A 72,089-nucleotide genomic window follows, 5' to 3' on the forward strand; every position below is an offset into this window, starting at 1 on the left:
ATCTTTATCTTTTATATTCCCTATTATTAATCAGAAGACCAACCCTTTACTGGCTTTTGTATCTCCTTGTCCCTTCTTTTCTCTCCTTATCGTCTTGAGTGCTACTAACTTAACCCTAGGCAAACCATCCTATATTCACACCACCCCACTCCAAATGAAAAACCAAAACGAGGAGGACCAACCACAGAATAATAATAATTGTTTATGAGAACGGATAAAGTTCTAAACAATAACGATAAAACAACCTTGCTATGAAATTCTCAAATGACTAGCCATAAAAGCAACAAATTGTCAATCTTTGGAAAGGACAGTTACCTTCATAAAAATAGTGTTATTTATAGTATCAAAACATAGTGCAGAAAATCAGTTTGAATCAATTATAACCATAACAGAAAGCATATAAACCTCTCAGACCTTTTGCATTTGACTGGACCACTGCCGAATCATCATCTTGCGCAAACGGAGATGCGAAAAAACCACGGCTCACGATTTTCGAATCCTTATGTTCCCCACATATCTGCACATCGAAAGTACTAAATTATTTGCAAAAGACAAAGTGAGCAATGATAGGATGAGCATTTTAACACCAAATTCAGACTCATAGATCATCATAGATAAATATTCATAAAAGAATAACGATGTGCTTGGTTCCGCATCCCAGCGAGTGGAACCACATAAAATCACTAATACTCAAAGTGGCTTCACCTAGATGCGATTCTACTGCTTACGTGATATTTACCAAACATGCACTAAGACTTCCTACAAAAATGGCAAACAATGGAAAGGTAAATTACAAACATACCATACAACAGTCATAATGACTGAGGCTAATCCCGGTACAATTTTTGCAGACCCACTTTGTGACTTCCACAACCTCCTCCAGTGGAACCGGAACCGGCTCCCAATCAATGTCATCCTCATCGTCATCGTCAAATATGTCTTGATTCTGACAAATGTCCTGAAAAGTCAACTCCTTCTGCACCCTGGCCCTTTTCTGCTGCAAAAAAACACAACCAGTAGCATACTTTAGAAGCTGCACACAGTTACACATTGAACAGAACCCAGAAACTGGCAAAATAAAACAATGGTGCTCCAATACAGCAAAAACAAACAGCATCAAGTAGTACCTTGGCTTCAGGTTGAAGGGTGTCAGAGTCTGCTACTGCTGCAGCTGCATCAGAGAGCGAGTTCTCTCCTTTTCCAACAGACCCATCAGCAGAAGGTGAATCGTCTTGCTTGTGATGACCGTTCTGAGGTTTCCTGCTTGTTGTGTGACTCATTTCTAGGGCTTTCAGTACCCAACAAAACCTAGCAGTTACGAACACTCAAAGTAAGCCAAAATCACACAAAAATGGGGCATGCAGAACCGAAAAGAAGTGGAACATTTTGCCATGTGGGGCATTTTGCTTACCCAGCTGAAGCTACAGCATAGAGGAAAGAAATTGAACCAGGAAAAAGGGAAGACGGAGAAGATGAAGTAGCGAAGCGGTTGCAACGAAGTGAGAACGAGAAGGAAAAGGGTTGATAGTGAGATCTGGGTGCGTAATCGAAGCGTTGAAAAGAGAGAGGGTGAAACGAGAGCGCACACAGAAGCAGAAGCAGAACCAGAGACAGAGTGAGAGAGAGTGAGGGTTACTTACGAGAAACCGGTTCAAACCAGCGGCGAATCACTGTGCAAACTTCACTGTACTCACTCGTCACGAGTCCAGTAAACATATATAAAATAAAAAATATTGGAGCAATGATAGTTAAGATAAGGAGATAAGTAGGTTTAAAAATTCATTTATCTTAAATATGGTTCACCTATAACTAGGTTTTTTCAAATGAAGTATCCCTTGTACTTCAAGTCTTCAACCCAATAGAATAAGGAAAATAAAGAAAACAAACAAAAAGGGCTATTAATTACACTGAGAAAGAACCTTCAACCCCCGGATTAAACCCCTCCTTGGAAAAAGACTTTTGAAAAAAAACTCATTAAAACCTTACTATGAAAAACTCTCTTGGGAAAACCTAGTGAAGGAAAAAGAGTCTTAATTTCCCAAAATCAAAGGTAATTTACAAGAAGACCTACAAATGAGCTAAATACTCAGAGAGCTATCCCCCAACCATTCCAAAGCTCAAAATGGGCAGCAAACAATTCTAACAAAGCCTTAGAAGAGTGAATAACCGCAGCTCCAAAAGCTTTCAAAAAATCCTAAACACAGAGGCGTATCTAGTGAGGTGGATCTATTTTTAGAAAACATCTCATTAAGTTATTAGTTGACATTGAGGTCTGTGTTAACTAATGTGGTTGGTGGGACCAAATGAATAGTGGTAAGAACTAAGGGCCCGTTTGGTGGTCAGGATAGGATATGATATGTGAACAGGATATCAACAGGATATGATAAGAGCAGGATAGACTCTTATCATATCCTGTGTTTGAGGTGCACATGATAAGGACAAGATATGATAAGGAAAAATGTATCAGATTTATATTTGAATAAAAAATACATTTAAAATTGATCATTCTATTAAATTTAATTTCTTTACATTTTCATGAATGAGTCTATATTTTAAAATAAATAAAATTAATTTAAATTTTATTAATTAGCCTATTTTATTGTTTTGAAGATACCCTATATTTTAAATAAAATTATGCAGTTAACCGATTGGTTTTCACTTAGTTGTGACACGTGATAATTAACAATAAAAGTTAACTAAATTAAGAATATTATTATTTCAAAAGTAATTTATATTTGAATTATAAATTATTATATAAGTAGATAAGTAGTTTTAAATAATAGGAGATGAAAATAAAAAATTAATCTATTACTATTAAAATCAATATTTGTAATCAATGTTTTTCACTTATTTGTGACACGTGATAAACAATAAAAATTAACTAAATTAAAAATATTATTATTTCAAAAATAATTTATATTTAAATTATTATATAAGTAGATAAATAATTTTTAAATAATAGGAGATGAAAATATTAAATTAGTCTATTATTATTAATAGATCAATATTTGTAAGTGAGTAGTCTATTTTTACTATTTATGAATAATAATTTTATTTATTTTTTATTTTAGTTAAATTAATATTTTTATATTTACTAATTAATATTATTATAAATTATAAATTATAAATTATATAATATTAAAATAAATTAATTTGGAGTTAGGATACTGAAAGAAAATATATAACTGGTATCCTATCCTGCTCTATCCTAACTCCCCCCTCAGGATAACTTTTACACATGATTGACAGGATAGGATAGAAGACAGGATAGTGTTATCATATCCTGCTGGTGCAACAAACAACAGATAACAACAGGATATGATTATTATCCTGTCCTATCCTATCCTATCCTGGTCACCAAACGGGCCCTAAGAGTATCTTCAATGGTAGGAACTTATTTTGGGACTTAACTCATTTTTTGTGGGCCCAAATTGCCACATAGGATTTAAGACACTCATAAGGTCTTCATGCACATTTCACTCTAGTGGTTGAGATCTTATTTTACTTTTGACTGGACCCACAGTACCTAATATATTTATATTATTTATTTTTCTCCCTAAATTTTACTTTGGTTATGGTATTGAAGGAGAGATGAAAAAAATATTATTTTATTTAAGATCCCACATTTGAGAGTACCTGACCTAAGGCACGGATCTTAGCTTTTGCTAAGATCTCATGTCATGTATGATAGCTCCAATGGTGGGATCTAATAAGATCCGGATCTTATTTTAAGGTCCCAAAATAAGGACTCCATTGGAGATGCTCTAAGAACTCATGGTTGTAGCAAAATTGTTTGAGAGTTGCTTAAACACATGTGGCAATACGGGCCCGCATGAATAGTGCTAATAACTAAGAAATAAGAACTAGCATTGGAGGTATTTGGGTATCTATTGGTGTAGGTGTTCACATATTATATTGTATCAGTTTTAAAGCTAAATATCATTGATTCAAACTCATTGGTTTTATTATTCATCATCAAATAAATTTGTCTTTAAATTTAAATATGATTCAATCCGTAGCTATTTGAATTTGATTCTTCTTATTTAACTTTTTTCCATTGAAAATAGAGTATATAAAACTTAAAAATTTGTATATAATAACACATGCAACGAAATATAATTACTAACATCAATGTGCTCATAAAAAAAACTAACATCAATGTAACCTTCATAAACTATAATTGTATGTGTTCACTTTTGATATATGCCTATTTAAATAATTACTTGAAAATGCTAATTCAAGTATATTATTATGAATGAAGTCGTACAATAATTATATAAACATACATAGGTGTTGCTCTCGTTGACTACTAGGTCCAAAAGAGCCAAAGACATTGTAGCCAACCTAAAGGACCTGCAACTAAGCGGTGCCATAATGGCGAACTGCATGACTAAGAGAAGGAACATCACTCCTGATGAGTGTCCGAGCGACCATGCACTAGCCGATGTACAATGAACAAAACATGATGATGATAAGCCAAATATGCGCTTAAAAACCTCATGTAAGGACTCTGATCTATAAATACATGTTCAGTCGTTCATTTACATACTGTTAATTCTTAACATTACACCTTGAGTTTTTAAAGCTCTTGGATTCTTCTCACACACATTGACCTGCGCGTCGAAATGTTTTTTACAGATATCCTAAACGCATGCAACCAGCACCACCGCACTCTCACCGACACTCTTGGTCGCGCTCCACCACTGAGATCGAGGAAGTCATCCATGTCTAATCTCAGGAGGAACCAATATATGTAAAAAAAGAAATTATGAAAGTGTACATAAATTAGGAAGAAATTAGGAAGAAATTATTAAAACCGGACTGGACCGGCCAGTTTGACCGGTTGACCCGGGAACTGGATCCCAGTCCGGTAAAAAACAACTACACAGCCGTCTGGGAAAAGAACCGAAAGAGGATCGGGAAAACCGGAATCAATTCTAATATTTGACTGCATGTATGCCCTGACATATGCATTCAAGGGATTAATCTAGAAGAAAAATTCGAAAGGATGTCTACCATGGATCCACTACTATTGCTTCATTACGGAAACTGAAACTCCTGAGTCTTTATTAGCTGTTAGTTCATCCTGAAAATGTTGATTCATATTTTCATTTTACCATGCTATTTCTCTAATATGTGGTATTCAAAATCTTTTTTTCATCCTGATGGCTTTTGCTCCTAGGTTTTGTGAGCCACTTGGATATGTACACTACTACACTGATAAATATACACACTTTATTGTTCAGATAGTAAAATGAATTTTATCTTGCAGTACGTGGTATTCATAATCTTATGTTCATCCTGATGGATTTTGCTCCTGGGTTTTGTGAGCCACTTGGATATGTACACAGTTGAATATATACACTTTATTGTTCATATAATAAAATGAATTTTATCTTGCAGGGGGCAGAATCTTGTCTGCATGCTCGTATACCAGACCGAATATTTCATAGGGTTAGGGATGTGGCTCCAAACAAGGTACCAAACAATGTACACTGATAAATATATACACTTTGGTAGCTTATATTATTCTTCTAGTTGATTTGTAGAACATGGAAAATTAACTCCTTGTGCTCTTGCTTCTTATTCACTATGCAAGCAATATTCAGTTTCAGGTTGCCAGTAACATTTAGGGAAGATAGTCAATAACAGTGTCCTTGGTGGCGCTGGTGGATATAAATTAACTTCTTTTATTTTATACTACCTTAGTTTTCAGGGTTTGACAGGGTCATGCCTGTGCTTGGAAGGATTAAATGTTTATATTCTATCTGACTCAAAGATAAGCATTGTGAAAACGTTAAAAATTAGCTAAAGCAACATGCCTTGTTCTTTGAAGCTCTTTAAGGGAATTTTTCGCTCTTTAGATGTATTGTATTCCGATGCTTGAAATTAAATATTTGATTCTAGTTATGTTTCAAGCCAAAAAATGCCAGGTGTCTTTAAGCTGTGTTTGACACTTTTTTTCTTATAATACATTCAAGGAATGATGACTTTTATTTACTGAATGGACCCTGATTCTTTGAGTTGCATTCGATACTTTTTTCCTTATTATATATTCAAGGAATGATAATATTGTTGCTTATGCAGTGTAAGGATTGTTTAGCTGCATTTGTCACGTCTATTTACTAAATGGACCCTGATTCTTTGAGCTGCGTTTGATACTTTTTTTCCTTATAATATATTCAAGGAATGATAATATTGTTGCCTATGCAGTGTAAGGATTGTTTCAAGCTGCCTTTGTCACTTCTATTTACTAAATGGACCCTGATTCTTTGAGCTGCGTTCGATAGTTTTTCTTATAATATATTAAAGGAATGATAATATTGATGCTTATGCAGTGTAACTGTGTAAGACTGTAAGGATTGTTTCAAGCTGCCTTTGCCACTTCTATTTACTAAATGGACCCTGATTGGGCTTGGGATACCTTAGTTAAAGGGCAAGCCCTTTGATTCGACCAGACAGAGGGTACACAACTCTTTAAATCTAGAGCTTAAAAGCAAGCATATGTTAGTTTGCCTTAATTAAATTTTGGTTGGACTCTAGACACTTTAGGCGGAGGGTATACAAACCTTTAAGTCTAGAGCTCAGAAGCGAGTGGACTTGTATGCCTTAATGAGCATGGAGGACGTCTGGCTTTGTCTCGTTGAATTTCATTTTGTTATTTGGATGCTAAGTATTATGATCGAAAAATCATGTAGTTTGGTTCCTATCCATTGGATTCCACGTTTAGTTCCCATCCGTTGGATTCAATTGATACTCGGGCCACGTCTTTTCAAATTAGGCTATGGTCGTATGACTTGAGAGGTGTACATGGAAGTGAGCAGACTTGTATGCCTTAATGAAGCTTGGATTGGACTTAAGATACTTTATTTGAATTAGATAGGATAATATAAAGTTAAATGTAGAAGAATTTTCAAACACACTTAGTATAAATTTGAAAATCCGTTAGTATTTTTATCGTAATAAATGGAAGAAAGACGGTAAGTCGACACAACTAAGTACTATGTTTTTTTGATAAACAAATGTTAGTTGTTAGTAAATTAGTACAAATTATCCCTTAGGGTTCGAACCATGACGCTTCACCTTTCAGTTCGCACGTGTTGTGAGATAATTTCAATGAAAAAACAAATTAAAATGCAACAAACATGAAAGGAACTCTTACTTCTCTTAAGTTGAATGCGCTTTCAAGTTGAACTCAACTTGAATCCAAACACACCCACATGTGAAGCTCATCTTCTTTTTGTTTTTTGTTAAAGTCATTTAACTTCTATCTCAATGTTAAGTTTTGGAACATCTAGTTAGTGCATGTTTGAAATGATGTTGAATTGAATGTGAATCTACAAACACATTTTTTTTAATTCAACATGTTTTTATCAAAAATTTAGGGTTCATTTAGTGTACACAAAAAAATCCTTGTGTAAGGTTGCACAAGTCTCATTTTTACCTGTTATTGTAAGTTTCCAAGTTACTTATATTTCTTTAATTTTCAAATTCATATGTTAATTTCCTCTCGTCTCCACCACCCTTCCTCCCCTCAACTTCCACGGCTCCACCCCATTTGCCACCGCCACCACCACCATCGGATGTTCTCCTCCCTCCCCCACCAATCACCACCAACTCCACCCTGTTCTTCTCTTCCCATTCTTCATCCTTCATCTAGAACCCAACAACAAACAAGGAATATTGTATGATCCCCACAAAAAATACCCAGAAACATCATCACTAGAACCAAAAAATTCAAGAAACAAATCACCAAAAATTAATCTCTGCCTCTCTTCCTCATTATTCACCTTTCCAATTCTCTGTGTAAATTCAGGTTCCCTCTGATACAATTGTCCTGCACGATGCTGGGACAAGAGGTTCGACAACGGCTTAACAGAAAACAAAACTTAACAACAGAAACAATAACACACAGTAATTGTTAACCCAGTTCAGTGAAAACTTTCACCTACGTCTGGAGGGTTTGCACCCAAAGAAAGGAAATCCACTATCTCAAGACTCAGGAATTACAGACACTCATGAACAACTCAGTTCATAGTTCACTTCCTAATCTACCCAGTGTATTTCTACTTAGAATCTCAACCTAAGTATGAGAGCTCCTCTCACTTTCTCTCAATCACTGCCACAGTGATTGGTAAACACAATAACAATCAGAGTTTGAATATAATCAAACAACACAGAACCCTTATTTGCTTTATAGAATCAGTGAGCAAAGAGGATTCACAAATAACAAGGACGAAGCGCAATAACAAATCCTAAAACACACGATCTCTCTTATCAGCTTCGGTGATCTTCACGTTTTAGGTCTTCATCCTTTTATAGACTTCAGCAGCGGTAGCATGGGCTTTAGGGTTGGCACGGGCTAAAGAAACAGATTGCAGTAACAGCAATTCAAAACGCAATCTTGATAGATTCGGTTTCTTATTGCACAAGAAAAGATATAAACCAATCTTTTAACAAAGATTGTTTCAACAAATAACAACCCAACAATCAAAACCCTCCTCGACAGCTACTTGTTCCTCAAGTAACTCAAAAAACATATCTTCAATAAATCTTCAGAGGGCCCACAACAGAAACACAAGCTGAGGACTGATGCCCTAGCTTCACGAGGTCAGATGCCACGGCATCTGCTTCGACAATCGGTTGTTTTGACAAAATGCATGGCAACATGTTCCAACAATCTCCCCCTTTGTCAAATTTTGTCTAAAACAACTCACAATCAGAAGGGATAAAAACTTCAGAGACAATTCTCCCCCTTTGTCTGAACTCCCCCTCAACCGATGCAACTACACAACCAACTACCATACTTCAGAAGGCATAGTCGGAACAAATCACTTAGTAGCACAAACACACAATCAGAAGTACAATCAGCCTTAGCACACGACGACACCAAAATAGATTAGCTTAACCATCATCGTATCAGAAATACTACCATCAGAAGCTGGCAGCACAAAATCAGAAGCACTACTATCAGAAGTTACGTATCTGAAGAACGTTTCAGAAGTAACGTTTCAAAAACAACCATAGTCATTGTCTTGAACTTGTCAATGCTAACACTTCCAGAACACACTAGCAGAGACAGAAGCAACTCCACAGTAGAAACATAGGTCTTCACAAACTTCTGAAACTTCAAAACATCTGAACATCTGAACATAAACATCTGAACACATAAACATCTGAACATAAACATCTGAACATAAACATCTACATACTACTCCCCCTTTTTAGCACAAATTTGCAAAGGGTGCACGAATACATCAGAAACAAAACAAACTAGTCTTCAGAACTGGAGTCCTTTCCTGATCCTTCTGCACTTTCCTCTGCACACTCTTCAGATCCTTCCTCCTCTTCATTACTCACATTCGGAGCAGCAGCACTTTGTTCACCATCTTGACGTTCTTCTTCTTGTAGCTTGAGTAGCAACGCATCAACTTTGAGCTTCCTGGCAGTGCTCACCCTGATCGTCTCCTGCAAAGCCTTGGAGACCTCCAGTAATTCAGCAATGATGGCCTTAGTACCAGATTCAGTCACAGGAGGAGCAGATGTTCTGCTAGTTGGTAAGGCAATGTCTAGAACATGTGGCTCCATAAACAAACGTTGATCCAAAGTGATTGGAACGCCACGAGACATAGCCACATCATCAGCCCTGAGAATCTGAGGATGTTGCTTCAGAATGATCTCAGTCAGAAGCGAAGGAAATGAAACAGGCAGCTTCACAGCACAAGTATTAGCATGCTTCAATGTCTGCTCAAACACAAAAGTTCCAAAGTCAAAAGCAATAGACTTGCCAATCCTATAGATCAATTTGGCAAGCGTTGCAGAAACACCAGAAGTATGTTGAGTCGGAACCCAATTCACAGCACCAATCCTGTTAAGAATAGCATACTTCGCACTCAGATTTCCAGTAGACAACAACTTCTTGCTGGGCCACTTGTTCACATGACCGGCAGTAAGCTCCTTGGCAACATCATCCATGGACACTTCTTCATCAACAAATTCAATAGCACTTCTGCCAAGTGCTTGATTGATAACAGCAGGTGAAAACATGACACATTCAGCCCGTACATAGACTTTTCTGAATTCTGCACTATCAGGAAGTCCCACATCAACAGAGAGATTCACCAAGAACTCTCTCACAAGCTTCTCATAGCACCTTCCAACATTCTGAATAGTCTTCATCAGACCTGCTTTCTCAATTAGTGCAATTACATCTCTGCAGTCAAGAACATCAGAACCAACTTCCCTTTCCTTGGCCATTCTCCTCTTGCAAACAAACTTCCACTTCTGAACATTCTCTTCTAAGTGGAAAGACACTCTATCAATAGGAACGACATGAACATTCTGAGGAACACGCTTACCAGAAAACTTCTTTTTATCAGAAGATCGAATGTCCTGAACACCGACTTCAACATCTGACTCAGAGTCTTCAACTTCAACTGGAATCTTCCTCTGCTTCTTCTCAGTGGGAGCCTTTGCTTCCTTTTTCTTTCCCTTACTCTTCACACTGGCCTGTCTGGATTTCTTTGATGGAGTAGGAGTGATTTCAGGAGAAGAAATCCTTCTTTTCTTCTTCATTCTCGCAACAACACTATCAGCAAAAGTCTCAGTCAGAGGAACATCATCAGAAGCATCATCAGAGATGTTCTGAACAGAGGCTGGATCAGCATCCTCTGAATTTTCATGAGAAGTGGAATCCTTTCCAGGAGTTTCTTGAGCAGAACTTTCCTTAGACCCAGTTGCCTCATCATCAGGCACAACACCAGGGGGCGATTTAACTGGAGAATCTTCATCATTGATTTCCTCTTCGTCAGGAACATCCTCAAGGATAGGAACATCTGGAGCTTTGCTGTTCTTGACCTGTGATTTGTAGACCTTACATGTTGGGTTTCTTGATCGCATCTTCTTGGAGGCTTTCTTGGACACAGAAGACGATTGAGAAGAATCACTCTTTAAACCCATACACTTGACTCCTTTAGCAGTTCTTTCAATCTTGGCCTTGACAGATTCCTTCTTTCCTGAACTTTGAGACATGACGAATCGAGAAGAAATACAAACAAAGTATAGAACAATGAAACAGATTTGCAAATGAGAGATGATAAGTCTTGAAGAAGATAGATGCACAAGCGGTTGAGAGAACACAATTTGCCCGTTGGAGGTAGTTATAGGATAAGTGAACCATGAAGTAACTTCTCTCTGCTGATGTCACAACGGCAGTTAATGATGACCAAGAATAAACTAGCCGTTAACACACTGGGGCACGCTAATTGCTATGCATCAGAAAGACAAACCCCTAGACTTCCTCTTAATTTTTCAAAAGTGATTGCATCAAGGGGTTTTGTGAAAATATCAGCCAATTGCTTGTCAGTTGTAACATGATCCAAATTAACAATTTTATCCTCCACCAAGTCTCTAATAAAATGATGTCTAATGTCAATATGCTTGGTCCTGCTATGCTGTATAGGATTCTTTGAAATATTAATTGCACTAAGATTGTCGCAGTATAATGTCATGACATCCTGTTCAACATCATATTCCTTCAGCATTTGCTTCATCCACATGAGTTGAGTACAACTACTTCCTGCTGCAATATATTCCGCTTCAGCTGTAGACAATGAGACACAATTCTGCTTCTTGCTAAACCATGAAATCAAATTATTCCCTAGGAAGAAACAACCACCAGATGTGCTCTTTTGATCATCTGCACTACCTGCCCAATCTGCATCACAGAAACCAACTAAGGAAGAATTTGTATCATGAGTATAGAGAATACCATAGTCACTCGTGCCATTGATGTACTTGATAATTCTCTTGACTTGTAGCAGATGACTAGCCTTAGGAGCTGCTTGATATCTTGCACATACGCCAAATGCAAAGGTGATATCTGGTCTGCTAGCAGTAAGATACAATAAGCTTCCAATCATGCTTCTATAGAGACTTTGATCAACATCTTCCCCCTGTTCATCCTTGGAAAGTTTGATGTGTGTAGCAGCAGGAGTTCTCTTGTGACCATCCTTTTCAAGCCCAAACTTCTTGACTAACCCTTTAGCATACTTGCTCTGTGATATGAACATAGAATCCTCCATTTGTTTGACTTGTAGTCCTAGAAAGTAATTCAATTCACCAACTAGGCTCATCTCAAATTCAGATTTCATTTGTCGGACGAAATGCTCCACCATTGAGTTCGACATTCCTCCAAAGACAATGTCATCCACATAAATCTGTGCTATCATGAGCTTACCTTTGTCATTCTTCACAAACAGAGTTTTATCAATTCCACCCTTGCTGTAACCATTGCTTACAAGAAATTCAGTTAACCTTTCATACCAAGCCCTAGGAGCTTGCTTCAGACCATACAAGGCCTTCCTCAACTTGTACACATGATCTGGATGATGCGGATCTGTAAATCCTTTAGGTTGTTCAACATAGACTTCTTCATTCAAATAACCATTCAGAAAAGCACTCTTCACATCCATCTGATAAAGTCTGAACTTCAAGAGACAAGCAACACCTAACAAGAGTCTTATAGATTCCAGTCTAGCTACTGGAGCAAAGGTCTCATCAAAATCAACTCCTTCTATCTGAGTATATCCTTGAGCAACAAGCCTTGCTTTATTCCTTGTGACTGTTCCAGTTTCATCTGACTTGTTCTTGAAGATCCACTTAGTGCCAATGATGTTTACTTCTTCAGGTCTAGGCACTAACTCTCACACTTCATTTCTTCTGAACTGCTCTAGCTCTTCTTGCATAGCATTTATCCAGTATTCATCAGTGAGAGCTTCATTAACATTCTTGGGTTCTATCTTGGAGATGAAACAACTGTGAGCAATTATACTTCTGGATCTGGTAGTCACCCCTTCTTGAAGATTACCAATAATGTTCTCTTGAGGATGATTCTTCTGAACCCTGATTGATGGAGCTTTGTTTGATGTGATATCTTTGTCTTCCCTTTCATCAGCACTTGCTTCTGACTCATTGTCGAGGGCGGTTGCTGGAGCATCGGTTGGAACATCAGTACCATCATCATCTTCATTCAGAACTGCTTCTTCCTTCTTGCTTGGTTCATCATCCACAGTCACATTCACAGATTCCATCATGGTCCTTGTGCGAGAGTTAAAAACTCTATAAGCTTTGTTGTTCATAGAATACCCCATGAAAATTCCTTCATCACTTCTAGGATCAAGCTTCCTCTTAGGATCACGATCTGCAAGAATATAACATTTACTTCCAAATATGTGAAAGTATTTTACAGACGGCTTTCTACCTTTCCATAGCTCATACTGTGTAGAGGATGTCCCTGCCCTGATGGTGACTCTATTATGTATGTAACAGGCAGTACTCATAGCTTCAGCCCAAAACTGGTGTGGAATCTTCTTGGCATGTAACATAACTCTAGCTGATTCCTGGAGAGTTCTATTTTTTCTTTCAACAATTCCATTATGCTGTGGAGTGATGGGGGCAGAAAATTCATGACTAATACCTTCAGTTCCACAGAACTCCAAGAATTTTGAATTCTCAAACTCCCTTCCATGATCACTTCTGATTCTCACAATCACACAGTCCTTCTCATTCTGAAGTCTCATACATAGATTCTTGAATATTTCAAAAGTCTCTGATTTTTCTCTCATAAATTCAACCCATGTATACCTAGAAAAATCATCTACACAGACAAACACATACCTTTTTCCTCCCAAGCTTTCAACCTGCATGGGACCCATGAGATCCATGTGAAGCAATTCCAGAACCTTTGTCGTGGTCTGTTGCTGGAGCATCTTGTGTGGCACCTTGGTTTGCTTACCAATCTGACATTCTCCACATAGCTTTCCTTCTCCCAAGCTCAAATTGGGCAATCCCCTTATTGCTTCATCTGCAAGAATCTTTTGCATGCTCCTGTAGTTGAGATGTCCTAGTCTTTGATGCCATACATTCACCTCATCTTCTTTAGTTAACAAACATCTGGAAACATGAGCTTTATCTTATGATGTCCACATATAACAGTTGTCTTTTGATCTGACTCCTCTCATCACAACTCTCTCATCATCAGTGGTCACAACACATTCTATCTTATTGAACTTCACATCATATCCTTGATCACACAGTTGACTTATGCTGATTAAGTTGACTGTTAAACCATTTACAAGTAACACATTGCTCAAGTTAGGAGATTATGTGCTAACAAGATTTCCTACTCCCTTGATCTTTCCTTTAGCTCCATCTCCAAAAGTAACATAGTTGGTGGAGTGACTTCTGATGTCTTGCAAGAAGCTCTTGTTTCCTGTCATGTGCTTTGAACAACCACTATCAAAATACCAATCTTCCTTTGATGATGCTCTGAAAGACGTGTAGGCTACCTGACATCTGACTTCACCCTTGGGCTTCCATTGCTTCCTCATCTGAACAGGCTTTTTATCGTGCATCTGAGGATAACCATATAACCTGTAACAGTAGGGCTTTATATGACCATTCTTACCACAGTAGTGACACTTCCAAGGTACAGTTTTATCAAGCTTAAGCCGGGGTTTCACATGCAGAGGTACATGTCTGGGCAATGAATCTGACAACTGATAATTTCTAGGCTTCTTGAACTCAGTTTGTTTTGCAGCAGACACAAATTTCTTTGAACCTTTCTGATTTTCTTTGTTTGCAGTTCTATAGTCAAAGCCAATTCCCTTCAAACTCCCTCCTTGCTTGCTAGTTTCCTTCAGAATTTCATCAAGCATATCAGAACCATTGTTCAACATTCTAACAGATTTGTGAGTAGCTTCAAGCTTTCTTGTCAGAGTTGCCACTTCCTCTTGAAGTCCTGCATTAATCAACACTAGATTAGCCTTTTCCATAACATCAGCATTATTAAACTTACTTTGCCATTCCTCAAGATCTTCCTTCAGCTTTGTGCTGAGCTCTTTCAGCCTTTCATTCTGAGAGACAAGTTGTTCTATCTCACTTTGCTTTTCTCTCACAAGTTTACATGCTTCTTCCCACTTGATGTGTAGCAGCTTGTAAGTCTCAGCCAGTTCCTCATGTGTAATGTCCTCACCACTTGTATCAGACTCATAGACGGTTCCAGAGAAAGCATTGACTTTGTTTGCAGATATCTCCTCCTCATCTTCAGTGTCTTCATCTGACCAAGTTACCATCATACCTTTCTTCTGCTTCTTTAGATAAGTGGCGCATTCAGATCTGATGTGACCATATCCTTCACATTCATGACACTGCACTCCTTTATTCTGACCAGATTTTTCTTCTTCTTTGGTCTTCCTCTGTGAATTCGAAAATTTGGGTTTGTTATCGAACTTCATGTCCTGGACATTAGGCCTGGTTCTTTTATCAATCTTTCTCAATGCTCTGTTGAATTTTCTTGCTAGCATGGCCAGAGCCTCAGACAGATTTTCACCCTCACAATCTTCATCATCACCTTCATCAGTGTTTGACACAAAAGCAATACTCTTATTCTTCTTCTCAGATTTTCCACTCAGTTTCAACTCAAACGTCTGCAAAGAGCCAATAAGTTCATCAACCTTCATGTTCTCAATGTCTTGAGCCTCCTCAATTGCAGTGACTTTCATAGCAAACTTCTGAGGCAGAGATCTCAAGATCTTCCTTACAAGCTTCTCATCTGACATAGGCTCTCCCAAAGCAAATGAAGCATTAGACAAGTCACGGACACGCATGTTGAATTCTGAAATAGTCTCTTCTTCAGTCATCATCAAATTTTCAAACTGAGTAGTAAGCATCTGAAGCCTTGACATCCTTACTCGAGTAGTTCCTTCATGTGTAGTTTTCAGAATTTCCCAAGCATCCTTTGCCACAGTACACGTATTGATCAGCCTAAACATATTCTTGTCAACTCCATTAAAGATAGCATTTAGAGCCTTTGAATTTCCAAGAGCAGCTTCATCTTCAACACTGGTCCATTCTTCTTCAGGTTTTTCCACAACAGTAGTAGAGGTGCCTTCAACCTCAGCCTTAGTGGGGTGCTTCCAACCCTTGACAATAGCTTTCCAAGTCTTGTTGTCAATTGACTTGAGAAAGGCTGTCATGCGAACCTTCCAGTAGTCATAGGTAGTACCATCCAGAATGGGTGGCCTATTGACTGATCCTCCCTCCTTGTTATCCATGAGAACTTGAATAAAACTCCCTGGAGCTCACCCAACCAGAACAGGGTGCCTGCTCTGATGCCAATTGTAAATTCAGGTTCCCTCTGATACAATTGTCCTGCACGATGCTGGGACAAGAGGTTCGACAACGGCTTAACAGAAAACAAAACTTAACAACAGAAACAATAACACACAGTAATTGTTAACCCAGTTCAGTGAAAACTTTCACCTACGTCTGGAGGGTTTGCACCCAAAGAAAGGAAATCCACTATCTCAAGACTCAGGAATTACAGACACTCATGAACAACTCAGTTCATAGTTCACTTCCTAATCTACCCAGTGTATTTCTACTTAGAATCTCAACCTAAGTATGAGAGCTCCTCTCACTTTCTCTCAATCATTGCCACAGTGATTGGTAAACACAATAACAATCAGAGTTTGAATATAATCAAACAACACAGAACCCTTCTTTGCTTTATAGAATCAGTGAGCAAAGAGGATTCACAAATAACAAGGACGAAGCACAATAACAAATCCTAAAACACACGATCTCTCTTATCAGCTTCGGTGATCTTCACGTTTTAGGTCTTCATCCTTTTATAGACTTCAGCAGCGGTAGCATGGGCTTTAGGGTTGGCACGGGCTAAAGAAACAGATTGCAGTAACAGCAATTCAAAACGCAATCTTGATAGATTCGGTTTCTTATTGCACAAGAAAAGATAGAAACCAATCTTTTAACAAATATTGTTTCAACAAATAACAACCCAACAATCAAAACCCTTCTCGACAGCTACTTGTTCCTCAAGTAACTCAAAAAACATATCTTCAATAAATCTTCAGAGGGCCCACAACAGAAACACAAGGTGAGGACTGATGCCCTAGCTTCACGAGGTCAGATGCCACGGCATCTGCTTCGACAATCGGTTGTTTTGACAAAATGCATGGCAACATGTTCCAACACTCTGCTTTTTGGTACGACCCATTTCAATTTTTTTTACCAAGTTTGAATCTTTGCTGCTTTTCAATCATACCCACATTCTCCTTTTCGAATCAGTGAATTATTTCTATAGCACAACATTGATTGTGGCTTGCAATGAGTGTAACTGTGACCCAAAAGTTGTTGAGTTTGGAAGATTATGATGACGAAACTAATTTGAATTATTGGGGGTGCTCATACAAGTTGAATGCTTCCTCTCTTTTGGAACAGCTTGACGCAAAGTTTTTCTCAATTTGAAAAACTTCATTTTCTCCTGCTTCTGTGATAAAGACCAGAAATTCTTCTCCTCCCTCAAGAGTAGAACGAACCCAGATAAGACCCAACCCCAATACCTCCTCCCTCAACAACAGAATCAGAGAAAGACTTAGTTAGAGAGAGAGAGAGAGAGAGAGGAAAATCGGAGAAGAACTCATTGAAGCCATCGCCGACCACTTTCTCTCCACCTGTTCCACTGCAAAACCCTCCTCCTCCCTCAACAACATAATCAAAGAAAGAAAGGTGGTGACTTTGTTATTAAGAACCCAAATCTGAAGAAGAAAGGTGGTGGCTTTTGTGACGGAAGGTAGAGCTTCGATGATTCTCGATGATGACAATGATAGAGAAGAACGAAGGGAGTGGTGGAGGAAGGACTAGTGCAAGGTCCTCAGACCAGAGCCTCGCTCCAAGTGCCACCGCAGCCTCTCCTCCTACCGCCGGGGCCGCCACTTTCTCCTCCTCCTCTCCTCTCTCCAGTAAGAATCGTAAGAAGGTGGTGGTGGTTTTTTTTGTTTTTTGGTGAAACTAAATTAGATAATGTTAAACCAGATTCAATAATCAGTTAAAAAAAAAATTAACCTGAAAAGTAACCTACTACAACAGATAAATCTAGGGTGGTGCAACCTTACACAAGGATTTTCTTGTGTACAGTAAATGAACCCAAAAACTTAATTTAACAAAGTAACTATCAATTTTTAGTTAGCAAGCTAACTTATTAACGCAAAACTAGTTTATGAGGTGCTTTTATTAAATGCTTGTCCCATTTAGAAACTCTTTGATCAAAGCTATGATCACATCACATTCACAATTTTTTGAAACAAAAACTCAATAGTGCATGCCTCCATGAGTAAATGATCTTGAACGTTAGATTAAAAAGTCAAAAAGATCAAGATCAGTGAGACCACAGATGAGGTGGATTTAAGCCGTTAAAATTCACAACGGTAACGTATGCATTGGGGCACCACCACCGCTTAATTCAAAATAATAATAAATAGCATCATATGAATCCACCACTCAAGAGTGAACATAGCAACACTCAACATGTGATGTAGGGATGGCAATGGGTCGGGTAGGGTGCGGGTTTTGCCAAACCCAAACCCAAACCCGAAATCAAAAACCCACACCCGCACCCGCACCCGAACCCGAAATGGGTGGTGAACTTAAACCCACACCCGAACCCATTGGGTTTCGGGTTCACCCGACCCGTACCCACACCCGCACACAACCTCAAACAAACAGTTGAACTCGGAAACCCGACCTGAAAAAGACTGTGAAGAGAGCTATATTATGTAATGTAGCATTGTAATTGCCATGTTACTGTTAAATTAATATGCAAGATGCTGCATATATTGTACTGCACAAGCAGAATACTTAGGTTTCACTTATACAGATCCGGGTTCGGGTAGGGTTCGGGTGCGGGTTTGGCCAAACCCAAACCCGAACCCAAAAGTGATCGGGTAAAACCCGAACCCGAACCCGAACCCATTTAACTCGGGTTTTCACCCAAGAAATCGGGTCGGGTCGGGTCGGGTGCCCATGGGTTCGGGCTTCTCTGCCATCCCTAATGTGATGTGAGTAACGGGACAAAACAAAACAATTTGAATTTCAACAACACAGATAGAAACCGCTCTCTCTTCTCTCTCTCTCTCTCTCAACAACAATGGCTTCTCTCACCCCTGGAATCCTGCTCAAGCTATTACAAGCCATGAACTCCGACACCCGCGTCACCGGTGACCACCGGTCTCCTCTCCTCCAAGTCATCGGAATCGTCCCTGCACTCGCCGGTTCCGATCTCTGGTCTAACCAGGGGTTTTACCTCAATCTCTCGGATTCGCTCAATTCTACTTACGTTCTCCTTTCTCACCCTGACACCGATCTCATCCTCTCTAACCGCCTCCAACTCGGCCAGTTCATCCACGTCGACCGCTTCCACCTCCACTCCCCTCTCCCCACCGTCTCCTCCATCCGCCCCCTCCCCGGCCGCCACCCCTTCCAAGGAACCCCCGAGCCTCTCGTCGCCCGCATCAACAACTCCACCCGCCATTTCCTCATTCAACCCCTCTCCGATTCCTCCTCCGATCCACTCTCCCTCTACCTCTCCAACAACAGCAGCAGCAACAATCAAACTCCACTTGAAGCACCGCCGCAGCAGAAGGCTGCGGCGGCGGCGGTTACTTCCCGGCAGCCGCTTGCGCCGAGAGAGAACAATCAAGCGCCGCCGCAGAGATTCTCATCTCCGGCGACGGCGAAGAGGTCGCACTCCGCCGGGAAATTTAACAATAGTAACAGCAAGACTGGTTCTGTTACTGCTGAGAGGGATCCTTCGCCGGCCGGGAAGGGGAAGAGATCGGCGTCGCCGGTGCCGTCCAAGTGTGTTGTCCCGAGCTTGCAGTCTGCCCGCGAGGAGAATCGGAAGGTGAGCAGGGAGGCGGCGATTGTTGTGCCGTCGAGGTACCGGCAGCCGTCTCCTACGACTGGGAGGAAGCAGCCGTCGCCGAGCCCGAGGAGAGCTTCGATTTCTCCTGGGAGGAGGTTGTCCGGGGTTCTGAAGCTCTCGCCCGCCGTGGTGGATTCTGCTGGAAAGAAGAAGATGTCCTCCGGCGGCGTCTCCAGGGCCTCCGATGCGGTTGCCGGGTCCGCGAAGAATTCGAGGAAGAACTGGGATGAGCATTCTGGTGGTGTTGAAGCTGAACACAAAGAAAAGAGTGGTGGTGGTGCGTCTAAACATAGGGTTGATTCTCAAGCAATTTTACGCACTCAGGTATATGAACCTTGACCCAACCTCAGAAACATTGAATTAAATAAGCAATGAATTTTCGATGAAGCTTATACTGGAAAGTTTGAATGTAAATTTAGCAAGTTGTTTGTGCGGATAATGTGTTTGTGAAAAAGCTTAGCACAATTTGATACTAGCTGATGTGATTTCTCAGGTTGCAATGTCAAGGCGACTAAGTGATGTGAGTGGTCACAAACCTGGGAGCAATGATTCTTCCTCCAATGAGAAAACTAAAGTTGGCTCTCCTCAGAGTTCCATGGAACAAGAGAAGTCCAATTTTGCAGCTCTGGGCATCACAGTTCATGAAAAGAAATGGACTGATGGAAGTGTTCCATTTGATGCAGTGTCTGCCAAACTTTCAAAGCTTGGAAAGGTATTGAGTTTTGAAAATTACTAGTACTTTGTTGTAGTGATCATAATGGAATTAGACATAGTAGAAGCTGATTTTGGAATTCACTAAAGAAAATGTTACTGTCAATTATCTGAAGAGATTTTATATGAGCTTTGTAGTTATATCATATAAGAATAAGTTTGATTATCTTCTGTTCATCTAAATTCAGGAAGCAATGCAAAGGAAGATTCTCGCTTCTGTTGCTGCAGCTGAAGCATTAGAGGAGGCAAATGCTACTGAATGTATCATAAGGAATTTAAGGTGACAATCACTTTGTAGTGGAATAGATTCTATCATAATCTAAACTTCTGAGTCTATTAGAAGTTTCAACTTTCAATTTATACCTTCCACTGGAAATGACCATTTTATATTCAAGAGTTTCAAAGTTCATATCTTTTATGTAACATGTGTTGATAATTGAATAGTTGGTATTTGGTGAAAATAGTTTTGAAGCAATTAATGTGGTACTGATAGTTTATAGAATTTGGAAATGATATAGAAAGTAGAAACACATATAGATTGGAGGAGTGAAGCTAGCAAGATTGAACTTGCTGCTCGATACAATGCAATGATCACTGGCCTATTTATAGGCCTTACATACCGACTCATAATGTCGGTTCTTTATTTTTTATTATTTGTTCATTCTACAGATTTCTAGCAATTGACATTACCTATGTTTCTATCATTTTCTAGAGCTTTCTAATACATTCTAGAAATTTGCATTACATTTTAACAACATGTTTCATTTTCTTGTTAATTGGTAACTTCAAATTTTGGTCTGAATTTTATGTTTCTTCTGTCTACCTCAGCATGTTTTCAGAACTATGCTCCGTGAGCCAGCCAAGAAATCCTTTGCCAACCATAGACAGGTTCTTTACAATCTACGACGATGTTATCAGATCAACTACGATGGCTGAATCAGTTGCGAATAGCCATAATTCTGAGACATATGATGACAGCATTCCAACAGAGCAATCAAAATCACTCTCTCTGTGGGTTGAAACTGCCTTGGCCACTGATCTCAAGATAGTATCCCTTCTTACAGGCACCAGCGTCGATCCTCCATTGACATTGCAAAAAAGCTTGTCGAAGCGGCACTCTCTGGGTGCATCTAAGAACCATACAAAAACTCCTTCATCCCCAAAGTCCTATGTAAATGATGCTGGTGTGTGGGAAAGAGGTAATGGAATGAAGGACACAGTTGAGTTGGGAGCAAGTTTGATATCTGAAATGCAAATGTGGTTTCTGCGTTTTGTTGAGGAGTCCCTTGAAGCAGGATTTAAAGTGTTTGGAGAGTACACTGCTGATAGGAAGAAATCACTGCCCCTGGATGGTGGCTCCATTGCTGTTGTTTTATCGCATTTGAAGCGGGTGAATGCATGGTTGGACCGTGTTGTTTCCAAAGGGAATCACTCGCTGACAGAGAAGATTGAAAAGTTGAAGAGGAAGATCTATGGTTTTGTAATTCAGCATGTTGGGTCTACTTTTGATAATTCTACTTCCCCTGTTTCTTCCTGAATTAATTTCTGTTTTTTTATTGAACTTTGTGTTTAGATGTTGAAATTGATGAAAGGAAGAGCTTCTTCAGTCATCAAATGAAAGGAAGAACTTTGTGTTTGGATGTTGGAATTGAAAGGAAGTACTTGCATAGGGCAATGGTTATTGTTTCATTGTAAATTTTGAAACTGACCCGTTTTATATAGCTAGTTTGTTTCTAGTTTCAAACATTGGCTGATTTGTACGTTCATGAAACTTCCTACTTCCTAGTGCCAAAACATAAGCAATGTATTTCTCTTTGATTCTAGTTTGGGAACACTAACTTTTCTAGCAATGGTTGAACAATCCATATGCAAAATCTGCAAGTTGGATTTTTTTTATAGGAAAGTTGAATATTTTCAAAACCTTTTCAATGTAGTTCTTTTTAAAAAGTAATCTTAGTGCCTTAATGATATATATCCTCTAGACATAAAAGGTTTCACCACATCCTTTATTTATACTTTTTAAGAGAAAATAAGTTTTATATCATGCAAGAGACCGAGATTGTTTACTTGTAAAAAAATGAAAAATATTTAAAAATCAACAACTTTTTTCATAGATGAGAAAACAAAAATGAAAACGAACACGCACTAGGGAGTCCTTCAATAAGAGAGTCTCTAACTCATAAAGAGGATCATCTAATATACGGTCACCACCGGACGGAGAACGCACACTCATCCTTGCCGACCAATCCATTACCGAAATTGCATGAGCTAGGGATCAAATTCAGCGACAGTATCCAATCGCTATGAAGCAACAACTTGATCTCCTCATGAATGAGGAAAAATGGCACGCTATCAACATCTTCCATAGAGTCTAAAAGGCCCGCGCAATTAACCTCACAAACAACAACCCTCCAACCTCAATTTCACACTAGAGTGAACCTTTCTCGTACCTCAGCCAGCAAATGGTTGCCACCCTCCTCGAAGGAACATAACCCACCAAGATACCATACTCATCACGAACTAACACCGCCAATGCCCATACAATTGTCTACCTCCTTAAAGTTACCATCCACATTGAAGCTTGACTCCAACCACTAGAAGAACCAATACAATTTTTTTCTCTTAATTATAACACGTAAAATCAAACCAATTTTGAGAAAATACCGTCAAATCAAGTATATCTGTTTTACATTTTTTTTATAAGCATCTATTTTAGACAGAATGACATAGAAGAATTTCCAGCATCTTTATCTTAAAAAATATCTTAATTCGTAATAAGTCCCAACTGTTAAGCTGTCACGACCTTAACGAATAAGACATCGCCACGTCACGTCACGTCACCCATGATCACTCTAAACGGTGCGTTTTGTTCATCCCCTTTCTCCCCTGCATCGTTCTTCTCCCTCCCTCTCCAATTTCTGCTACTCCTTCAACTCCATCATCATCATCATCATCATCATCATCATCACCACCATCTCTCTGCTCCGATTCGATTCTCCACAATCTTCCCCAATTCCCAATCCATCAACCTTCACCTTCCCCTTCCTAACTCGAATCGAAAACTCCGCATTGGATGAAACCAATCGTTGAACCATAGCTAGGGTTCGATTCGATCGAACACCAAAAACCGCATTTCAGTCACAGAACTGGGGGCGAATCAGTCTCGAAGCCCCGCGGCTTCATCGTCGCAGGGACTCTGGTTCTTCCTCCGCTTCCACAATGCGCCACGTGTCCACACCCTCGCTCATCTCCCCACTTTCGAGTCCGTGAGCCGCTACGCCTCCGATCTCAACCGCCCCGTCCCGCTCCCCCCGCCGGTCGTCATGGACGGCGCCGGCAACATCTCCGTCGCTCCCAGTCTAGCACCTCCGCCGCTCGAGGAGCCTGAGTATCTGGCTCGGTACATGGTTGTCAAGCACTCGTGGCGCGGACGATACAAGCGGATTCTCTGCATCTCCAGCGTCGCTGTTGTTACTCTTGACCCTTCCACGCTTGCTGTTACAAACTCCTACGATGTTGCCAGTGATTTCGAGGGCGCCGCGCCTATCATTGGACGCGATGACAACTCCAATGAGTTCAACCTTAGCGTGCGGACCGATGGCCGCGGGAAGTTTAAGGGTATGAAATTCTCGTCGAGGTATAGGGCGAGTATTTTGACGGAGCTGCATCGGATACGGTGGAACCGGTTGGCGCCGGTGGCTGAGTTCCCGGTGCTTCATCTCCGGCGACGGGCTTCTCAGTGGCTTCCTTTTGTAAGTTACCTTGTTATGTTTAGTTCCTTTTTTTGCTGGGGTTCTTCTATTTTTGATAATTCAATGTTGATAGATAGTAAAAAAAAACAAAAGATTCTGTGAGGTTTATCTGACTTGTAAGTGAAGAATGGACACGCGTGCGTGTTGATTATGGGTTTCGTTTTTAGATTGCGATGGTTAAGAGGGTATGTTACTGTTTTGTAGTGTGTTCTTTCTTAATTTGAGGATGTGCATTGAGAGAAGATAGTGATCCTAACTCCTAAGGTTTTAAGTCGAAGGGATTGGACACGTTGTACGAACTATGGAGGAGATTAGGATGATGGAGAGATGAGGGTTTTTCCTTTTTCCAGAATGGACAAGCGTGCTTGTTGATTATTGATTTCATTTTTAGATTGCAATGGTTAAGAGGGTATGTTACTGTTTTGTAGCATGTTCTTTCTTTATTTGAGGATGTGCATTGAGAGAAGATAGTGATTCTAAGGTTTTAAGTCAAAGGGATTGGCCACGTTGTACGAACTATGGAGTTAGGATGATGGAGAGATGAGGGTTTTTCTTTTTTCCTTTTTGTATATGTTATATCCTTTGATATATTGTGATATGAACTTCTATATACCAAAAACTTGTATGTGGTGGGCAGCTTGACTAATAATCCTATGTGACTGGTGATTATGACAGAAATTGAAAGTAACTTATGTCGGTGTAGAACTTATTGACACAAAATCTGGTGACCTTCGTTGGTGCTTGGATTTTAGAGACATGGATTCCCCTGCAATTATTCTTCTCTCTGATGCTTTTGGAAAGAAAAATGTTGACCATGGTAGCGGATTTGTTCTTTGCCCCTTGTATGGAAGGAAATCTAAAGCTTTCCAAGCTGCTTCTGGGTGCACGAACTCGGCTATTATCTCGAATTTGGTATGGATTGCTCTCTTCAAGATTAAATAATTATTCTGCTGGATATTAGCATCTCAAATTAGTTCACCCTTTGACACTGAAATAAGGCAGCATTTGTAAGAATGTTTTCAATATAGAATAATAACAGTGTGTAAATTATGTTGCAGACAAAAACTGCTAAATCCACTGTTGGCGTGTCCTTGTCTGTGGAAACTTCTCAGACTCTATCCATTTCTGAGTATATAAAACAAAGGGGTAACTAGTTATAACCTTGTTTACGTTCCTTAATCATCAATGTCTTTTCTTATCTTATGTGCAATGTATTTATTTTTCAATCTTAAACATATAATTACGATGCAGCAAAAGAGGCAGTTGGTGCCGAAGATACCCCGTTGGGGGGTTGGTCTGTTACACGATTGCGTTCTGCTGCCCATGGAACTCTAAATGTTCCGGGATTAAGCTTAGGAGTTGGCCCAAAAGGAGGACTAGGTGATCATGGCGATTCTGTATCTCGACAGCTCATTCTAACTAAGGTTTCACTAGTGGAAAGGCGTCCTGAGAACTATGAAGTAAGTGAGGCATTTATTAAGTTATTTACGAATAGGATTTAGTATTTCTGAGTACATTAAAAATTTGTGTATTATATTACAATCATTGATACATGCTGATGGAATCTCATGCACAAGCAATGAAGCAATGGCAAAACACCGTATTCTGAGATATTGTTTTGACTTCAAATAAATTTGGATAATGCGATTAGTCCATTACAGTATTAGATGTTGATAACTAAAAGTACAAGCCATGTGCAATGGTAGGTCTTTGGAGTTATTGACCTAAAGTGACTTTCTTGATTTTTATAAACTTGTAACATTTAGGGTGCATTTGATAAGATTTGAAAAAACACTTTGATGCTACAACTTTTTTGTTCCAAGAAAAGCACTAAAACTTTATATTTTGGCTTTCTTTTTTGAAAAGTTTATCCAATGATCATTACATTTTTTAAACACACTTTTTAATTTATTAAAAAGCTTTGTCCTAAGTAAGAGCTTAAAGAAATGAGCCCGTAACTTTGAAGTACAGCAACCAAGCAGCATAATTGTGATGTCTGAGGTAAAATCCATTTAAGGAAATACATTAATTTTGAACATTTTAGGCATCTTTAGTACAACGTGGTATGCCTTCATGTGTTTGTCAATAGTCTTATGCAGACTGTGTTCTTGAATAGGCAATATCATATTAATACATTTATATTATGTAAGCTGATTTTAGTTAGAAGGGTTATGTCAAATTTTGAGAATTTTTACTAGATGTTTGCAGGCTGTTACTGTTCGTCCTTTATCTTCTGTGAGTGCTCTTGTCCGGTTTGCCGAAGAGCCCCAGATGTTTGCAGTTGAATTTAGTGATGGATGTCCCATCCATGTAAGCCTTCTTTATGATACTCTAGTTGTGATTTATTATTCTATAAACTTTCTCATCCACATGTCATTAATTGTAGGTTTATGCAAGCACGTCTCGTGATAGCTTACTTGCAGCAGTTCGTGATGTTTTGCAAACTGAAGTAGGTAGATGTATCTCATCTTGGTTAAGAATTGTTCTATGATTGTATTTGTACATTGAAACATGATGATATATTGTGTGTAATCTCACGAATTCAAGTGCACCCAAATGTATGTCACTAAATGGTCTGGCTCAAACATAAGATTAAGTTTTTTAAACTAAAACCGAACACGCTCTCAGTCTTGTTAATCGATGTTGAACTGAACCTGTTCTTGAACTGAAGGCAGTTATGTCTAATGGTATTGTTATAGAAAAAAAGCATTTCTTATTGGAAAATGCAGTGTAAAGTGCATGTTTGACATATGGTGATGTTTTTTTATAGGGTCAATGTGCCATACCTATATTGCCAAGACTGACGATGCCTGGACACCGTATTGATCCTCCCTGTGGGAGAGTTTATTTGCAATATGGTCAACAAAAACCTGTTGCTGATGTAGAAAGTGCATCTGTGCATCTGAAACATTTAGCAGCTGCTGCCAAAGATGCTGTGGCTGAAGGCGGTTCAATTCCTGGATCTAGGGCTAAACTATGGCGTAGAATAAGGGAGTTCAATGCCTGTATACCATATAGTGGTGTGCTTCCAAACATTGAAGTGCCTGAGGTTACTTTGATGGCCTTGATCACTATGCTTCCTGCAGCACCAAATCTTCCTCCAGAGTCTCCTCCATTACCACCCCCTTCCCCAAAAGCTGCAGCAACTATTATGGGTTTTATTTCATGTTTACGTAGACTACTTGCTTCAAGAAGTGCTGCTTCCCACGTGATGTCATTTCCTGCAGCAGTGGGAAGGATAATGGGTTTACTCAGAAATGGTTCAGAAGGTGTAGCCTCTGAGGCTGCAGGGCTTGTTGCTGTACTCATTGGTGGTGGGCCTGGTGATGCAAATGTAGCAGATTCCAAAGGAGAGTGGCATGCTACCATTATGCATACAAAGTCAGTATTGTTTGCTAATCCTAGTTATATAATTATTCTTGTCAACAGAATAAAGCCCATATCCGTATCACCTTTACTTTCAATGGCTGTTGTTGAAGTGCTTGAGGCTATGATTTGTGATCCACATGGGGAGACTACCCAGTATACTGTTTTTGTTGAGTTGTTACGCCAAGTTGCTGGGTTGAAGCGTCGCTTGTTTGCACTGTTTGGCCACCCTGCTGAAAGTGTTAGAGAAACAGTAGCCGTAATAATGCGATCAATTGCAGAAGAAGATGCTATTGCTGCAGAGTCCATGCGGGATGCTTCTCTGCGCGATGGTGCTTTATTGAGACACTTACTGCACGCACTTTTTCTTCCTGCTGGTGAGCGGCGTGAAGTTAGTCGACAGCTTGTTGCTCTTTGGGCAGACTCCTATCAACCAGCTTTGGAGTTATTGTCTCGAATTCTGCCTCCTGGCCTTGTTGCTTATTTGCATACACGTTTTGATGGAGTTCTTGCTGAAGATACAAATCAAGAAGAGTCATCAACCAAGAAAAGAAAAAGGCGTTTACTTCAGCAAAGGAAAGGTCGCTTAGGGAAAGGATTAACCTCTCAAGATCAACCTTTCTCTTCAGCGCATAACTTTGGTGATTCTGATTTTGGTAGGCAGACGGTAGGTCCTCTTGTGGGCTCAGATAACTATCATAAAAATGTTTTGGACCCCAGTTCTGGACAGGCTTCAATTGTTCAATCTTCAATACCTCATATCAATGAAAATTTGACCAATGGATCTCCTACTGGAGAAGCACAAAATGGGTATTCGACTGTTGTGGCTTCAGCTATTGTGGCATCAGATAACTCAAACGAAACTCAGGGATCTGATTTTTCAAATTCGGTTGATCCTGACAGCAATGTAGTTGGTTTGCAGAATGCAGACATTCCAGCTCCTGCTCAAGTTGTTGTGGAGAACACCCCTGTAGGATCTGGTCGGCTTCTAATGAATTGGCCTGAATTTTGGAGAGCTTTTGATCTTGATCACAATCGTGCAGACTTGATTTGGAATGAGCGTACCAGGCAAGAGTTGAGAGAATCTTTGCAAGCTGAAGTTCATAAACTAGATGTCGAGAAAGAGCGTACTGAAGATATTGTTCCAGGTGGTGTAACCTTGGAAATGATAACAGGGGTTGAGAGTGTACCACAAATATCTTGGAACTACTCTGAATTTTGTGTTCGTTACCCGAGCTTGTCAAAAGAAGTTTGTGTGGGTCAGTATTATCTTCGTCTACTGCTTGAGAGTGGCAGTGGTGGCAGGGCTCAAGACTTCCCATTGCGTGATCCAGTTGCTTTCTTTAGAGCACTGTACCATCGTTTTTTGTGTGATGCAGACACAGGGCTTACTGTAGATGGTGCTGTTCCTGATGAGTTAGGTGCATCTGATGATTGGTGTGACATGGGTAGATTAGATGGTTTTGGCGGAGGTGGTGGGTCATCAGTGAGGGAGCTTTGTGCAAGGGCAATGGCAATTGTATATGAGCAGCATTACAAGACCATAGGCCCCTTTGAAGGTACAGCTCACACTACTGTTCTTTTGGATAGGACAGATGACAGAGCTTTGAGGAATCGACTTCTTTTGCTTCTAAAGGTTTGTATATATTGAGTTTACTTTTTCCTTGCTTTGTCCTATAGTGTGCCCCGACTACCCTCTCCCTAGTTTTGCTTTCTCTTTGAGTAAGAGGACGAAGAATTAATTTGGTTTCGTGTTGTGTCATACTTCTGTTTGAAGTTTTTCGTAATATTTGTGCTTTTATGTTTTGGTTACTAACATCTTGGCCGGTTTTTGGGCCAAATAAAAACATTTTAAATTTTGACCTTCATTATTGCTAATTGCAAAGGATTGGTTTTCCACATTGGTTTAATTATTTTCCTAAGAGGAGTGGTGTTATTAAAAGCGCTTGAGCAAGCATTACAATTTGCCAACTCTATTGTTTCATTTGTTTGAATATTTAATTTAACAATGGTTTAAACATTTTCAGGCATTAATGAAGGTTTTATCAAATGTAGAGGCTTGTGTTCTAGTTGGAGGTTGTGTATTAGCCGTAGATCTGCTTACAGTGGTCCATGAAACTTCAGAGAGGACATCTATTCCCTTGCAATCAAATTTATTAGCAGCTACTGCTTTTATGGAACCACTTAAGGAGTGGATGTATATTGACAAAGATGGTGCTCAACTTGGGCCAGTGGAAAAAGATGCTATTAGAAGGTTATGGTCCAAAAAGGAAATTGATTGGACAACAAGGTGTTGGGCTTCTGGGATGCTAGATTGGAAGAAGTTGCGTGATATTCGTGAGCTTCGTTGGGCTCTTGCTCTTAGAGTTCCGGTCCTTACCCCACCCCAGGTATCCTCATGTTGCAGCTAGAAGGCTGTGCTTATTTATATCTAATGACTTGACTTCTTTGTGGTCCCTAAATTCTGTTGAGATAGGTTTAATATTTTATTCTTTAATTTATTTTTCTGGTACCCTTCTTATAAATAGAATATTGATATTTTATTTAGGTTGGGGACACTGCTCTGTCCATATTGCATAGCATGGTGTCTGCACATTCAGATTTAGATGATGCTGGAGAGATTGTTACTCCAACTCCTAGAGTAAAACGAATCTTATCAAGTCCACGCTGCCTTCCACATATTGCACAGGTAAACTTGGGAATTGTTTTATTTATCAGCCATGTAGGAAAAATTAATGTTTGTTGCAGTATGCATTTTTCAAAGAAACATTTCTAACTCAAAATCACTTTGACTAGACTCTTTGATTACTGATGGTTATAACTCTTTACATTTGTCATTCTTAATTCAATTTTCTTATGATAGTATTATTTCATCAATTGTAGTTTTACTACTTTGCCAACTTCGAAACAAATTCAAATATTTATAATATTTTTATTCACTTTTTTTTCTGGGCGTGTGGGTGGGGATAAACACAGGCCATTCTTTCTGGGGAACCAAGTATTGTTGAGGCAGCTGCTGCTTTGCTGAAGGCCATTGTCACCCGGAATCCCAAAGCGATGATACGTCTATACAGCACTGGTGCATTTTATTTTGCACTGGCTTATCCGGGGTCTAATCTACTTTCAATTGGGCAATTATTTGCTGTCACCCATGTCCATCAAGCATTTCATGGCGGTGAAGAGGCTGCAGTTTCGTCTTCATTGCCTTTGGCAAAACGCAGTGTTCTTGGTGGACTTCTCCCTGAATCTCTGTTGTATGTATTGGATCGTAGTGGTCCAGCAGCATTTGCTGCAGCAATGGTCTCTGATTCTGACACTCCAGAGATAATATGGACTCACAAAATGAGGGCAGAAAATCTAATTCGCCAGGTATTGTAGACTGCATAGTAGCCACTGATGGGATTTTCCTCTCGTTCAATTTCTTTTTAAAGAATATATTCACAAAGTGGAATTGAACCCATCATCCTTCTCTCTTTATCAGGTTTTGCAGCATCTTGGTGATTTTCCTCAAAAACTGTCGCAACACTGCCATGCTTTATATGACTATGCCCCCATGCCTCCAGTGACATATCCCGAGCTGAGAGATGAAATGTGGTGTCACCGTTATTATCTTAGGAACCTCTGTGATGAGATTCGTTTTCCAAATTGGCCAATTGTTGAACATGTAGAGTTTCTGCAGTCTTTACTTGTAATGTGGCGTGAGGAGTTGACAAGAAAACCCATGGACCTTTCTGAAGAAGAAGCTTGCAAGATCCTTGAAATATCCTTGGAGGATGTATCTAGTGATGATGTAAATAAAAGAACTTCTTCTGAGACTGCCGATGAAGCATCAAGCTTGTCAAAGCGGATTGAGAACATTGATGAAGAAAAATTAAAGCGACAATATCGGAAACTTGCGATGAAATATCATCCTGACAAAAATCCTGAAGGAAGGGAGAGGTTTCTTGCCATACAGAAGGCCTATGAACGCCTGCAGGTAGGCACTAATTTTCATTTTGGAATCATGTTTTAATAAATGTCACGAAGACGGCATGATTGTTTCTACATAATGGTTTTCATTCTGATTCTAAAGTCTTTAGTATCTCTGTTTAAAAAATGCAAGATCTATGATTTTCTTAAGCACCTCGTTTATGATATCAAGTATCTTATGCATGCAGTTCCTTATACTTCTTTTTCTGACCATAGGTGGCAATGAAGATCTCTTATTTTCTTTTTTGGGTTATTGACTTAAAAAAGTTGGATATGGAGAAGAATTGCACATCCATGTATATTTTTTTTGATAGGCAAATGTTAGTTGTTAGTGATGTTAGTAAATTAGTTCCTTCACCAAGGTTTGAACCCTGGCCCCTTCACCCTTCATTCCCCCCAACCCTTATGTCCTCTAGCTCTTACCACTTGAGCTATCCCTCAGGGACATTGCACATCCATATATGCTCCTGACCTGTTTATTTGTTAGCATATTAATGATTAATCTTTTAATGACCCAGCTGCCGAAGGTCTGCATGCCGTCTTATAATGGTCATATACAAGCATAAGAATTGGATGTGGTGATCGTAATGCTGATTCATTTCACTGATTTCTTGGTGCATGTTTATAGCCTTGATTACTAGGAATTATAATGGTCATATACAAGCATAAGAATTGGATGTGGTGATCGTAATGCTGATTCATTTTCATTATGATTTCTTGGTGCATGTTTATAGCCTTGATTACTAGGAATTATAAAACCAAAGGATTTTGTTTTTGTATTTCATTTGCAAGCTACATCATATTTATGCCTTTTCTAATTTCTTAACATATTTACTTAATTTGGCCAAAACTCAGGCTACTATGCAAGGATTGCAAGGTCCTCAGCCTTGGAGATTGCTGCTTTTGTTGAAGGGACAATGTATTTTATACAGAAGATATGGAGACATATTAGAGCCATTCAAATATGCTGGCTACCCCATGTTGCTGAGTGCTGTTACTGTTGATAAGGATGATAACAACTTTCTTTCTTTAGATAGAGCACCTCTCCTTGTTGCTGCATCAGAGCTTGTCTGGTTAACGTAAGATTTCCATGTTTTTTCTTGGGAGGTTCAGCATTATGCTAATTGGTTTTAAAACACATTGGGGTAACATTTGTTGTTTGATTGAATTTTCATGTGTTCAGATGTGCATCTTCTTCATTGAATGGTGAGGAGCTGGTAAGAGATGGAGGAGTACAACTTCTTGCAACCCTTCTTTCCCGTTGCATGTATGTTGTTCAGCCAACTACTCCTGGGAATGAACCATCTGCCGTTATTGTTACAAACATCATGCGGACATTTGCAGTTCTAAGTCAATTTGAGGCTGCCAGGGCCGAGATACTTGAGTTTTCTGGATTAATTGAGGACATTGTGCACTGCACTGAATTTGAGCTTGTACCTGCAGCTGTTGATGCTGCTCTACAAACTATTGCCAATGTTTCTGTTTCCTCTGAGTTGCAGGATGCTTTATTGAAGGCTGGTGTTTTATGGTATGTCCTCTTCAGTTATTGTTTCATTGGATTAAGTATTTGGTATCTATTTCAAGTTCTCAACCATAGGTTCGTTCGTAAGAGGATGAGTCTAGAACTTAGTAGAATAAGTAGCTTCAATAGGAGCTGATTTGAGTAGAGCTTGTTAAATAAGCTTTTCTGTAATGAGTGTTATTTAGAATATGCTCAGTACCATCTGGAAATACATTTTGGGCTTTATGCTCGAATGGAATTTTGACAATACTTTTAGGCCCCATGGTAATATAGTCAGAAATTATTACAATTATAAAGCTGCAGCCTAAGCTGGTTTTTAGATTTCACAAAGGTTTATTTTCACGAGGTTCCAAATTGAGTCATAATACTGCCATTTGGATAGTTTGTTACTGAACTCATCCATGTCATCATGAAATATTGACTTCTCGACTTCTTGGTTAGCTGAGCTTTAACTTTAATATGTTGACAGTAATCATTTGCGGTACATAATTGTTTCTGTTCTGTTCAGTTATACATCTGATTTTTCTGTCATGATAGGTACCTTTTGCCACTACTGCTTCAGTATGACTCAACTGCAGAAGAATCTGACGCGAAAGAATCACACGGTGTTGGTGCTAGTGTTCAAATTGCAAAAAACATGCATGCCATTAGAGCTTGCCAGGCTCTGTCAAGGCTCTGTGGTTTGTGTGGTGATGGGAGTACAATACCTTATAATCAAGCAGCTGCTAATGCTCTGAGAGTTTTGCTAACTCCTAAGCTTTCTAGCATGTTGAAAGATCAAATGCCCAAAGATTTACTGTCCAAATTAAATGCTAACCTGGAGTCACCGGAGGTGAATTTCCCCCTTCATTCCTTACCCTTTTGTTAGTGACACTTATTTTCTTGCTAACTAGACTATTATTGGCAACAAATGAAAATGAATATTTTGCATTCTTAAAAATTTTAATTTCAAATTGCACTGGTGTTAGAACGTCCTTGAAGGGCCAAATTTGTTGTAAAATAAAATATAGGTGTCAGTCGTTGGATTTTGTTGGGTTTCCTTCTATTCAGCCTGTTTAGGATGTAAGAGTTGAGGATGATTTCACGATATTGATAAAATGAGCATGCTGCGACAGGAGTCTCTGCTGGCTGATTTTGATCTGAAGATATAAAACAAACATTTTGGGAGAACTTTGAATAAAATTTGTAAAGCTGAAGAAATTTTGGAGAGAAAATAATACTTGATTTTGAGCTGCAATTTTTTTTTGACATTTTCCAAGAAAGTTTAGGTCTGTTTGTCGAAGGAGTTAAAAGTTTGTTGGTTAGTTAGGATTAGTTGGGACTGAGATATTTTGAGAAGTTGGCCATCTTGTTTATAAGTAAAAGGAAAGAATTAGAAGGAAACTATCTAGGCGTTTGAGAGGCAATTGGAGCATTAGAGCTGGGAGGAGGGCAGACCTTTGAATATCTGCAGTGTGTTATTTTCTGTAATCTAGGAAAGTCTTCCATGTATTTTCTAATAAAATACCAGGTTCCTAACCAAAAGAACCTTGGATAAATTCGGTACAGCTGAATCAATTTTAGAACGGGCTAAAAAGATCTACAACACAGGCAAAAAGTGACCAGTCTTCTGGTCAGGCAAACTTCGAAATTGGATTTTTTTTGATGTTTAAACGGATTGAACAATCTTATTTTGTAGTTATATAGTTTCTAATATTCAAAAAGTAAGTTTTTTTTTTTGAGAAGGAAATATTCTTGCATTAGCTATTGCTTCATTACAAATTCATTCCTCACTTTACGTGACCAGAAACAAATAATTATAAGTGCACGCATTTAGTTCAGGTGTTGATGTTAAAATAACGTAGCTAAAATATAGCACTCATTCCCCTCCCATTTATTCCTGGGCCTTTCCACTCCCACCCTCTCAAATGAAGAAAAAACACAAGGATAATGCACCTAACTCTAACAATTTATAGTAGATATAATCTTAGATATTAGTTTGTATGGTTATTTATTATTTCTACAGTTTTCTTGGTCATTCCATAGGTTTTATTTACTGACTAGTTTTGGCGTCCACTGAGATAATCCATGAACTCGTATATAGCTTTTTTTTGTTTAAAGTAGAGGTTACTACTTTATGCAGTATTTCTCTCTCTCCATGCTAATTGTACTCAGAAGTTGATGCTATCTTTTGAATACTGTATAGATTATCTGGAACTCTTCAACACGGGCAGAGCTGCTGAAATTTGTGGACCAGCAACGCGCAGCTCAAGGTCCTGATGGTTCATATGATATAAAAGAATCACATGACTTTGTCTATAAAGCACTATCAAGAGAATTATTCATTGGCAATGTTTACTTGAGGGTCTACAACGATCAGCCAGATTTTGAAATTAGTGAACCCGAAGCTTTTTGTGTTTCTCTAATCGACTTCATATCTTATCTTTTGCACAATCAATGTGTTGAAGATGTTGATCATAAGGTTGAAGAAACCAGTAATTTCATTCAGACTTCTGAGCATCTAAGCGAGGCTGTTGATGGACCTGTTAATGAACAGCAGGTCCTGGATAATTCCAGCATAATGTCTGATGAAAAATCTACAGGGAAGGAAGAACTAGAGATGATTAAATATCTCCGTTCAGCACTGATCTCCCTTCAGGTTAGTTCCCAACTGCCTAACTCTATATTGAAATACATTTTTATTTAGTATGCCTGACTAATCTTGTTTATTTTCTGCAGAACCTTCTGACAAATAGTCCAAATTTGGCATCCATATTTTCTAATAAAGACAAGCTACTGCCTCTTTTTGAATGCTTTTCTGTGCCTGAAGCATCAAACAGTAACATTCCTCAACTTTGCCTGGCAGTGCTGTCACTCTTAACTGCGCATGCTCCTTGTTTGCAAGCCATGGTTGCAGATGGATCTAGTCTTCTGCTTTTATTACAAATGCTTCACTCAGTGCCTAGTTGTCGTGAAGGGTCTCTCCATGTTCTCTATGCATTGGCAAGTACACCAGAACTGGCCTGGGCAGCTGCCAAGCACGGTGGTGTTGTTTACATTCTTCAATTGCTCTTGCCTTTGAAGGGTACAAATCTTGACTTCTCAGTTGGTTTTATATTTTTTTATTTCTAGAATCTAGAATCTGCTTGTAGATTTATAAATATTAATTATAAAGATTATTCCATGCAGAAGAAATTCCACTCCAACAAAGAGCTATGGCAGCCTCCTTGCTGGGGAAGCTTGTTAGCCAGCCAATGCATGGACCAAGGGTTGCTATAACACTTGCAAGGTTCCTTCCAGATGGCCTTGTATCAATAATTAGGGATGGACCTGGTGAAGCTGTTGTAGTCGCCCTTGAGCAGACTACAGAGACACCAGAACTTGTATGGACGCCAGCAATGGCAGCTTCCTTATCTGCACAAATTTCCACTATGGCATCCGAGCTGTACCGTGAGCAGATGAAAGGTCGTGTTGTTGATTGGGATGTACCTGAGCAGGCATCTGGACAGCAGGAAATGAGAGATGAGCCACAGGTATCACCTACTATATCTGTGTATAGAACCACTTTGATAAAATGATGGATAGAATCTTTTGTTTTTTTGCTCATCAGTGGTCACTTTTTTTGTACGAATGCAGGTTGGTGGCATCTATGTTCGGCTGTTCCTGAAGGATCCCAAATTTCCTCTGAGAAACCCCAAAAGATTCTTGGAAGGTCTTCTAGACCAGTATTTGTCATCCATTGCTGCCTCACATTATGAGGCCCAGGCTGTTGACCCTGAGCTTCCTTTGCTTCTGTCAGCTGCGCTTGTTTTATTACTACGCGTGCACCCTGCACTAGCAGATCATGTTGGGTATCTTGGATATGTACCGAAACTAGTTTCTGCTGTTGCATTTGAGGGAAGGCGAGAAACAATGTCATCAGCTGAGGTAAATGACGGGAAGCATGCAGACAAAACATATGGCCCAGATAATGAATCAGCAGAGAACACACAAACTCCTCAAGAGCGTGTGCGCCTGAGTTGTTTGCGCGTCTTGCATCAACTGGCAGGTAGTACCACGTGTGCTGAAGCCATGGCAGCAACCAGTGTTGGAACACCTCAGGTATCTGACAAGACATATTATACATGAAGTTCGTCATGAACCTACCATTCTATAAGCTTAAGCTTTTGAATAAAGTAACATAATGATTTTTATATTATAGGCATGAATCGTGCACCATGAACAGACCCACCTACCTTGTGCTGAAATTGAACTTTTTATTATAATAATGTGAGAACAAGGAACAAATTTCACACTAGGTCATAGAGAGAGACTCTAATACCATGTGATGAACCAGCAATTCCAACAGTTTAAGCTTTGGTGAAGACAAATAAATGGTTTTTATATTATATTTCTAACACTTGCTAATTTACGTTCCTTTTTGCTGGATATGATATCCAACATCAACTTTTTTTATTAAACTGTGATAGTGGCCCTTTTTTGGGCTGGGGCCTGCTTAAAAGAAGCTCTTTGGTTTATATGGTTTATATCATGTTACTTTGAGCAAGAACCTTTACCTTTTATTGTCATATTTACAATGCAACTCAAAGAAAAAATATAAATGTGAAATGCCTGTCATGTGATTCTTCTTCAATCATCTTAATGATCCTCTCTGTAGTTCCTGTATCCCCGAACCACTCTGGCCCCCGTTTTGTTCATCTTCTATTTCCATGATGTCTGTGACCTTGTTTCATGAGATTTAAAATCAACTACTGACTATTTTTTGGTAATCTTTTTTTTAATCGTTTGAATAGCCTCCACACCTAAAAAACTAAAACGAAAAATCGTGCTGTGCTCGAGAAATTTTGGTTTTGATGAGTCCATTATTTATTTATTTTGAGAGATGGGGGTAGATATGCTCCTGTTAAGGAAAAAGGTTAAATATTGAAAAAGGGAGGACATCCCAGTCAACTGAAGCTGATTTTGATCTTGCTGATTATGGAAAATATTTAATTATATGTGAAGTTTACAGGTTCTGATAGTCTCACATTTTAGGGAGAGTTCTATTTTATACTCCCTCCGTCCCTAATTATAAGCTAACATTGAGACTTTTTTTGTGTCACTAAATATAAGCTAACCTTGCAAAAGTTAATATTTCTTTCCATATTCACCCTTGCATTTATTGGTAGTGGAGCACCACCATTAGTAGTACAATGATGAAAAAGTGTTATCATAAATAGGGGTAAACATAGAAAGTTGTACATTTTTTTTGAAAACCAATGCATCAATTAAGGCTTTCTTAATAAGTGTGATTTTTACAACTTTAGCTTATAATTAGGGACGGAGGGAGTATTTGATAATATAACAACGCTTTTGTTTGTCGTATTTCACTTGTCTATATGTATCACTCACATCAGTCCTGTCTTTGACCAAACAAAGTTTCATTGATGTTCTCCTTCAAATTTCTTTTCCAGGTTGTTCCAGTGCTAATGAAAGCTATAGGGTGGCAAGGCGGAAGCATTTTAGCTCTTGAGACCCTAAAACGACTTGTGGTTGCTGGAAACCGAGCTAGGGATGCTCTTGTTGCTCAAGGACTTAAGTGAGTACCTCATATATCTGCTTTTAATTAATTTAATATTTTGTGCCTTGGAGATCCAAAGTTCAAGAAGAACTTTGCATTAGTTGCAGACAGACAACTGCCAAAAGATGCAATGAAATAAAATAAAAACTCATGAAATCAATATCAATTATTAGGCCTGTCTTTGTTTGTCTGATTATGTAAAATTTTGTACAAGTCCTTTGATTTCCACTAGTTTTGTAGATTTGAAGTTTAGTCATGGTAGTATTGTATGATCCCGAGTTTGAAATTTGAGTTAGTTTTTATTTATAAATTACAGCAAATTGTAAAGCAGTACTATTACTGTTTCCAAATATCAGTCAATATTTGATGTTGATGTTTCACACAAGGATTAAAAAATTCACTAAATACCTCTTAATTTTACAGATAGAACTGCATTTGTCTAAACTACCCTATGACTCAATTCATGCTCTCACTCACATTCTGCTTAGTTGTAATACCAAGAGACAATGATAAAATGAAACAAATTTTATTATCTCATAAACTGAATATTATTTTTTAAATTCACCTTTTTCACGGCTTTGAAATTTGTTATTTTGTTGGGTGACACATTTTTGGTTTTGAATATGCCTAATTATTCTTTGTAATGATATTCATGAAAGATGTTTAGATGGTCCATACTTGAGATAAAAGATAATCTATAAATTTATAAAAATGAATTATCCTGCTTGGAAGATCATGAATGGCTTTGGAGAATTGGAATCCCATAATGAGAGATAAATACTCTTTCAAATGGTTATAGGTGTGCATCCTTGAAAATTGTCTTATTTGTTTATGGAAGTAGAGTTAATAAGTAGTTTTTTTTTTCTCTTTCTGTCTCTCCATTAAAATAAACTTTACAAACACTGCAGAGTTGGTCTTGTTGAAGTACTTCTTGGTCTTCTTGATTGGAGAGCCGGGGGCAGGAATGGATTTTGTTCCCAGATGAAGTGGAATGAATCTGAAGCATCAATTGGCAGGGTGCTGGCAATTGAGGTCTGAATCTCAGTCGATTTTATTCTTCCTCTTTTAAGTTTGAATATCTCTCTGCTACTTATTTTCTTCTTTATCAGTATGTTCTGTTTCTTTCTTTCTACTCCTAGATAAAAGTGTGATTGTTTGTCTGCAAGTTCTATGGTCCTCTTATCAATTTAAAATGCATCTAGTGTTTATTTAGTGGATTTCAAATTTTAATCAGTTCGCATTTTGTTTGTGTGGTCTTTGGGGGGTTTCCATGGAAATGACCTTCACCTTTAAATTTCCCATTTCTTTATTTTCTGACACTGTACAACTTTACATTGAGTCTAGATTTTATATTTCTTTCTGCGAGTATTTTTATTTCTTATTATAGGTGCACAATTTGACAAACACTAAAGAGAGTGATGGTATTTATGGTTTTTCTAGAGAAAATAATCTAGATTGACTAATTTGTGCCAAATTTCTGTTTACTCATTTGTTACTGACAAGTTACACTTTTATGCTGATTCAGGTCTTGCATGCCTTTGCCACTGAAGGGGCCCATTGTACTAAAGTGCGGGAACTATTGAATAATTCTGATGTGAGTCTCAATACATCTCGATTAGTAATATAATGGCTGTTGAAGTTTTGACTTTTTCCTCTTGGCAATTGAAATTGTATTGTATGTTGCAAGTATAGATATTTTACAATGAATTTTCCTTACTGCATTCCAGGTTTGGAGTGCGTACAAAGACCAGAGGCATGATCTGTTCCTTCCTTCAAATGCTCAATCTGCAGCTGCTGGAATCGCCGGTCTAATTGAGAATTCATCGTCATCGAGACTCACTTACGCCCTCACAGCTCCTCCACCTCAACCGTCTAATTCTAAATCTCCTCCATCCACGTCTGATATAAACGGAAAGCAAGATCAGTTTCTATAGTACGAAACCATATATCTATCCAAAGCCTATACTAGTAACTCACCTGTATAGTACACTGTACAGTTTTGTTGTCTACATGCTCCTGGGTTGGTTTTTGGGAAGCATTTGCAATTTTCTTTTAAGAGTTCTTCGTTTGTGTAAAGAGGGATTCCCCACCTTCCATCCCTCACTTTTCTCCTTGTAAATTGGATGGTGTATTTACTAATTTTTGCTACAAAATAGTGAGGTGATTTTGCCCATCTTGTGTGTAATCTCAATTGATGAAGCTAAGCCGGCCAAAACCCAATAATTTTCATCATTTCGACCCAGCCTAGCTTGCTAAAAATGATACTTTTGATTAAAGTGTTTAATCCATATTAAAGATATCAGCTAGTTTTACATCGAAGCTCTAACTCGGGTTAAAGTTGATACTTGAGTTGGATGATTTACTTATAATATATAAATTTAATGTTGAATAATTTACTTAATATTTTAGAACAACTTCTTCCTTTACAAAGTTACTTTGAGTAGTTTCTTTTAAAAGTACTTCTCATTCCAACATGAAAATCTACCGAAGTTTCCATATATACACACGTGTCATAAAAGCAAGGTAGCTTAATGAGCAGCCATAGTTCAACAAACTAACCTAACCATGATTGAGCCTCATAATCATAAAAAGAGATGTAGTTGGGCAAATGAAGGATATTGTTTTTATTATAGATGTTTCCGTGAGTAACCAAATTTTGTGTGGTGTTATCTGTCCCTTTGTCATGTGCCACATGTTTTCTCATTAATTCTCAGTCTTAACATCCTTTCATCTATGGTGTTATGTCAATTTGTCCACAACTTAGCCTCGTATACATGCCTAGCTTGTTTTTATCAGATTCGACTTTCGAGAACCAGTTAGGGTTTTGTCACCATTCAGTAATGAGAAACAAGTTGAGATTTGTCAAAGCTTTCATGAACAAAGGAATATTGCTTGTTTATAATTTTTTTCTTTGTTTCTTCGTTTTCGCATTGTGCATCTGTCACATGACAGCTAACTACACACACATATATAATGGTAAGATAATTACCTACGCAAACGAAAATAAATGTTGAGAGTAGGGATTAGGTTATGTTAATTGCACCGCGTTATCCATCATACACTCCAGTGAAATGATTAGTCAGATATATATGAAGTGCAGGGATGATCTACTTATGTAGTGAAAATTTATAGTTTCCAGTTCATTTTTGATTTAAAAAATTACCGATTATGGATGATGTGAACCTAAAACATAGAACCAAGTGAGTTGGTGTAGTGGTTCAGCACTTCATCCTTTAAGCAAGTGGTTGAGGGTTTGAATCCCAACTCTTGCGAATAGAAAAAACTCCTTGGCCAGCCCCCTACCGCTTAGTGCGCTGACCGTGGGACGATGGATTAGTCTCACGGCTATTGACCGTGGGGATACATTGGTCAAGACTAAAAAAAATAATAATAAATAAAATATAGACTTACCCAAAAAATAATCATAAGAGAAAAAATTTCCAAGTAACATTTACAAACCCACTACTTGAATTGACTATTTTCAGTTTAACTAAGAATTTCAAAATATTTTTAGTACAATGGAGAGCATATTTATTACTCATAATAATAAATCCTTCAAGTCAAACAAGATTATCTAATTTATTTACACAAATAAATACACAATATTTTTGGTGTTGACTAGTGTGGTCCGCTTAAGTTAAAGGGTCACCCTAGACCACAGTCTAAACTTGATTATTTAGTAGAATTTGGGATCAACATGAACCACCTAATTAAAAAATTCAAAATTAAATAACAATCAATTTGTCAAAATATATTTGTCTTCAACCTCGACCCTTAGGACCCGTTTGGTGGCCAGGATAGGATATGATAGGAAAGTAGGATATTAACAGGATATGATAAGAGCAGGATAGATTGTTATCCTGGCAAGCGTTTGGTGTGCACCAGATAGGATACAATGTTAATATCAAACAATGAATAAAAATTCATAATATATTGTATAAGCTTATATTATTGTGTCTAATACGGCGTGACAAACAAGTTTTTATATCATCCAAGAAAAATGTTTTAGAATAAGTCCCCGAAGGATAGCTCAAGTAGTAAGAGCTAGAGACACAAGAGGGGGGTGGGATAAAGGGTGAAGGGTCTTGGGTTCGAACCCGGAGGAGAGATTAATTTTTTTTTTGTTCTTTGGTCACCAGTCTCCACGGGAAAAGGGGCCTCGAAACTAATCTGGCTCGGGATACGGTAGTGATGTCCCTGGCCACAACGGTATTATTTTTTTTACCTTAGAGGGAATCGAACCCGGGCCAGAAGCATATGCGAAATCCCTTAAGAAAATGCACATTCACCACTTATACCACCCCTTGTGGTTGGAGGAGGGACTAATTTACTAATATTTCTAACAACTAACATTTTCCTATAAAAATAAATAAATAAATAAAAATATAATAATACTAACATTTGGGACCACCCGTATATGACCCTAATGGTCCAAATCCATGATAGATTTCACCAAATATTGTCTAGGTTTGGCAATTGAGTGAAATATAGTATCTCTTTCCTACATTTATGTCAAAAAGATGTTTGCTTCATTGCTTATAATATTTTACTTTGGCTTCACATTTTTAAGATCTGAATTTGCTCCCTCTATTTTTGAAAACTGTATTTTAGTCTCTTTATTTTTCTCTTCGCAAGAATTTAAATGCATGTTCTAGAAATAGAGGAAACAACTCCATCCGTTTTAAAATTTACAGACCAAAACAAAACAAAATTATTAAATTGAATTATACTTTTGATCCTATAATTTTAATAATTTGTGATTTTGGTCCATGTTATTTTGGCCTTGACCAAGATATCCCCACAGCTGACAGCCGTGAGACTAATCTCTCGCCCCACGGTCAGTGCACTAAGCAGTAGGGGCTGACCAAGGAGTTTTTTCTATTCGTGTTATTTTAATTGCATGTTCATATTAAATCTCTTTACTTTCAAAAAAATTAAAAAACATTATATATGACTAAAACACATTTAACCAACTAAGTGGGTTGGTATAGTGGTTCAGCACTTCATCTTTAAGCAAATGGTTGAAGTTTGAATCTCAACTCTTGCGAATAGAAAAAATTCTTTGGCTAGCCCTCTACGGCTTAGTGTACTGATCATGGGGCGAGGGATTAGTCTCATAAATATCGGCTGTGAGATACCTTGTTCAAGAAAAAAAAAAAAACACATTTAACCGTGCTGTGTGATTTGGACATAAATCCACCGTATCTAGGCTTAAAACTGGACAATCTTTTTAAATCAGTATATCCATGTTATCACTCAAGACTTGAAAATTAATTTATTAACTTATTCAATTCTGATGGGGTCTGGTTTGGAACATACGTCGCAACGAAGTAATAAATAAGAATTTTGCATGTTGTGTTTTCTTTTACAAGGGTTGCCTATACCAATTTGTTTTGAATTTGGATTACATGTAATTAGACATTTTCTATGTTCACTGTCATATCATAGGGTGCAAAAGTGCACCACTTTTTTGTTTTTGCATATTAGGCGCACCTTGATTAAAGCATTTCATTAAAACTATTTTTTTTTTATTTTCTTATTAAATGGTAAAAATATTCACTACACAACTTACCTACTTAAGGGACAAATTCGTAATTGAATTATATATATATAAGTCCCTAAATCCTTGATCTCTAACTGTTAGTGATTGATTTAGTGCCCTACTTTGGAGACCCGATTCGGTCGCCGATTTTAGAGATCAATTCAGGGACAATTGTTTGGGACCAAGTTTAGTAACTGAATAGTTGGTCTCTAAATGATTACTAATGGTTCTATTATAAAAGTCCAATCCAAAATTAAGAAATCTAGTTTTGGCTTATATATGTGACAATCAACCACAAAACGCATACATCAACGGGTATACAATTATTCTAATTTAAACGAATGTCTTGAGTTAGAGTTCCTATAAATGTATGAATACTGTAAAAAAATTACACATCATTAAATTAAAACTCATCAATTTATCATGTCATATATGAGCTTTTTTTTAAAAAAAAAATGATTCATTCAATTAAGAAGAAACAGAGGGCTCAGAGGCCATTACATTAGATTAGACTAAGCCATAAAAGTCTTGAGGGATCTCCTCAATCCAAACTCAAACACCTAAAGTAAAAGAACGCTTAGCTAAAGCATCAGCGACACTATTGCCAGCAAAGCGAATAAAGCTGAAATCAAAAGCATCAAAACCAGAAGACAAACGACGACAATCTAAAATCGAAGAGTCTAAAATAGAGCAACCACCCCGGCGCTTCCACGCCTCATAAAGAAGGAGACAGTCGGTCTCGAACACTACGTGCCGGAAACCAAGATCCATAGCCAAACCGAGCGCCCAACGGAAAGAGAGCCCCTCCGCTAACAAAGAAGATGATGCTGGACCCTGCGAGGAGCACGCTGCTGCCAACACTTCACCACGAGAATTCCTAGCAACAAGACCGAAACCTGCGTCACCGGTAGGAGCCATCGCCGCATCAAAATTGATCTTGAATGTGCCCGGATGTGGACGGGACCAAGTGTTGGGACGATGAACTTGCGGAACCATAGGACCCTCCAAAGGTGGTAGCGGTGTGAGTGAAGCTGCATGGGTCAAAATCTGCTCCAACGTTGAAGCCTTCTCCTTGAAACATAGCTCATTTATGGCCATCCAAATCGCATACAGCAAGGTGAGAAAGGCTCCAAGGCTGGACATGTCTGCAACCTGCATAAAATCAAAAACAAACTCATGCACTCGGCACTCATGAGCTAGGCGGAAACCAAGAGAGCTGGCAAACCAAATTGGCTGCACCATCGGGCAAAAAAGCAACGCATGTTGGACCGTCTCCGGAGCTACCAAACAACGCGGGCACGTCGGTTCCGTGACCAAACCGCGCGCATGAAGGTAGGCTCTCACCGGAAGGACCTCAAGGCACGCCCGCCACCCCGTCTCACGGCAGCGAGGGAGCGCATCAGCTTTCCAAAGCTTCCTCCAATCCGCACGCGGAAGAGAGGGGACCTGGGAAGAAGACGCAACAACAACTTCAGTGCCGTGGCGAAGGAATTGGTAACCTGACTTGGTCGAGTAATGACCATCTGAAGAGAAAGGCCAATACAGAACATCATCATGAGGAACAAGAGGCAAAGGAATTGCCATAATCGCTCGCGCCGTCGGCGGACAACAAATAAAATTGATAAGCTCCCTATTCCATGCCAGCAAGCCCGACAACATAAGGTGAGACACAAGAGAGACTCCAAACTGTTGAGCAAGCTCCACACTATACACCAGTGTATCCGTCCCTGGAACCCACTTGTCTGACCAAGCCTTAACACTTTTACCATTACCAATATTCCACATACCCCCAGTTGCAAAGATCTCACCAGATCGCATAATACTAGACCAAGCATAACTCGGGCGATAGCCACGTTTAGCCCCGCGGATCGTGCCTCGCAGGAAATAAACCGCTCTATAAACCTTCCCCATAAGTGATTCAGGATTGGATTTGATACGCCACCAATTTTTGGCTACTAAAGCAGAATTAAACATTTTAAAATCTCTAAACCCAAGTCCGCCATTATCCTTGGCCTTGCACAAATCCTTCCAACTAAGACAATGCATACCAGGTCTTGTTACATCCCCGCCCCAATAGAACCGGCTAATCATTCCCTCAATCTGATTACATAACCCACCAGGGAGTAAAAAACAAGACATGACATAGGACGGAATCGCCTGTGCCACCGCTTTTACAAGCACCTCTCTCCCTGCTCTAGAGAGTGACCTCTCTTTCCAGCCCTTAAGCTTCTTCCAAACACGCTCCTTGACAAAATTAAAAATCTGAGTCTTCGACTTACCAATGATGGTAGGAAGCCATAAGTATTTGTCATAGCTCTCCACCGCCTTTACAGTGAACAACTGTCTAAGCTCATGAAAACAATCATCTGGCACATTTCGGCTACAAGAGAGCATCGATTTATCAAGGTTAATGACTTGACCCGAAGCTTGTTCGTAACTGGCAAGAATTGCCTTAATGGACAGAGCCTCCTGTACCATGGCTCGGGCAAAAATGACATTGTCATCTGCAAAAAACAAATGGGAAATTACAGGGGCAGTTCTAGCAATTTTTATACCATGAAGGGAAGACGCTAATACAGCTTTATTGATCAGTGCAGAAAACACCTTACCACAAAGAATAAAAAGATAAGGAGATAGAGGATCCCCTTGTCGAAGACCTCGATGAGGTTGAAAAGGTTCTTGAGGTGCACCATTTAACATAATAGAAAAGTCCACAGTGGACACACACGTCATGATGAGGCTCACCCATGAAGCAGGGAACCCCATCTGCTGTAACACACTCGCCAAAAAAGGCCATTCCACTCTATCGTACGCTTTTGACATATCTAATTTTAAAGCCATTACGCCATTACGACCACTTATCTTTTTCTTCATATAGTGAAAACACTCAAACGCCACCAAGGCATTATTCGTGATCAGACGACCAGGAACAAAGGCAGTTTGAGACTCACAAATAAGATCAGGCAAAATTATTTTTAGCCTATTCGCCAAGGTCTTAGTAATAATTTTAAAAATCACATTACATAGACTTATGGGCCTAAATTGATTTGCATGCATAGGTTTCTTTACCTTAGGTATTAAAACAAGAAGAGTTTTATTGATAATACCTGGTGAGATGTCTCCATGAAGGACCTGCAGGCAGAAATGTGAAACATCGTCGCCGATAATATGCTAAATTTTTTGGTAAAACAAAGCAGGCAAACCATCACACCCCGGTGCTTTAGTTGGGTGCATTTGGAACAGGGCCTCTTCCACATCCTCTTTAGTAAAAGGAGTGGACAAGATCTGGTAGTGATGTGGTGAGATTCTTCCTGACACCAGCGATGTGACTGACTCAATGTCGACAGGACCATTGGAAGTGAAGAGGTTCGTAAAGTAACCTGCTAGAACCCGGTAAATATCCTTGTCCTCCTCCACTGTGCGCCCCCTGTCATCCTTCAGCTCCTCAATCGTATTTCTTTTGCGTCGCTGCGTGGCCTTTGTGTGGAAAAAATGTGTATTCCTATCACCATGATGGAGCCAATTGGCTCGTGAACGCTGGCACCAAACCACCTCATCCTGTTCAAGGAGAACATCAAGTTTGCTCTCAATCTCAGCTGTTTCATCAACAACCGGTGTGGACTGGTTTTGACTCTGCAGAAACTGAAGTCTGGACTTCAAATCCGAAACCTGTTTGGCCACATCTCTGTATTTCTCACGTCCCCATCTGTCAAGAGAACCTCCAACCTCTGATAATTTAGAAACAATATCTGGGCCAGTACGGTTCCAGGTCTCCGCTATCACCTCTGCACACTCCTCCCCGCTTTGGAGCCATAATTCCTCAAATCTGAACATGTGGACCCTCAGCCTAAAAACAGATGACCTTCGAGTACCACAAGCGAACAGAATGAGGTTGTGATCAGAACGGTAACGAGGTAGATGAGAAACATTATTCACATGCCACAACTCTAACCAGCTGTCATTAACAAGTGCAAAATCCAGCCTCTCCTCAATTGTGTCAGGAGACTTCCTCTTATTAGACCAAGTATAACGGTAACCAGAATAGTCAATATCTCGAAGACCACACTCAGAAATAGTGTCTAAAGCCAAGTGAATGTGAGACACATTCACTGGGTTACCTCCAATTTTGTCCATAGGACTCAGGATATCATTAAAATCGACAATACATAGCCAAGGGACGATATCAGCCGGTTTATAATCATTTATCATTCGCCAAGTACGCCATTTATTCTGGTCATCAGGCCACCCATAAACTGCCAGAACCTGCATAAGAATATTAGAATCATGGTGTTTAATCATAAATAAAATATGGTTAAGTGAAGAATGAACTACCGTAATTTCAGTTCCTTCTCCCCACCATAAACACAAGCCACCAGCTCTTGAACGGCCAGAACCTGTGCAAGACACTGGAAAGATGTTCCCAAAGCCACCAAAACCACGCAAAGATGCCATCTCACTATCTGAACGACGAGTCTCCATGGCGAAGACCACGTCAGGATCTTTTGAACGGATGAGCCTGCGCAAGGCTCGAACTGCACGTGGGTTCCCAAGCCCACGGTAGTTCCAAGATAGGATCCTCATTGAGGTGGGCGGAGCTGATCAACAGACTTCGCCATTCCCAATCCAGAAATGTTGTTTTGTCTCTTTAAAGGGGGAGACACCCCAGAACCACTACTCATATGAGAAACACCATTGTCGGAAGTCCCAACTGCACGCTTGCGCGGGTTTGTGTCGGAAAGGATGCCAGATTGCATAGGCTTAGTAACTCCCCCACCACCTCCATTCTCATCTCCTCCCACCGGTAAACCAACGCTTGGAAAGGTGAAAGAAGAGTCCTCATGACTCTTGTCCTGTGTCCCACTAGAGGAGCTGCCCATAAGGAGCGTCTCCGTGGCCATGGAGGTGTTGTTATCCTATTCCTGCACCCTTGACTCATGCCCAGACCTTGAGGTAGTGTCTCGGTTTTCTTCCTCAAGTTTCTCCAACTCAGTATCGACATCCAAGTCATCTTCCTGCCCTACAGCAACCCCGACCACATTCTCACTGTTTCCACCGTTGCCATCAGCTACCCCTCGGCGTCGATCATCCCTTCCAACCCCATCGCGGTTACGCCAGGAATCATTGGCTCCATCCCCGACCCTAAGCCATGGACCATACAGCACGTTTGCTTGTGTTTCATCCGCCGGAGGAGGAACATCGCAGTCACGGATCACATGGTCAATCAGACCACAACGGTAACAAAAGTTGCGAAGCCGCTCATATTTGAAAAAAACCTCAAAAGGTTGTCCGCCCTCAGTGGTTAGTGCTTGGCCTCGCCGGAGAGGGACGGTTACGTTCACCCAAACTCTGATTCTGAAAAACTCCCCAAACCGGTTGGAATCCGATTTGTCCCATTCAATGAATCCCGCAAACCCCCTGCCCAAAGATTGACCAGTCGATTGCTTTCTGAGCCAAACTGGAAGGTTATGGACCTGCACCCAGTACGGTGTCTGCACCAACGGTACCTGAGCAGGAATCTCATGTACCCGGAACGGCTGGAGGATGACATTGAAGCGATTGAAGAGCCAAGGTCCCCCTCGCACAGCAAAATTCTTTTCTCTGGTATTAGAGAACTTGAAGAGGAATAAGTTCTGGTTTATCTCTCTGAACTCAACATGGTGGGAAGGTCCCCACGCTCGCAGTAATACGCTCCTCAGAGCCCTCGGTTGGAACTCTCCCCGGCATAGCAGCTTGCCCACGGCCAGACATGTTGGGCTAGGTCCGGATCGACTTGTACTCTCCCCAGATTCAAAACCTCTCTCTCAACACCAGCTAGTCGAACGTTTCTATTCCCAGCCATGGAAGCAGAAGCGGAAACCAACAGAAGCTCGAAGGTATTGATGGAGAAACAGAAATAGAATGGCTATCGTGCAGCCAGGAAGAAAGAATCAGAATCACCACGATGCACAGTACAGAAACATATATGAGCTTTGAACAAATAAGTTAGAGATGTATATGCATGCATGTTGATTCACATACAAGCAACTAATCTCTATATATATATCTAAAAGAAATTTTCACTGTCAAATAATTAGACAACCCCTACAAACCAACGAAGCGCGTCAATTCTTGCAAGCATTTTTAAGCAATTATTTTTAATAAAGGAAAAAGAGCTTTGCATGTAGCCATGTAGGTGCGACATGAATTATGCATAAAACCTGCATAACCTTTATTATAAATCAGGTCTCATATATTTAAAATCCTATTGAACTGTGTATTTATAAATTTCAATTTTTTTGTACATTTGCACTTTTGCGGTGTATAATAGTGGTGGTAGAGTGCAAGGTATAATAGTGGTGACTGAGGTCTTGGCGGTTCAGATGGAGCTTACTCTCTTATGGGAGTCTAATATTCGTAGTGTGGTTTGTGAGGTTGATTGTCTAGAGATTGTTGAAACCCTTTAGGGTGATCGCTATCATTTTCACGAGCTTGCTACTGAGCTTTTGGTGATTCATGATTTGCTTCACCGGGATTGGAGTGTTCATCTTGTTCATGTGCCTAGGACTGCGAATGATGCAGCAGACGGTCTTGCTGGGTTAGATTTGGTTCGCCAATGTGCTTATCTTTGCCTTGAGGATCCTCCTCCTGAGCTTAATCTCATCCTAACTAGGGATTTATTAGCCTTAGTGTATAAAAGAGCTGTTTCTTGTTCTTTTCTGTTTTTAAGTTTCGATGTACCAAAAAAAATGCAAGATATGATTTAATAAATCTCGGTCGCAATAAATAAAATTGATTGAACTCTTAGATTAAAACTTTAATTTTTTTAGAAGGCACTCTTGATTTTATAAAAACATTTGTCCTGGACTGTACCATACTCGATCATGGATCTGCGATAATAATTTAGAACACGAGTGCTGAGTGCAGGTACAAGTCCTAGTCGTCTAAACTGATAAAAGTTGGTACCACGCTAATTAAAATGAAAATAATTAAATGCACCGACTAACCTATGTGATCTGCATCATGGTGGTATCAATCCCATCGATCTACATAGACAAATTAAAACAATGTCTATTTATTTTCCCGATTTATAAACCGCGCCACCTGCCTATTTCTATATATGCATTGTGGAGACCAAAAATAATGGTGCTTGCTGGGATCTATATCGACTTATCATATATAGTGGTCATTTTCTATTCATGAGCCTCCCATTTAGCATTCCATGTCCTTATGCACACGACTCAATTATCACAAGAGGGTGTTTGATAATCTCCGGTGAAAGTAAATGGTGACATGTCCATTTTAAAATAAAAAAGTGTGGTGGTACGTAGGGCCAGGAAATGGAGGTGATCACCGTGGAAAATGGGAGAAGAAACAAAGGGAAGAAATCCTCCAATGATGATAGAAAACTCTCGTGGAATAGAGGGAAAAGACCACAAGAATAATAGAAAACCCACATGAAGAGGGAAATTAAATAACCCAATGAGAGGGGGGAGGGGGGAGTCTACTTCAAGAATACTAGTAATTACCGGTGGCAAAAAATTTATAGATTAATTCCACAATTATCAACGATTGTTTCGGTAATACCCGTTCTCCTGAAAAAAAAAGAAAAAGAAAAAGATTTTTTTACACTTTTGGTCCCCAACTCTAGCCATTATGTAAAAACCTGTAACGCCCCGAATTTTGGGTGTCACTTTAGTAACCTATCAAAGTAAATATGCAATATTTTCCAAACGAATGTATAAACACGAGTTTTTTTTTCTTTTCGAAGTGTATTTCCAAAACATGTCATGCATACTCCCAACTACAAAGCCTTACCAATAGAAACAACTCAACAAAACTATTATGCAATGACACCATGAATCCGACATACTCCCTACGATCTCCACATCGGGGAACCGCAGGAAAGCAAAACCTACCCGAAACCTCAAATATAAATTCCTAAAATCTTTATGCAAGCTTAAACCAATAACGGTAAGCTCTCTAACTCAAGGCTCTAGCCTTAAACCCGACTCTACTCTTCATGTCTTCCACTAATCTTCAAGTCTTCAGCTCCGACTCGTACAAAGGTCAAGCTTCATCGAGGGTTCTCCATCGCCTAATAGCGTTAAGCGCCCAAACAACAAGTAGCAAATATAAAGGGATGAAAGAGAAAATCATGCTATTCAAATTTAATTACCTATCATGGTAAATAAACCAGCAACATAAACTATACTCATATATCAACAACTTAACATATAACATCAAATCAGATATCAAAATCCTCAACAATATAACCTCAATTCGCATATCAATAATCCTCAACAATATAACGACAAATCAGATATCAATAATCCTCAACAATATAACAACAAATCAGATATAAAAACTTCATCAATATAACGTCAAATCAGATATCGACAATCCTCAACAATATAGATTAACTCAGCTATCAACCACTTTACATATCAGATGACAATAAAACCAACAATATGAGTCAATCAATAACGTCTCAAAAGACGGGACGATGATAGGACCACACCTCCTCATCGCCACTTATAACGTCTCACAAGACGAGACAATCATATGACCACACCTCCTGATCGCCACTTATAACGTCTCACAAGACGGGACAATCATAGGACCACACCTCCTGATCGCCACTTAGCGTCTCACAAGACGGAACAATGATAGGACACACCTCCTCATCGCCACTTAGCGTGTCTCACAAGACGGGACAATGATAGGACCACACCTCCTCATCGCCACTTAGCGTCTCACAAGACGGGACAATGATAGGATCACACCTCCTCATCGCCACTTAAAACGTCTCAAAAGACGGGACAACCATGTGGAACGACAATCACTGGATGCCACTTAATAATGCCTCAAAAGACGGGACAGACATGTGGAACAACAACCACTGAATGCCACTTAATAACGCCTCAAAAGACGGGACAGACATGTGGAACGACAACCACTAAATGCCACTTAATAACGCCTCACAAGACGGGACAACCATGTGGAACGACAGCCACTGGATGCCACTTAAGTTCAGCCCTATATGCCTAAATCAATCAACAATAATCACGTCTTATCCACTTGAAAGCAGTAATGACGGAAACTAGTAAACGGCTGAAGCCTCTCAGAAAACGGAGACACACGTCTCAATAAGTTTACTCGGCCGAAGCCTTCAGAAAACATTTGACACAATCCTCAGAAACAGTCAACATAAGCAAGCATACAACATTGCAAGCATACTAACATTTCAATCAATTGCCAATCAAGTTTAAACAACTTCATCTCAAACGCATGCAGTGCGATAAAAGCATGCAAGACTCAAAGACACTCTAAAACTGAGTTACCCTTACCTTAGCCAATTTCTCCATCCAAGCTCAACATCCCAGTCCAATCCAAAATAAAGCTCCCGAACCCAGCAAGTTCCCCGGGCGTCCTCCTCAGTTGTGAAACCTCACTGATTGCTCCAAAATCTCTTTCCTCAGCTCAACTCGTTCCAAACCTTAAGCAAAGTATCATTTCTTAGTCGCTAAGAAACAAAACAACTAATAACACTATCAAAACCCGAAAAGAAGCTTTCGAAGCTCTAGAGTTCGACATTTAGGCACGAATGGACAATAAGACAGGTTTTCGCTAAAATGCGCATAACTTGAGCTACATAACTCGGAATGACATGAAACCAACGCCAAAATTTCGACAATTGAAAGAGCTACACAATAGCTCAAGTCATAGAGACCCAAAAATTATTTTTGGACACGGTACCCTAACAAACAGGTTTCGGCCACTCAAAAATAGGGTTTCCGAACTTTTTCTTCGATCTAAATCAATTCCTAGGTATTCTTAGGCGATATCTAGGCCAGGGAAACTCTCAGAAAAATTATCGGGTCGAAAACTGTCGCAGGGGTATTTTGGTCAATATTTTTAGCTCGGAAACTCAAAATCAGAATTTTGAAAAACAAATTAGATGGGGTCGACACCAACGACGATTATGACGACTAATCCTACTAACGTAAAGCTCAGTGGAGAGTTTTAAGCCCAAAGGACATAACTTTAGCCAAAAATGGGTATTATGAGCAGAATTGAAGTTCGGCGGCATTTCGGCGAGATTCGGCGAAATGTAATCCGCTAAACATGCTCAGGGACACGCAAGGAATAAGTTTAGACAGAGAAATCAAGTTATTTGGACAATTTTACAAAAAACTCAAAACTTTGAGCACAGAAAAACATAGAGAAAAGCGACAGAATTTACGATCAGAGGTAAGGAAAAACATCAGTACCTAGAGGCCTACGCTTAGCAACGAACTGTGGGACGATCAGGTAAGAATCGACAAAATCACTTCTCTCCTTCCCCCTTGGAAACACCACGGCCGTGTGTGTGTGTTGTGATGTTTTCTTTGATTTTTTTCATTTTTCAAGCTATTTATAGAAAATGGAAAACGCGGGAAAATGATTATTTCGCGATTCCGATTTTTCCTACACATTCCTCCGTGAATTCTAAGATAGGTTATGGCGACAAAATTACAGAACTCAAAACAGGTTTCTTGGAATTAAATCAAAGGATCCAAAGTCGGTGTAAATCGATTTTACCCGAAAAGTTACTTTTTGCAGTTGATGTCGGATGAGAAAACTTCGTTCTGAAGAAAGATTAGAAACATCGAGAGAATTAGGTGTACGCGTGTGGAATCTTCGTTTGAAGCTTCGAATAGAAAAAGTCTTCATCGTCCGTTGATTTTAGGTTTCTTGAACTATCAGTGATTTAGTTTCGGCAAACTTCCGAGTATTGGAATTTGACATTCGTACATTCCAGGGTTTCATATCGAAACGCTTGTTATGGAAAGGAATAAGAGAAATTCTTATATTCCTCTGAATATTTTTGAATATCGTTTCTATAGTGCTTTAAGAGCAGATTAGCCATTTTCTAACGTTTTTGCCCTAAGGCGGAAGTGAATAAAGCTCGTGCTATAACATATAGCGACTATATAACTATTCTTAACCATTTCCTGAACTTTCTTCTTCATAACGCTAATCCAAACATTAAACACAAGTCACGTTTCCCTCGCGCTAACACAAAATCCTATGCGTGAGTTGGAAATTAGTTATTTATTTAATTCTAAAATCCTGGGTCTTACAAAACCGTTCTCCAACTAAAGAATTAGCAACAACCTCCCCTCAAGTGCAAGTCACCACCACATTATCATGGTCCATGTGCGGAAGCTATCCACCCTTGTACCGTAGTTCCCACCATGGTCCAACCATCTGCAATAGGACACTCCACACTGACCACACCGTCATGGAGATCAACTTTCAATACAATGAGTTGTTACCATGGTCCCACGAACCATCGACTCTGATACCACTTGTTCGGGATACAGGGGAGCCCATGAGCCAAGGAGTAAGGTTCTAAGAGATATCGACGTCACATCTCAACCAAAACCTTAAGGTAATATAATGGTTTATGAGTCACATCTCTTATAAAGTCTCATCCTCACCCACACTTAACCAATGTCAGACTGTTAGTGTCCTGTTGCACATGGTTGGACTATGGTGCGAACAACAGTAAATGGTGAATAGCTATCGCAGAGGTGACCATGATAATTTGGTGGTGACTCGCACTTAAGGGGAGATTGTTCAGATTGAATTCAAATACAGAGTTAGAGTCTCATGTTAAATTACATAGTGGTCATAATTAACTGATCATGATCATGAAAGAAAATGCAATGCAATGCAAACAAAATAAATATATTGAGTGTAATAAGAATTTGAACCGGCCAGAACAATGATAGTGAACTTTTAACGAATGCTATTTATTTTAGAAATACAACTCACTTTTTTTCCAAAGGACAAAAAAAAGTATAATTCCTTCTCATTATTTATATAAAATGATTTAAAGAAAATAATATATAACTTGATCTAAGCTTAATTACAGCTTTTGTCTCTCATCTAATCATCTCCTGCAGTTGTGCGATTTCGCTCAATGGTGTAACAAATAATTTTAATCTTAAATTTTTAATATGTCAAAATTGGATCCTTCCATTAAAAGGGTATAAAAAATCTAATGAAGTTGACTTATGTGACATTTATTAAATGACGTGAATATAAATTTGGGTGTGCTGTCATAAAATTATTTTAAAAGTAAAAGAAAAACAAGTACTGTATCTAAGTGGCACATACATAAGCTTGCACCGGACTAAATCGCATAATCATAATAAATAAATAACATGTTAATAAGCTTGATGAATGATCGAATAGGGACTTTTCAAAAAAAGAAAAGAATATAATGAACAGGGGCCACAAAGTGGAAATCGGCAATACAATCACAACGTTTTATTGACGACTTTCCAACTGTTATCCGCGTTATAGAGACATGCTTCTTAAATACAAATTAACAACTAGACTAACTAATACATGAAAATTAAATGTACACCAAAAAAATAAGGTTGATTAATGAAAAAGAAAAAGAATACTCGATTAAGACTTTTGCGTTTGCATGTGCTTTTGCCCCTTTCTCTCTCTGCATGATTTCAATTTCAATGGAAACATCGAGAGATATATATTAAATTATAGTAGTATATAATTATAATATATGTTTCGTTGAAGCTTTAGATTCACAAGACCTAAAGGTCAAACATTCAGCTAATAATACAAGACAAAATTGTTTGTTTACCGGCTCAAACCTTTCAAAGTTCAAAATCAACGCCTTCTTCTGTTTAACCAATACGAATCCAATTCCTTTTCTTTTTTTCCCAACCAATCACTATTTTTTGGAATTCATTCAATTATATATTAATTAAATCAATCCACTAACAATAAAGTTAGAGAGGGATTAAATTATTATAAAGTTTTAATAGTATAAACATCATCATTAATAATTAAAGACACAATATGAATTTTGTAAAATCAAATGACTATTATTACCTAAGCGTGTCAAACATTGCTATCTTTTTTATTAGCTACTAGAATACATATAGGTTCTACACCCAACTGAGAACGAGATCTATAAATTTAATGGATTGAATATGAATTTAATTAACTAATTTGGTTAATCCCTGAAACAATAAATTAGTGTCACGAATATTCCCTTTCCCTTGCTTAGAAAAAGAAAAACTAACGAAAGATAAATATATTTTTTTTTTGATAAGCAAGAATATATATTGAAATGAAGTACAAGGGGTACTTCAAACCAATACAAGTAGAGAACGAATAAGTTACAAGAATTACAATTTACAGTACCAAAGGACCCTCTACTATTAAAAAAGTCCACTACCTACTTGGAGGAAGGACTAAAGAAAAGAGTCTCAAAAACCTTACTAGGAAAAACCCCATTGGAAAAACCTAGTGAAGGAAAAAGAGGACTTGAGTTCGTAGATTAGAAAAAAAAATGCATAATTCCAATAGGAGCTAGCTGGGAAACCTAAGCTAGGTCACCAAACTGCGAGTTGGATATGGTGTCACGTAGTATAATTCCTTGACAAATTTAAACAAATCGAAGAACGTTTTGATTTTGTTTTCTCTAGCTGCTTCAATGGATATGGGTATTTATTATTGACCATAAAGAAAAACCTTTACAGACAACCCCATCCTATTCTATTCACTCTGGAAGCCCATGTCCTGCTTTTAATTTTCTATTTGATGACACTTATATTGGCCCTACATTACCTTCCAAAGCTTTAACTACACAAACATTTATGGTCATAATTATGAATTTTAAAGAGGGGTGTACATATTACCACTTATAATCATGTTTTTCTTTAAGGTGGAGACCGGAGACTAGAGTGTTTCTCTTGAAAAGAATTTGGTGTCTTCTATGCAATTTTTTTTTTGATAAAAGGAACACCAATATATACTCCCTTTACTCCTAATTATTGGGTCTCTTCATATAGTACGTGTTAGAGCATCTCAAATGCTAGGTTTTTAGTTCTTTATTATTCATGTGAGTTCGTACGGCTAAATGTGCTTAAGCAACTCTTACGCAATTTTTACAAATTTTGCTCCAACCATGAGTTCTTAGTTCTTAGCACTATTCATCTGGTCCCACCACCACATTATTTATATATTTTTATAAAATAATAAAACAAAACTCATAAAATAATAAAAAATTTGAATGAAAGAGAAAAAAATGATTTTTAAAGCTAAGAACTCATAAAACAAAGTTGTTTTATATAAGAACTAGTTCTTATTTTTAACAACTAATAATTTCACGTCAGACATCTTCAATACTTAAGAACCTACTTCTTAATTATTAAATTAAGAACTCACCTAAGAATGGAGATGCTTTTAGGTTAATAAGTCTCATTTCCACTTCTTATTCTTAGTTTTGATGTTGATGAATTGGGATGTTAAAATTATCACACCCGTAAATACTCACGGATAAAAATTCGTTATGAGTAAAATTATCCGCACTCACAAATTTATTTAATGAATATACTATCCATTTATTAATAGAGCGAGTACTAATATTGAGGTATTCATACCCATTGATACGCACCTGATTTTTTAAATACTAGAATGTCGTGTGAGTGTGTGTGTATATATATACATATCAAGAGATGTATATTGAGTTTAATCTCAAATAACTATGTGTTTGAATTTTGGGTTGTGGTTCTTCTTCAAATAAACTTGTATAATTAATGATAATGGTGAAAAATAAGTATTCGCCTTCATGCATGGACCGAAGTCTAATCTTGAATTTTGTTTTAATTCAAAATTTAATATTATTTTGATTTGAAAAAATATACGTGAAATCATATATGTTTATGAGGGTACCCATGAATATCCACGAATCATTTAAAATGTGTTTAAAATCCACTTAATGGATATTCATGTGGTACAAATACATTTTTCTTACCTGCGGAGCTGGTGGTAGATATATATTGCTCATGCTCACCCGTACTCATTGACATTCCTAATGACAAATGATAAAGTTATAAAGACTAATGATCTTATGTGTATAGATACGAGCATAAACATCAAACAATATAGATGAAGAAGCTCAATTCAACACAAGTCCTGAAGTCCTGAAGACCATAAGCAAATGTTGCACAAAGCTCTATCATCTATCCAATACATACTAAGTCAAAATATTCGCCCGTATAAGCTCTACCTTCTATCCAATATGCACAAAGTCAAAACAACCATCGTTTGTGAAAGTAAAAAACATAATACATTGAAGACATGGTACATGAAATGTTTAGTACGTTGAAAGTTCAATCCTTTGAAGGTAGTCCACTAGAAGCATGATACATCATATGAGCAGAGCATTCAAAGGAAAAGTGAAGACTTCTTTAGTATGTTGAAAATGAAAATGTATCTTTCGTCCAGACACACGCTCTACAACGTTTAGATACAACAATAGTAAAAAGGAAAAGAATACATCACGTCGTCGTAAGTCTTGTCAACGTAATCTTTCTCACCAAAGAAAAACCTACAATCTTTTAGGTCACTGTTCACATCCTCATTAGAAATGCTCATTGCACAAGTTGTCAAGTTTCAAATGCATTTAATACACAATAGGGAGACGTTGGCTGAGTAAAGAAAAACAATGTCGAACAAGTAAGGAGACGTAGACATGAGTGAAGAAAAGAATGTAGGTTTCTAATAAATAAGAATTTGTTCCTAACCACATGCTTTTCTACCCATATAGAAAATAGGAGCATAATCCTAAACCACACTTGATTAACCCATACCCGAAAAACATGATGAAGATCTAGAGCGGAAGCGTACCTGAATGAGCCATGGGAATCGCTGAAGGATCTGGGGTTGTGATCTTCCAATTGTAGATCACCCTTAGGGTTTCCTGATGTTCTCCTCTGATGGGGATGAGGAGAAACTTTTTACGTTGTTACGTTGTTATGTCTACATTTGGGGACCATAACCCTATAAGTAACTGCATCAGTTACAATTATGTTTTTAATATTTCTAATTTGGCCCCTCATCAAATTAGAATATTGCCTTATGGTATCCGCACAATACCTTTTCATAACACATATGCCCTTAGCCATAAGATCAATATTAAATAGACCACTTTAGTTTTGGCTAATTAAATAATGACCCTAACACAATTAAAAGTTACATTTGTGACCCAAAATTCTAACAATCTCCCACTGGTCACATATGTAACTCTACACATGTGTTAGACTTTATGAGCTCAAAAATGCCATTATATACCTTAAGCATATCCAAATAATCTCGTCCATTAGCCATGCCAGTACATAGAACCAAAGTGATTTTCGTTATATCAATCATAACTAAACCCATCAATGATTACTAGTACTGACATAACTAAATGACATAGATTCATTATGAAATGTGCAGCATGAAAATCACAAGAAGGTGGCCTGTACTTGTCAATTTTCAACTGGTCCTACTTTACTTTGGTGAGATCATTCAATAACCTTATTGTACAAAGCATAAATAACAGAATATCAAACTTTATAATTAACCAAAAAATATCCAAATACTAGAGTATGCATGCATAATACCAAACATAGAACACAAAATTTATATATGAGTAACTCCCACTAAACTAAGCATTCCTCACACTGCAAAACACCCATGTGAGCAGTGTGCTCATGAAAGACCTTAGGCGGAAGACCTTTTGTAAGAGGATCCGCTATCATGGAGTTTGTCCCTATGTGTTCTATAGAAATCTGTCCACTTTGTACCCTTTCCTTAACAACTAGGAACTTGATGTCAATATGTTTTGACTTGGTCGAGCTCCTATTATTGTTGGAAAATAAGACGACTGATTTATTGTCACAGTATAACTTAAGCGGTCTTTCAATTCCTTCCACAATTCGCAGCCCAGTGACAAGATTCCTCAGCCAAATCCCATGGTTAGATGCCTCAAAACATGCTACAAATTCTGCTTCCATGGTGGATGAAGCTATGAGAGTTTGCTTGGCACTACGCCAAGAAACTGCACCACCAGCCAACATGTAGATATAGCCTGAAGTGGATCTCTTACTATCTTGGCATCCAGCAAAATCAGAGTCAGAATATCCAATGATCTCCAATTGGTCTGACCTCCTATATGTGAGCATATAATCTTTTGTTCTCTGTAAATACCTCATAACCCTTTTGGCTGCTTTCCAATGATCCATTCCTGGATTGCTCAAATATCTGCCTAACATCCCAACTATGAACGCTATATCTGGACGCGTACAAACTTGAGCATACATAAGACTCCCTACAGCTGATGCATAAGGAATCTTTTGCATTTCCTGAATTTCTAAGTTTCCTTTTGGGCATTGACTGAGACTAAATTTGTCTCCCTTAGCAACTGGAGTATCCCCTGATGTACAATTCTGCATGCCAAACCTTTTAAGTACCTTTTCGATATAGCTCCTTTGTGACAATCCCAGAATACCCCGAGATCGGTCTCGGTGTATCTGAATTCCTAATACAAAGGAAGCGTCACCAAGATCTTTCATTTCAAATTTTCTTGATAGAAATCTCTTGGTTTTGTGCAACATGCCTATATCATTAGTGGCAAGCAGTATGTCATCAACATACAGAACCAGGAAAATATATTTGCTCCCACTGAATTTGTGATACACACAATCTTCAACAACATTCACCTCAAAACCGAATGAGAGAATTACTTCATGAAATTTGTGGTACCACTGACGAGATGCCTGCTTTAGTCCATAAATGGATTTTGTCAATTTGCAAACCGTATTCTTTGGGTCTCCTGACACAAAGTTTTCTGGTTGCACCATATAGATTGTCTCATCAATGTTTCCATTGAGAAACGCTGTCTTGACATCCATTTGATGGAGTTCCAAATCATAATGTGCAACAAGAGCCATGATTGTCCTAAAAGAGTCTTTCGATGAAACCGGAGAGAAAGTCTCTTTAAAGTCAATCCCTTCCTTTTGAGTATAACCCTTAGCCACAAGACGAGCCTTATACCTCTCCACATTACCATTAGAATCCCGCTTGGTCTTGAATATCCATTTGCAACCAATGGGTTTCACACCTTCCGGTAATGGGACAAGTTCCCAAACCTTATTGTCTTGCATGGACTTATACTCTTCCTTCATTGCTTCAATCCATTTTTCAGAGTTGGAATCCTGCATGGCTTGCTGGAAGTTGATTGGATCAGCTTCCATCATACCATTATTTTCCTCATGTTCTTGGAGAAATACTATGTAATCATCTGGAATAGCATTTCTCTTTTCTCTAGTGGATCTCCGCAAAGGTATTGGTTCTTGTAACACTTGTTCTTGAGGATCTTGAGTTTGTTCTTCATGAACCACCGTATCATCTTGAGTAGGAGGAGATTCAACAACAATGTCTTGTAGAGGTTCCGTACTTGCTTCATCAGAAGCAACTGTATGAATCAGTTTTGGAATTGTTACCGACTCTTCCTCTAAAGCAAAGTCCCTAATCTTGTTCTCCCCTCCAAACTCAATTTCCTCAAAGAACATGGTTGTTCCCGTCTCAAAAATTGTCTTTAATTTGGGATCATAAAATTTATAGCCCCTGGATCTTTCAGAATAACCAATAAAGTAGCTGCTCAATGTTCGGGATTCCAATTTCTTTTCATTTGGCCTATAAGGCCTTGCCTCAGCTGGACATCCCCATACATGAAAATGTTTCAAACTAGGCTTTCGCCCAGTCCAAAGCTCATAAGGTGTTTTGGCAGCTGCTTTAGTTGGCACTCTATTTAGAATGTAAGCTGCAGTCTTTAATGCCTCTCCCCAGAGTGACTCTGGCAAAGTAGAATGACAAATCATACTCCTTACCATATCCTTAAGAGTCCGGTTTCGTCTTTCAGCCACACCATTCATGCTAGGTGACCCTGGCATGGTGTACTGTGGGACGATTCCGCATTCCTCTAGGTATTTGGCAAATGGCCCTGGACGTTGTTCACCTGAACCATCATATCTACCGTAATATTCACCACCACGGTCAGATTTGATACTCTTAATTCTTTTGTTGAGTTGGTTCTCAACTTCAGCCTTAAATGATTTGAACACATCCAATGATTGAGACTTTTCATGTATAAGAAATAAGTATGCATATCTCGAATAATCATCTATGAATGATATAAAATATTGTTGACCATTCCAAGAAGGTGTTGGAAATGGTCCACAAATATCCGTATGTATCAATTCCAAGACGCCTGTAGCTCTATATGCACCAAATTTCTTTGTTTTGGTCTGTTTACCTTTAACGCATTCAACACAAACATCAAAGTTTGTGAAGTCAATGGAATCCAAAATTCCATCTGACATTAGCCGCTCAACTCTATTTTTAGAGATGTGACCTAGGCGCTTGTGCCATAATGCTCCTGAATTGTTATTATCAATTTTACGCTTAGTACCACGTGATTCCACATTCAGGGATTCACTATAGGTGGCTACAGTGCTCAGCAAATACAGATTATCATATCCAATAAGTGAACCGGTTCCAACAATATTTGAATTAAAAGACAACTCGGCTTTACTGTTTCCAAATGAACATGAATAACCTGATTTGTCCAAATTAGAAACTGAAATTAAATTCCGTCTAAATGACGGTACCACAAAAGTGTCTTTCAAATCCAAATAAAATCCAGTACACAATAATAATCTAAAATGCCCTATAGCTTCCACCTCCACCGTCTTGCCATCTCCAACATAGATGTATCTTTCAACATCATTTGGCTTCCAGTAGCTTAGGCAACCCTGCATTGAAACACTGATGTTAGTAGTTGCACCAGAGTCTAACCACCAAGTGTTTCTAGGTACTGAAGCTAAATTGACCTCAGAACAGACCAAAGCAAAAAATGTACCTTTCCTTGCACGCCAAGCGTGATATTTAGTACATTTCTTTTTCATATGCCCAGACACATTGCAAAAGTAACAGGTATCATCCTCTTTCTGTTTCTTTTGTGCTGGAGCATCTGCAGCTTCATTCTTGGGCTCAACAGTTTTCTTTCTTTTGCCCTTATCTATAGAGGTGCTAACAAAATGAGCACTTTCTTTCCTTTCTTGCTTCAACCTTTCCTCTTCTTGCACACAAAATGAAATGAGCTCGTTAAGAGACCATTTCTCCTTTTGACAGTTATAAGATATCTTAAACTGACTGAATTGTGCAGGAAGAGAAAGCAATACTAAATGAATGAGCAAGTCATCCGACAGCTCAAGCTTTAGCGCCTTAAATTTTGAAGCAATATTTGACATGCCCATAATGTATTCCCTTATATTTCCTTTGCCCTGATATTTCATGGAAATCAAGTTCTGAAGAAGAGTACTTGTTTCCGCCTTATCGCTTTTTGCAAAGCGCATTTCAATTTCAGCAAGGAAATCTTTGGCACCTTTTATCTCTTCCGAGATAGTACCCCTAAAGACCTCAGGAATGCCGCGCTTAATGATCATAAGACTCATGCGATTGGAGCGATCCCACTTCTCATAATCTTTCCTCTGTTCAGAGGTACTAGATTCCGTAGGAGAAGCGGGTTTCTCCACCCTTAGTGCAAGGTCAAGATCCATGCAGCCAAGAACAATTTCCATGTTCTCTTTCCAATCCTTAAAATTTGTTCCATCAAGGATCGGAACCGAATTCAGATTAGCAGATATCGAACCGATAGTAGCTGAAAATAGAACAAAAACAAATGCTATAAATATACTCACATTAAGAAAAATTGAATCATCAATACGTTCAAATAATGGCATAACCCATCTCAAGATACCTAGTGCACCATCAATATCATGTCTTTTGACAGTAATACTAATTGCTAGTGGTACTCTTGTTGTAATGATCAAACATTGATAATAAATCATGTCAAATAACAAACCCTTCTTTGGATTGATTTATCATTCACATGTAAACCCTTAAAATTATCACATGTTTATCATCACAGGTGTGTATGAAATCCGGCCAAGCATTAACTTTTCCTTTGGGGTCCATTAATACTCGCATGGATAAACATACACACTCACAAACTTTTAATATTTCTTATGAGTAATCTCCATAAAAAGAGGTCACTTTTGTGACTTTCTTATTTTAATTGACTCATTTAAAATATCAAACAATTGTATAAAAATACAAACCATAACCAAAATTTGAAAACATACTAAAAATTTTACTTTTCTTTAGCCCAGAATTCATTCTTAACAAGAGAATGATGGCATGTATTCAACCAAATTTTGCAGCTTAAATCATATACTGTGTGAACAGTATAAATAAATTACAGAAACCGAAACTGAATTTATACATTAAAAAAAACCACTTGCATATATATAATCCGTGAATATATATGTATATATATATATAAACGAAACTGAATTTAAAACTAGATATTGAAACATCAATGGAAGTTGCCACTGAAGCATGAATATGATGTGAATGCTAATACAAAATTGTTACCAATTTCGTTTCTTTAAACCCAACAATCTGAATTTGCTCAATAATTAAAACGAAAACCCAATACTTCATCAACGAAACATGTGATGACCCATGGCGGAAAAAAAAAATATACGTGAATCCATAAAAACCGAAACTGCAGACATGATTTAATAACCAAAAATTGAAACCCTAATTTTTTAGAATTACCAAAGTCATACATGAATCAGGCATGGGTGGCTCTGATACCACTTGTAGGTTTCTAATAAATAAGGATTTGTTCCTAACCACATGCTTTTCTACCCATATAGAAAATAGGAGCATAATCATAAACCACACTTGATTAACTCATACCCGAAAAACATGATGAAGATCTAGAGCGGAAGCGTACCTGAATGAGCCATGGGAATCGCTGAAGGATCTGGGGTTGTGATCTTCCAATTGTAGATCACCCTTAGGGTTTCCTGATGTTCTCCTCTGATGGGGATGAGGAGAAACTTTTTACGTTGTTACGTTGTTATGTCTACAATTGGGGACCATAACCCTATAAGTAACTACATCAGTTACAATTATGTTTTCAATATTTCTAATTTGGCCCCTCATCAAATTAGAATATTGCCTTATGGTATCCGCACAATACCTTTTCATAACACATATGCCCTTAGCCATAAGATCAATATTAAATAGACCACTTTAGTTTTGGCTAATTAAATAATGACCCTAACACAATTAAAAGTTACATTTGTGACCCAAAATTCTAACAAAGAACCGTTGAAGAAGCTCTTTCTCCCTCAAGCAAGTCATCCCTTAAGAGCTTGTATAAAAGGAATACTTGAAGATCAGAAAAATAGAGAACTCACTTCATTCATCTTCAACGAAATTTAAGTGTCAAAAGCTTCAAAGTCAAATATCCCTTTCACAAACAGAGAACCTCACGTTAATCATCTTATTTCTAAAATCCTTTGAGTACTTACAAAAAGAGTTAAAACTCATTCACATACTATAGGGAAAATCGAGCCTAAATTTTCTTCATCCCTTCATAGGAGAATCAAAATAAAAGAAAAGTCCCTCCTTCAAATAAAGAAGTAAGAAGAATTCATTGAATTTATAAAAATAAAAACTAATTCTATTTTTTTAAAATGCAAAAATATTAAACTAAAAATCACCGTGTGAAATGAAAAAAAAGGCAATGTTTATGTTCTTTTTTGGGGGAAATTTGATTTTTTTATCAAGGTATATATAGTTTTTTTATATTTTTGTCTAGATTTTTTTATCACTTATCATATTTTTTATGGAATTTTTTATTTTAATTTATGAAAAATAACAAATCTTAATTCAATATATTTGTATTTTTTTGTTATTAAGGATTGAGAGTTTCTCATGTTTGTCGGAACGCCAATTAAGTTGCTGATTATTTAGCGAGTTTCACTCATGACTTAGAACTTAGGTATCATGTGTTGGAGAGTCCTCCGCCTAATTGTTCCAACTTACTTTCATTATATGATGTTGTGGGTGTTTCATTCTCTTAGAATACCTGCATCTGCATCTAGTTTCCTCTTTCCGAAGACCTCCCTCTTAAAAAAGGATTTAGTGAATATAAAATAAATAAATGAATATAGGTAAAAGAATAGAAACATATACTAGTCCTACCTGGAAACTGTAGAAAGTTTTCAAGAGTGGGCCAGGTAGACAGACAAGTATATAATGAGGTGTGTTGTGTGGAATGGAATACTACCATTGCCTTTGCCTTATCTATCCCTCTCTTCTCTCTCTCTCTCTCCCTCTCTACATAAAACAAACCCAACTCACATTACAACACACGTTCATTTCATAGACATAAATACCCTTTATTTTTTAAATGCAAAAATCAACAAAAAGAAGAAGAAACTGGTCTGAAATGACGCAATAGCCCCTTCCTTTGTTCTCCTGTGATTGTGAATTCATTCACCTTTTCTTCTCGTTTGTTGAGCGCTTCTCTCTGCTTCTGCTTCTGCTTCTGCTTCTGCCTCTGCTTCATCTCCTTCTTCATCTTCATCACCACCTCGGGTACGCAAACAAATCTTCTCTGATCTACAAACTGCACTTCCACCCTCCCCTTAATCATTCGTTTTTCAATGTTTTTTCACTTTTTTTTTTGTTTTTTTTCCACAATCGAAGCGAATATTAAACAACCAAAATCCATTGTTTTCTGCATTTTTCGCCATTGTAGCGAAGGTTCTCGTTGTTTTTTGTTTTTCGTTTTTTTTTTGGATTTATTGGTTGCTGGATGCAAAAACCGCGTTCGGTTTGAATTTTCGACGCAAATGGTGTTGTGATTTTCGTTGTAAATTGCAATGTCTATTATTTTTCTTCGTTTGGAAAACAGAACCAAAATCAGTTTTGTGTTTTTTTTTTGTGGCTTGCGATGTTTTCTAGACTAGATTCATAGCCAGATCTGCACGCGGTTTTTTTGACAGCTGTTGTTTGTTCCTGTCTTTTTTGGTCTGTTGATTGGTTTTATTTCCTATGATTTCCTATGATTCTGTGTTCCTGAACTTCTTTGTGGAATCTCTCACAAAGGGTAAAGTAAACTTGCCATTTTGAGTTATAGGGTGGAATCAATGAACTCTGAAAAGATTGATAGAATTGTAGGAATTCAAAACAAAGCTTGCTTTTCACCTCTTTGTTATTGTTTGTCATTTGGGTGTGGAATGATGTGTTTCCTGTTGATTGATGCATTTTCCATAAGATTTTCCATTTTTTATGGAAGGTGGGAGAGAAAATATGTATATTTATTTTTAACTTGCTTCATTTTTTGCATACAGCTGCTATAGGAACTCATCATGGTGGCCACTGCTGCTACTTCTTCATTTTTCCCGGTGACTTCGTCCTCGCAAGACTCGGGTGCAGCTGGCGCCAAGCTTGGAGGTGGGCATGTGAGCCTTGGAGGACATAAATCCAAGCATGGTTCTTCTGGTGGCTTGCAAGTGAAGACAAATGCCCAGGCCCCTTCGAAGATTAATGGTACCACAGTGGCTACTCATTCAGAAAGCTTGAAGCATGACGGTGATTTGCCTATGCATGCTCCCAGGACTTTTATCAATCAGTTACCTGATTGGAGCATGCTTCTTGCTGCTATCACAACAATTTTCTTGGCGGCGGAAAAGCAGTGGATGATGCTTGATTGGAAGCCGAGGCGACCTGACATGCTTGTTGACTCCTTTGGTATAGGAAGAATTGTTCAGGATGGTCTTGTGTTCCGTGAAAACTTCTCTATTAGATCATATGAAATTGGTGCCGATCGAACAGCGTCTATAGAAACAGTAATGAACCATTTGCAGGTATGTTGGGATATAAACATAAGTTGTGAGGCTTGTACATGTACTCTGCAGAATTGAAATTCTTATCAGACAATGGAAGTTCCTTAATGCTTCTCATACATGATTATCTAATTTATTTGTTTGACAACAGGAAACGGCACTTAATCATGTTAAGACTGCTGGGCTTCTTGGTGATGGCTTTGGTTCTACTCCAGAAATGTGTAAAAAGAATTTGATTTGGGTAGTTACTCGGATGCAGGTAGTGGTCGATCGTTATCCTACTTGGTAAGTTACCCTGAATCATCCGTAATTCGTGTGATTTGCACCTGTATCCATATTAAGTTTCTATTTCTCTCTTTATTATAGTGATCTTAGTAAGGAATCATGACCCTAAATATCTCAGTGTCTATTGATACTTATATATTTATTCTGTAGTTTCTGTATCTTGTTCCTCGGAATCGACTTCTAAGTTGAGACTTTGTCATGAAAACTGCAGTACTTGTGAAATTCTTGTGGGATGATAATTGGTCTGATAAGCATAAGTGTTACATAAGTGTTATAACTTATACATGATGAACTATGAGAAACCTTATGCCATGGATCTTTAATCTGTATATCAGATATAATATGTTATTCAGTAGTAATTACATAATAAATTTGGTGACATGACCTTGTTTTAACTACAGTAGAAAAAAGCAGCGGCTAATATTTGATAACATTTGGCACTTGGGCAGAGTGGAACAGAACAACCTGCGATTTTTTGTTCTTAGTGGTTCCACTAGAATGGGGGGAACCATAATTGTCACTTTTTTCTCTTATGTTTTATTCCGTTTTACTTTTATCTGCATCAAAATAAAGATAATTCACATGCTTTGTTTTGTAATTTTTTGACGTGTCTACCAAACGCTACCTATGTATGTGTTTTGCATTTGTTTTGTTTGAGAACTAGATGTTTAAAGCTTTCAATTACTATGGCTTCTTGGTCCAAATTGAAGTTAAATAAACTATTACTGTGGATTATTATCAATATTTTGAATTTGATCATCTTAATTTCAACGTCTATATTTGTTTCAGGGGTGATGTTGTTCAAGTAGACACTTGGGTTTCTGGATCTGGGAAGAATGGTATGCGTCGTGATTGGCTTTTACGTGACTGCAAAACTGGTGAAATATTGACGAGAGCCTCCAGGTAGAAATATTACTTTGGAATTCTCCTCCCCCTTGTGCTGCCAACAACAAAAAGTACTTTAAAATGTTTTCTAAATGCGCACCACTTGCTATTGGGTTCACTTTTTGAATATTTCATACATCTATGGAGCTATGAAAAGTTTTTTTCTCTTTATAGTCAAATGTATTTTAACTGAAATTCGAAATATCAATTTTGCATTTGACTATGTTTAAGGCAACAAACTTCATATTTAAGTATGTCGTACGTTTTCAGGTATAAACCTCTAATTGTACCAACAAAACTGTGTTATTTATGTTTATTATTAAGTAGAAGACTTTATCCTGTACTCGTGCATAATCTTGGAGCTAGTAATTAGTAACATGTATACACTTTCTGATCTGTTGGCTATGGTTTTGGTGATCTACAGTGTTTGGGTCATGATGAATAAACTGACCAGGAGGCTGTCTAAGATTCCAGAGGAAGTGAGAGAGGAGATAGGATCTTATTTTGTGGATTCTGCTCCAATTCTGGAAGAGGATAACAGAAAACTGCCTAAACTCGACGACAATACTGCAGATTATATTCGTTCTGGTTTAAGTGTATGTCCACTCTTTTCAGTTATTGTTATCATCTTTTTATTTATTCCATTTTCCTCATATGCTGGTTTCTGATTAGGTTGCATATTGTCTCTGTTTTTTCAGCCTAGATGGAGCGATCTAGATGTCAATCAGCATGTTAACAATGTGAAGTACATTGGCTGGATTCTGGAGGTAAATTTTTTTTTTATTGAACTCTAATCCTTATTTCTTTTTCCTCTCTTTCTTTGTTCATTTGGCCCATCACTTGTGGTGCAAGATTGGAATCTTGCCAATCATAAATGTGGAAGGTCAGACCAAACTCCTGGTGGATTTATTAGTGGTAATCATTATATAACTAAAGCACCCAACTTCCTCAAAAAAAAAAACCCTACCCTTTAGTAGTTTACCGTATAAACTTTATGCAGAGTTAGGGTGTGGGCTCTTTTGAAGAAAATTACTTTGAGTATTGTTACTTTTGAATTTTATGAAAATGATTGATATGGTAGTCGAATTCTAAGATGAAATATTCATTAAGCTGTGGTGTTTATTGGTATTTGATGCCTCCTCTAGTAGGTAGTAATTTTTGAGCTAGTGAGTAATAGCTTTAAAATTGAAATGTGATATAGTCGAGTAGAACTGACAAGCAGTGCTTAGGAGAGAACTCATAAAATTGAACAAGAGTAAGAGTGCGATGTTTGATCTTTTGTGAAGAGTTTTGATACGTTTACACTCTCATTCTCTTACATCTCTTTTCCACTCATCCTCTTCCATTCTCACTATTCTTTTCCTATGACATCACCTACAATGTCTCACATTTTCTCTTCGACTCCTATATCTCATAAGGTGGAGGTATAATTAAAGTGTGCATGTATTACTTTACTTTTGTAAATCACTTATATATATATATCCCCCTTTTTTAATTAGAACTTGTTAATTTGTTTTTGGAGATGCAAAACTTGATATGTTTAATTGTTTAGTTTGTTATGCATTGGGTTCATCAGATCAGACCTCTTAACAAAAAGATTATGCTTTGACTGTTGCAGAGTGCTCCACAGGCAATCCTGGAGAGTCATGAGCTTTCTTCCTTGACTTTAGAATATAGGAGGGAGTGCGGCAGGGACAGCGTGTTGCAGTCTCTCACTGCCGTATCTGGGGCTGATGTGGACAATCTAGCCCACAGCGGACAAGTTGAGTGCAAGCATTTGCTTCGACTTGAAGAAGGCGCTGAAATTGTGAGGGGCAGAACTGAGTGGAGGCCAAAACCTGCGAACAACTTTGATACCGTGAATCAGGTTCCGGCAGTCAGCACCTAAGTCGGATTGAAGGTTGGAATCGCATCAGTCTCCATGCCACCATGTTCAAACTGGTTCTGACCTCTGGAGAGTTTTGCTTGCGCTACATGTCCTGGTGGGGGAGGGAGGGAAGGTAGCATTGATGATGATCATGCTCATTGTAAATTAGCTCCTGCTCTACTCTGTTTCTCTCTGCTCCGTATTTTGATTTCATTTCTGGTTGCTCTGATGCTAGGCTGTTCGTCTTCAATATTTAATTGCTTGAT

The 72,089-nt window shown here is 38.4% G+C and overlaps 4 protein-coding genes across 6 annotated transcripts in view; 3 read left to right on the forward strand and 1 right to left on the reverse strand.

Moving 5' to 3' along the window:
• The window catches only part of LOC130710684 (histone deacetylase 15), an 11,914-nt gene extending 10,231 nt beyond the window's left edge, over window positions 1-1,683 (reverse strand). Inside the window, exons 1-4 of one of the 2 annotated variants that reach the window (XM_057560030.1) lie at window positions 1,412-1,683; window positions 1,128-1,308; window positions 803-994; window positions 415-517 (exon numbers count right to left, since the gene is read on the reverse strand). In XM_057560030.1, the coding sequence (XP_057416013.1) occupies window positions 415-517; window positions 803-994; window positions 1,128-1,280 (448 nt within the window). In that variant the 5' untranslated portion in view covers window positions 1,281-1,308; window positions 1,412-1,683. Of the gene's footprint in view, window positions 1-414; window positions 518-802; window positions 998-1,127; window positions 1,309-1,411 lie in introns of both variants that reach the window. The other variant, XM_057560029.1, reaches the window with a different exon arrangement.
• Window positions 1,684-16,880: 15,197 nt separating this feature from the next.
• On the forward strand, window positions 16,881-22,240 carry LOC130710165 (uncharacterized). The gene is made up of 4 exons (XM_057559327.1): window positions 16,881-20,107; window positions 20,277-20,495; window positions 20,683-20,774; window positions 21,323-22,240. Exons 1-4 carry the CDS (start codon window positions 19,007-19,009, stop codon window positions 22,029-22,031), a joined length of 2,121 nt encoding a protein of 706 aa, XP_057415310.1. The 5' UTR covers window positions 16,881-19,006; the 3' UTR covers window positions 22,032-22,240.
• Window positions 22,241-23,363: 1,123 nt separating this feature from the next.
• On the forward strand, window positions 23,364-40,815 carry LOC130710164 (dnaJ homolog subfamily C GRV2). Of its 2 annotated transcripts, XM_057559325.1 has the most exons (22): window positions 23,364-24,246; window positions 24,922-25,158; window positions 25,305-25,392; window positions 25,498-25,706; window positions 26,455-26,556; window positions 26,633-26,695; window positions 27,017-29,248; window positions 29,640-30,002; window positions 30,161-30,301; window positions 30,589-30,981; window positions 31,094-31,588; window positions 32,437-32,660; window positions 32,765-33,109; window positions 33,641-33,935; window positions 35,289-35,741; window positions 35,822-36,167; window positions 36,272-36,615; window positions 36,719-37,183; window positions 38,536-38,660; window positions 39,551-39,674; window positions 40,168-40,236; window positions 40,370-40,815. In XM_057559325.1, the coding sequence occupies exons 1-22, from the start codon at window positions 23,818-23,820 to the stop codon at window positions 40,574-40,576; spliced, it is 7,749 nt and encodes a 2,582-aa protein (XP_057415308.1). In that variant the 5' UTR covers window positions 23,364-23,817; the 3' UTR covers window positions 40,577-40,815. The 2 variants fall into 2 exon arrangements, with proteins under 2 accessions (XP_057415308.1, XP_057415309.1); XM_057559326.1 differs by lacking the exons at window positions 23,364-24,246; window positions 24,922-25,158; window positions 25,305-25,392 and having other exon boundaries at window positions 25,566-25,706; window positions 26,445-26,556.
• A 26,395-nt stretch (window positions 40,816-67,210) lies between these two features.
• Window positions 67,211-72,089, forward strand: part of LOC130710476 (palmitoyl-acyl carrier protein thioesterase, chloroplastic-like) — a 5,076-nt gene continuing 197 nt past the window's right edge. The window contains exons 1-7 of the mRNA XM_057559758.1: window positions 67,211-67,533; window positions 68,292-68,807; window positions 68,938-69,071; window positions 69,861-69,974; window positions 70,381-70,552; window positions 70,655-70,723; window positions 71,575-72,089. The exon at window positions 71,575-72,089 is cut by the window's right edge and continues 197 nt beyond it. Of these exons, the coding sequence (XP_057415741.1) occupies window positions 68,310-68,807; window positions 68,938-69,071; window positions 69,861-69,974; window positions 70,381-70,552; window positions 70,655-70,723; window positions 71,575-71,844 (1,257 nt within the window). The 5' untranslated portion in view covers window positions 67,211-67,533; window positions 68,292-68,309 and the 3' untranslated portion in view covers window positions 71,845-72,089. The remainder of the gene's footprint in view (window positions 67,534-68,291; window positions 68,808-68,937; window positions 69,072-69,860; window positions 69,975-70,380; window positions 70,553-70,654; window positions 70,724-71,574) is intronic.

This window comes from Lotus japonicus, chromosome 4 (genome assembly GCF_012489685.1).
Source record: "Lotus japonicus ecotype B-129 chromosome 4, LjGifu_v1.2".
Taxonomy (NCBI): Eukaryota; Viridiplantae; Streptophyta; class Magnoliopsida; order Fabales; family Fabaceae; genus Lotus; species Lotus japonicus.

Bases quoted from the DNA above. Each gene is read 5' to 3' on its own strand.
- LOC130710164 (XM_057559325.1), top strand. From the start codon at position 23,818: ATGGACGGCGCCGGCAACATCTCCGTCGCTCCCAGTCTAGCACCTCCG. The intron at 24,247-24,921 runs GTAAGTTACCTT...TGATTATGACAG, and splicing joins CTTCTCAGTGGCTTCCTTTT to AAATTGAAAGTAACTTATGT. The intron at 36,616-36,718 runs GTATCACCTACT...GTACGAATGCAG, and splicing joins AAATGAGAGATGAGCCACAG to GTTGGTGGCATCTATGTTCG.
- LOC130710165 (XM_057559327.1), top strand. From the start codon at position 19,007: ATGGCTTCTCTCACCCCTGGAATCCTGCTCAAGCTATTACAAGCCATG. The intron at 20,496-20,682 runs GTATTGAGTTTT...ATCTAAATTCAG, and splicing joins AACTTTCAAAGCTTGGAAAG to GAAGCAATGCAAAGGAAGAT. The intron at 20,775-21,322 runs GTGACAATCACT...TGTCTACCTCAG, and splicing joins TGTATCATAAGGAATTTAAG to CATGTTTTCAGAACTATGCT.